Source organism: Manis pentadactyla, chromosome 11 (genome assembly GCF_030020395.1).
Source record: "Manis pentadactyla isolate mManPen7 chromosome 11, mManPen7.hap1, whole genome shotgun sequence".
In the NCBI taxonomy this organism is placed as follows: Eukaryota; Metazoa; Chordata; class Mammalia; order Pholidota; family Manidae; genus Manis; species Manis pentadactyla.
In genome coordinates this window covers 101,577,543-101,649,631 of record NC_080029.1, presented here as the reverse complement: position 1 = coordinate 101,649,631, position 72,089 = coordinate 101,577,543, and the positions used below count along the sequence as shown (strand labels likewise).

At 44.9% G+C, this 72,089-nt stretch overlaps 1 protein-coding gene and 1 long non-coding RNA gene across 4 annotated transcripts; both read left to right on the top strand.

The window, feature by feature from the left end:
• Positions 1–25,042: 25,042 nt before the first annotated feature.
• ONECUT1 (one cut homeobox 1) lies at positions 25,043–58,924 on the top strand. 3 transcript variants are annotated; one of them, XM_057488814.1, is made up of 3 exons: positions 25,043–25,339; positions 25,622–26,396; positions 54,777–58,924. In XM_057488814.1, exons 1-3 carry the CDS (start codon positions 25,295–25,297, stop codon positions 55,064–55,066), a joined length of 1,110 nt encoding a protein of 369 aa, XP_057344797.1. In that variant the 5' UTR covers positions 25,043–25,294; the 3' UTR covers positions 55,067–58,924. The 3 variants fall into 3 exon arrangements, with proteins under 3 accessions (XP_057344797.1, XP_036773632.1, XP_036773634.1); XM_036917737.2 differs by having other exon boundaries at positions 25,043–26,396; XM_036917739.2 differs by lacking the exon at positions 54,777–58,924 and adding an exon at positions 37,887–38,048 and having other exon boundaries at positions 25,043–26,396.
• On the top strand, positions 26,517–29,458 carry LOC130679588 (uncharacterized). Its single transcript, XR_008992607.1, has 3 exons — positions 26,517–28,258; positions 28,404–28,653; positions 29,006–29,458. It is a non-coding gene; the product is annotated as an uncharacterized LOC130679588 (long non-coding RNA).
• Positions 58,925–72,089: the final 13,165 nt, after the last annotated feature.

The following is a 72,089-nucleotide window of genomic DNA, read 5'->3' as shown; positions in this document are numbered from 1 at the left end:
TTGAAATGAGGAACTGTGATGCCTCCAGCTTCACTTTCCTTTTTCAGGATAAATTTGGCTACTTAGGGTCTATTTTGGTTCCATATGAATTCTAGAATTGTTTCTATTTCTGCACAAGAATGCCATTGGGATTTTGATAGGGATTGCATTGACTGCAGATTGCTTTGGGTAATATGGACACTTTTTAAATATTAAGTCTTCTCTATCCATGAACATGGTTGTCTTCCCATTTGTGTCTTCTTTAATTTCTTTCATCAGTGTTTTGTAGTTACCAGTATACAGTTCCTTCATTTCTTTAGTTAAGCTTATTCCTAAATATTTTATTCTTTTTGATGCTATTGCAAGTGGAATTGTTTTACTAATTATGGTCCTTCTCAGTTAGTTTATCATTAGTCTATAGAAACATGACTGATTTTTGTATGTTGGTTTTGTAACCCAAAACTTTATTGAATTCACTTATTAGTTTTAAAAGGCTTTATTTGGTGGAGTCTTCAGGGTTTTCTAGATGTAAGATCATGTCACATGCAAAGAGGGGACAATTTACTTCTTCCATTCCAATTTGGATGCCTTTTGTTTCTTTTTCCTGCCTAATTGTTCTAGCTATGATTCCAATACTATATTGAATAGAAGTAGTGAAAGTGAACATCCTTGTCCTGTTCCTGATCTTAATGGAAAAGCTTTCAGTTTTTCACCATTGAGCATGCTGTTAGCTATGGACTTTTTTATGTTAAAGCAATTCACCTCTACTCCTAGTCCATTGAGAGTTTTTATCAGAAAAGGGTGTTGAATATTATCAAATGGTTTCTCTGCATCTATTGAGGTTATCATATGATTTTTACTGTTTTTCTGTTAATGTGATGTATCACTTAAATTTATTTTCATATGTTGAGCTATCCTTGCATCCCAAGAATAAATCCCACTCAGTCATGGTGTCTGATACTTTTAACATGCTATTGAATTGGGGTTGCCAATATTTTGTTGAAGATTTTTGCATCTATGTTTAAAGGTGTCGGGTCACCAATTACAATGTGTGGGAAGGGGGGATCCTACCAGATGTCTAATAAGCAATTCTCTGACACTCACTGGGTGTCCAATTCAACTCAGTTATGACACTACCTGGAGATAGCAGCAGATCCCACAGGTTAAGGGTTCATTCCTACAAGACTGACCTCACCACCACCCACTTCAGATGCCAGTTGCTGTTTATTACCTGTGCTTCTGACTGGCCAAGTATAAATTAAAGGTTCCCACAACCCCATTCTCAGACATTCTGAAGCCAGTCAGGGGTCCAGGTTATTACCTATGATTTCGACTGACTGGCTACAAATCAGAAATTTCCACAAACCCCTCCTTGGATGAGATTAATTTGTTAAAATGGCTCACAGAACTCAAAGAAATATATTATATGCTAGATCAGTAGTTTATTATAAAATTATATAACTCAGGAAAAGCCAGATGAAAAATATTTCCAGGGCAAGAACTAGAGAAGGGGTGCAGAGATTCCATATGCTCTCTGAGCATACAACTCTCTCTGAATCTCCCATGTTCACCAACCAGGAAGCTCTCTAAACTCCATTTTGGGGGGTTTTATGGAGGCTTCATTACGTAGGCATAGTTGATTAAATCATTGGCCATTGCTGATTGATTCAACCTCCAGCCTCTAGGATAGGGTGTGAAACTAAAATTCCAACCCTCAATCATATGGTTGATTCTCCTGGCTACCAGCCCCATCCATAGGTGAAGACAGTAAAAGTTACCCTATTAACATAACAAAAAGTACATCTACAGCTCTCATCACTTAGGAAATCCCAAGGATTTTAGAAACTGTGCTGGAAATGATGAAGACCAAATATATATATCTTACTATGAATCATAATATCACAATGTTTGTCAGGGATATTGGCCTGTAATTTTATTTTCTTTGTTGTCTTTGTCTGGTTTTGGTATCAGAGTAATCTTGGCCTCATAAAATGAGTTTAGAAATTCCTCTTCAACATTTTGGAAGAGTTTGAGAAAGACTGGCATCCAAAAGTTCCACTTTTCTCCCTCTTCACAGCTACCACCTTAGTCCAAACCATGTCTCATCTGAATCTGCAATAACCTCCTAAACATTCACCATTTGTACTCTTGAACCCCAACTATCCATTACCCATTGAGCAGCCAGGGGATCTTTTAAAGCAAATTAGATCGTGTCGCTTAAAAAAATCTTCAGTGGCTTCCCATTGCATTTGGAATGCAATGCAGATGACTTTATTGTGGTCCACAAGGCCCTAAGTGGTCGACTCCCTGCCCAAGTCTCCATTCTTGTCTATTGCCACTGTAGCACTAAACTGTTCTTTAAACTAGTCTATCTTAACAGACACACTTACTGATTTGAGCAAATATTTTTCAACTTTGTTGAAGTCAGCAGAAGAAAGGTAGCATACCATCTATATCACCAACCAAAATAAGAGATTATCCTAATACTTCATCTCTGTCCCTTTTTAAGAATCTAACATTTGCATTGCTTTGTTTGTGCCTCTTAAATAAAGTCTCAAACAAGTAGGCAGATACCATTGTTCTTTGACAATTGGAAAACTGAAACATGCAGAGAAGTCATAATGCATGAAACAGCCATATCTATCTCACCTTAAATGTTAATGGATCTTCTGACTACAATTCATCCTTCAGAGTAACATTCAGTCATCATCAAATATACGCCCTATATTGCAAAAAGTCTTAAGAACTATAATGTTAAGTCTCTTACATTCATTTTTGAAGAACCCTGTTTTAAACATCTGCATCATTCTCTACCTCTAAAACTTCTGATATTGTTCCAATTCAAATTATCTCTATAAAGCAAAATTGCATTTGTATTGTCATTATGGCAAAAGAAAGTCTTGAAATATATAAACCACCCATATTAACAAGGGACTATCATTAATTTTCTAATGTCAAAACTCTAGTTAGGAATCTTTGACATTTCAAAATAAAACTAAACTCAGAAAAACAAGTGGAATATTTTTATCAATATGGGTCAAGATTTATTTTTATTTGAATACTAAATTCATTTTTAAAAGAGAATTTTTCATCGAGTTTGCTCATTTGTTAGTAATCACAAATTTTCCTAAGAATGAAAACTAAATTACCCAGAGATGCTGCAAATACTGATTATGTATGCTTACTTAAAGTTGACATAGAATAATTTTTCTTTGATTTTAGAGATAATTTCATTACCCAAACTAATTGATAACTGAAATATTTTATTAAATGGAGCTACTCTGGTTTGAGTGGAGGTAAGAATCCAGAGCCCCACCTGGATTCTTTTAAGAAGAAGCCAGTTTTAAGAAGAACCCAGGCCTTATAAGAGTGCTGCCTTATAATCCACAGAAGTTGCTTAAATTTTACTTTGGGTCCTATTGAAAATGATGGATTTGAAGCCCCATAGCTTGATTTTGATTTTGACTTAAAGTATTATTCCTATTCCCATTCTATTTCAAATTGCCTGTTGCTCTGTCTCTCTCTCCTTATGTGTTCCACTCTGTTTTTATTGTTTCTAGACTCTGCATTTGCGGTGACTATGAGTTTTGCATTTCTAAAACACAAAGGAGAAAGAACATATATTTCAAGAAATAGATTCACCATTTTCATGTATCAAAATTTTGTTTTAGAAGCTTTAGATCAAGTGAGTCATGTGACATGGGCCACTGTAATATGTAACCAGACACCATGCTTAGTAAAAACAACAAAAAGTAGTTGAAGCCAAATGTTCTAATGCTAAAATAAAAATAGTAGCAGAAAAAGGCATGTGGACACAGATTTCTACAGATTTGGTGATTTTGTTACTCGTATCAGTAAATCTGAATAGAAGAGGGCATATCACACCAGAAAAAAAAATAATTATGCTGCAAGTTTCAAAGGAGATAGTAAAAGATAAATCAAACTCATGCACAAGAGAAACCCCTAAATGCATGCCTTGTGGATAAGGTGATTTAGGGCAACCTCTCCCTAACCAATGTTTCATTCTTTTCAATAAATGCATAATATTCTCTATCACTTTAAGCCCCACCTGGCTGCAGGCCTGCCTTAGGGACTAGCCCACATCAGCCTGAGTAAGAAGGCATTTTGTGTAGCATGGATCTGCAAGAACATTGCTCAACACAGCCAGGCCCCAAACCCCCTTTATTAACAAATATTTTGTTAGGCCTCCTTTATGATCCTAAAGTAAAATTAATAATTAATAATTATTGTTGCACATATTTCCTAAGGCTCCAATAGTGATATGAAGAAGAGAAATATATAACAATTTATCACTTAAGAATACATATTTCAAGATGTAAATGCTGAGACTTGTGTACACTGAAGACCTAATGAAGTGATTGGAAGTCTACAGCTATCAATAATGAATAAGTGTGGTTTAAGAAATATAAAAAATCCAAAGCCATATGAGAAACAGAGATAAATAAGACATATGAATGGGAGAACACAAAATAAATACTAGCATTGGAATAAATAACAAGAAAGCAAAATGTGCCTGTATACAATAAGATTAAAAGGGAAATAACCAATATGTTATGACAGACTGTCAAAGCTGAGAAAATGAGGAAATATACTGATTAATAATGTTAACACACACCCACCATGATTACCAGATTTTAGAATCTACTTTCAACGTTTGTGGAGGTTGTATCACTTAGAAATACATTCAGTTAGTAGTAATACATCTGAAATAATCTTGACTTAAATGCTCTTTCTGCCATACCATCTTTAACACAGCTTTTATCCTTAAAATTGCCTCATGGTTGAAAGATGATCACTGTAGCTCCAACCATCAAGTCCATGATACAGGCATCAGGAAAAAAGGGGCAAGGACTGAAGGTCACACACACCAGCTGATTCAGCCTTTTTAAAAATACTTTTCTGGAAGTTACAACACAAGACACCTGTTTACCTCTCATGGACAACTACCCTTTTCTACAAGAAGGATTGGGAGATACAGTTGCCTCTCTAGACAGACTGATATACCCTATCATATAGGAAATCCATTACTAAGGAAGAAGGGGAGAAAGTTGGGGAGAAGAATTAAGAGATGTCTAAAGATGAACTTGAGGAAATTTGATGTGTGAAGTGCTACATAAGAAAGGGCAGTGTAAGTTTTAAGACACCTTCAGGAAGACAGGTAGTGAAGATCCCCTTTATTCTCCAAGGCTTTTTGAATTGCTTTGTGTTTCATTTGAGTATGACTAGGTCATGCCACCACGGAAGATAAGCTTCCAGTCCAGGAGCAACTGTTGTCCACCCAAACATGCAAATCAAATTCAACAGAGAACAAGATTCAAGAGCAAAGCTACGAGGTACTTATTGTAAAAGAACGGGAGAGTAACCAAAGTTAATAGTAAACAGAAAAAAATCATACTCTCCTCAGATAAATTGGCACTATGATTTCCCTGTAGTTAAATAAGAAAAATTTAGATTTAGAAAATCACTTAATTAATGAATCAGGGCTTCATAGACACCAATACTGTGGGTACTAGTTTTGGGTTGGTTTGCTGTTTTGTTGTTTTTGTACTGGCCTTCCTGTCCCCAGTGTTGTCATTCTGCCACCAGTTATTTTTCTAAACAATAAATCTGATCATCTCACTTGCCTACTTAAAAACTTCTGTTGGTTCCCTCTTGAGTAAATGATAAAATCCAAACCCAGCTTGGCCAAGGCCCTTCACAGGCTCCCACTGACTTTGTTCTTGAACCACACACCCTCATACCTGCCAGATTGAGCACTCAGACTGTAGTGCCTTTGCACATATTATTCATGCTCTTGGCCTCTATGTCCTTCCCCCAGCCATTCTCATCTTCACCTGCCCAACTCCATCTCTTCTTCCAAATTAGAGGGGTTGCTTCCTTGGGTAAAGCCATCAGGGACAAAATTCCTGCCCCGGGCGGCTGTCCACCCTCTCTACTCTCACAGATTTCTTCAGATTTCTGAAATAGCATCTAAATATCTACCATTTTCTCTCAGATCAAGAACAAGGATGACTTCTTACTTCCACTTAACCCCTGTGCCCAGCAAGGTGCCTGGCACACTGTGGGCTGTGGATTGCTAATAACCAAACATGAAGTAGACTAAAAATCACTTTCCATTCTGTTCCTCAGAGCTTCAGGGGCAGCTCCCCATAGTTCATTGCCCTCCCTCAAGGGGCCCAAGAAATGGGTAATGAGAGTTAAATATGGTCAAGCCCACACCAGTCATTCACATAGAGCGACTGGTGTCCTCAGTAAGTAACACTCTGGGACACAACCCTGGGAGACACCTGTCAAAAACATTCCCCATGGGTATTTCAAAACAGGATGCAAAATGTTGTCTTTTCTATTTAATTGATCATTATGGAGTAGAAATAGAAAATAAGAGAGGAAGAAACAGAGCAGGAGAGTGGAAGAGGAGCACAAGGAAGAGAGAACAAGCTATCCAATGCTAGATGCTGTCTGTCTCCCTAGACCTGCTATTACTCTTTGCTACTTGGGAAATCATCCCAGCCAATCCCTTGCCCTTTTCCCACTGATTTTTCTATCTAGGCCTTTCTACTGCTAGCAAAAAATTAAAGGGATAATTTGGTTTGTACCAAAAATAAAAATGATGTGATTTTACTAGGATATTTACTGTATCTAGAAAAATATCTTGTCAACATTCATGCCTATATTTTTAGTATTTATTTTGTACTAGCAAATAAGAAGCATTCATGGTTTCTACTGTCTTTGTAACCAGCAACATCCAACAAGTCAATTCAGTTTTTTCCTCAAATTCTTTGGAAAATATTCTCAGAATAAGGTGACTTATGTTTCCGAAGTTTTAAATTTAAATTGTCTGAAGCTCTTTTCTTTTCTTCAGCTATTTACTCTATGTTCAGCACCCACAGATTCTAGTTCCAGAGTTAGATCAGCCTAGAGTTTCTAATTTCTTGAACTCTCAGTTCTGGCCTGATTCCTGTCCCCTGGGAAATTGAATGCTGCTTCTGGAATCTTTCTAAACCACCCAAGGACTGTTGTATAAGGACATTTCAGGGATCAGAGTATATGACTCAGAGCTTTTAAAAGTCCAAATTCTAGTATCTGCTGTTACACTGTCTCTCGGTCAGGGTTTCAACCTCCTAGTGTTTCCCCATTTCACATTATAGAAACTAGATCCAAGACTTGATGAGATGACCAACATTTGCAAATATAATGTTAGAGTGAATATTTTAAAGAAGACAAGAATAAATATAAGGGGAGAGAAATGTTAGTGAATTAACCCAATATTGAGTATCTACTGTATGCCAAGCAATTTCATATATAATCTCTTTTAACCTTCAAAGTAACCTTGTGGCATGACATTAATTATCTCCACATTTCTGCTGCCTCAGGAAAACAGGCTCAGAGGTGTTAAACCCTTGCCCTAGGATCCCAGTGGTAGTGTCACAGGATTTGAACTAGGTCCTTTGACTCCTAGTTCAGAATTCTTTTTCACTGCACCACTCTGAAAAGACTAATACATTCTGTGGTTGCAAGTTTGTCATCCATTATCTGTGATCCACTTTTTGTAAGCCTTACTAAAATAAATTCATTTTTATTCTAGTACAACCTTAAAAGTTTACCTTGTCTAGAAAAATGAAATTCAGAGGTCATTCCTATTCTTAGGATAGTCCCACTTAAGCAAGAACTGGGAAAGGTGGAATTTGTAGAGACCTGATACTGTTGCCAGGATCCTTTACAAACAGGAATAAACCTCTAATGGAAACTACTCAGTGCCCCCCTCCTTTTGGACTAAATGGGGCCCTTTTACTGAGGATGCTGCTAATATGGCATGAGGCTATTAATGGGAAAAGCATTTACTTTAGATTAAGAACAGTGTAAAGTAGAGCAGGAGTTCTCTATGACTGGCTATTAGGGATGTTAATTAAATATTTATAATGTCTAAATTAGCATAGTGAAAGCTCAATTCATCAATTTGTTCTGGTCTGTTTGTAAGAGGGAAAAAAAAATAACTCCAAATGCCCCTGAAGAAAGATGCTATGCGAGTCAATAGGAAAATGACTGAACAATTTATTATGATTGTGGTAAACTTTTTATTTTGATTTTATTTAAAGGTACTTGTTGCAGCATTTTACCTTAAAGACCATTTACCACAGTCAATATACTGGAGGGCCATGCATTATTCATTGTTATCCAACAAAAAAATTTGCTAAGGTGCTTCACTACTGAATGTCTGATTGATTCATTGATTTATTGAGTTACTTCCAAAAAGTAAGGACCAGGTTTACTGTTGAGAACTAGGGGTTGGAAACCAGAAGCCCTGGGTTCTTCCTCTATTACTAACTAGCCTGCTGAAGGATGTAGTTTTCAAGCCTTGAAATAATAGCTAATAGAGTTGTTTTCAGGCTTCATGATTAGTAATTAGGAGTAATAGTTGGATCTTCCACTAAAAACTGCTATGTGGCTGTTTGCCCTGTCTAGTGTAGAGAAGCCAAGAATATTAACATCGAAATGCCCACAGTTTACAGATGCCTAATGGATGTATTTTATGAATTTCATTAGTTTAAAAAACATTTTTACCTTATTTTATTATGGGAAAGTTCCAAAAGGGAAAGCCAACTGTCCAACATGTTTTCAAGTGTAGATAAGGCTAGCTGCAATGGAGACTTTCCATCACCAGCACTTTAAATGGAGACATCTGTAGCTGGCTGAAAGCTCATCACCACTGGCACGTTTGGGTAAACATAATTATGGGAGAAAAGTATGGAGTTTTTTACAAACCTATCCTCCCCAAACTGGCTCAGTAGTTCCATGATCATATTTAATGAAATCTTCTCAAAATTAAAACTTTATGAAGGCCCTTTAGCTTGTTTCAGCTATAATGAACTGTTTTTCTTCCATCTTGCAAGTTTTATTCTTCTATGGAGAAGTGACCAGAAATAGCTGACCTCTCTTAACATAGGTGCATCTGATCTCCCTCTTTCTTTTCCCCCTCAGACAAGCTGGCCCTCCCTAGAGAGAAGGCCGGCGTGAAAGGGTTAAAGGTTCTCTGGTCAAAATGACCCAACAGAAGGAGCCCAGCCCAAAGCTGAAATCTAAGTGCTAATGACCGCTGCCCTTCACCCCGCTGATGTCCACCGACCGGACCTGCGGCTGGGTGGGGGCCGGGACTGGGAGAGGGCACAATGTTCTGCATTTAACATTTGAACTTCTCCTATCCGAGGCAGCAGGCCGTTTTGTCCTGGGGTCGCTGACCCTGGCTCCCCCATCAGCTGCCCTGAAACCTTAATTGAATGACAGATGGTCATCTTCGAGGGCGCCAGAAGCTCCAGGCTTGCCAGCCGCGCAGGGGCTGCGGCCCCAGGCCCCAGCGGTCCTGGCCCGGCTCTGCCAGCAAAGGGCGGGTGGCAGAGACAGAAGGCAGCCTTCGGGACACGCCCGGCCCGCGGACGCGGCGGGATCACGGGCCTCGGCCCAACGCGTGGCCTGCGCTCCCGAGAGAAACCAGGACCTAAGTGGCCGCGTTCGCCGGATTTTGGCGCCCTGCCAGCCTCCCAGGCCGAGCGCACGGCGCAAAGCAAGCCCCAGCTAGACGGGTGACAGAGGGTTCCCCCACCGCCAGCAGGAAGCCAGGCCGACCTCGGGCCCTGGAAGGTGGCCGAAGAGGGACAAAATTTCCCGCCTTCTATGCTGGAAGGCCCAGGTTCCACCGTCCTCCAGCCCCGAGCTTCGAGGCCCCAGGCTTGTGAGGCCAACGGCCGGCAAGGCAGCGTCCGAGCCCAAGGTGCCTATCCCGGGCCTAGCCAGCCCCACGGCCGGCGAGCGGGCAGGAGAAAAGGCTGGATCCCGTTACGCCCGCCCTGCCGCACGCGGCCGACCCCGAGCAGCCAGCAGCGCCTTCCCCGCCGGAAGCCACGCAAGCCTCGCGGTTCCTAGCGGGCCGGCGGGCCTGCGGCGGCTGGGTCCGCACGCCGGAATTCCCCTCCAAAGCCGGTGCGGGAGCTTTCCGGGGTACAGAGTGAAAGATGGGCGCCCCAAAAGGCTCCCGGAGGCACCGCGACCAGGTCGCGCTACCTCAGCCTCCCGCCTGCGCCCTAGTGTGCTATTTCTTTAAAATAAAAGCTGCGAGCCCTACAATTACTGGGATTACAATGCGCGGGTATTGATCTGCAGCCGGCATTGTAGGATAAAGCAGGCGGGCGGAGGCAAGGCCTCTCCGCCCCCATCCCTCACGGCCGCCTAGTCCTGTAAAGCGCTGAAAAGCCTTTTCTAAATGTTTGATTTCAGACACACCATCAACACCTCCTCCAAAAGAATGGCACTCCCCGCCGGAGCGGCCGTATCCTCCTCCCCTCCGCCCGTGGGCCTCCTAGGCCCAAGCCAGCTACCGCCCCCACCTTCAGCCTTTTCCCCCCTCTTTTTTAATTACGGAGGGAAAATATACACATAAGCAAAAAAAAAAAAAGACTCCCTGGCAAGCGCGAGCGGGGGTGGTGAGCAGGCCAGCGAAGGCGGTAATGCAACCCTAATGCACAGATAGCTGACATCAACTTCCGTCAGGCAGCTCCTGGAGATCGAACCTTTCGATTGTAACTGGGACAATTTGCATAGTGATTCCCTTTCAGAGCTTTCCCGGGTCCATAACAAGCTCAGGCAGCTATTCAAATGCAAGTTGCAACCCCAAATGCGGGGCTGACCCGACCAAAAAGAGCCGTCCAGCGCCCGGGAGAAGCGAGACTCGTCCTCCAGTTCTACTCCTCGCCTCTTTCTCTTCTCCGGTTCCTGATTTAGCTGGGAGCTGTTTATTTATGGCTGCAAATGTGTGTGTGTGAGAGAGTGGGAGAATTGATCTTTGCCGGGACTTAAAGATGGAGCCGAAGGCGATGGAGGGAATTTGGGTTTGTACGTCTGGCTCAGACGCAGGGCGCCGAAGGGGGCCGCTTGGCACGGAGCCCGAGCTCTTTCTTTCCCGCACCTCTCACCTCGCGACCTTGCAGGAATCCAAGGGCAGCCTGGCTGACCCACCTGCCCCAGGCAGGGCTGCCGAGAAAGGCTTCAGGGAGGGGGCCATCCCATCCCTGTCTTTAAAATGAGCACAATAAAAGGTATCACCTGCAACGTGTGCGGATTACTTTCTCCTACTGTGCACTGGCGTGGGAAGGGGAGGCCTTTTAGTTTGCAGTGGGGGTGGGTGGAAGGTGGTATATAGGGCGCTTGAAATTAGGCGCCCTCGTTTCCCGGTTTTTCATTTGAAATTATGCAGATTGACTCTCATTTCCCTCCCTCCTAGGAGTCAAATCCTCAAACGCGAACCTGATCACTTGTCACAGAAGCAACTTGCCATGAAATCCGCTAACACGCCGCGACTCGCCCACCGGGGTAAGCCAGTCTCATAGGCGCATGCGGGGGCAGGGGGCGGGGGCGGTGTAGGCCGGAGCTGGGCTCCAAGGGCCGAGCCACGCCGTTTTACTGCTGAGCTTGTGGCCACGCGGGCAGTGTGGGAGCGGAGGGCGGCTGCAGCGACATCGCCCGGGAGCCGAGCGGGGGCACCCCCCTCCTAGCCTGCCCTCCCAGCCACCAGCAATAACAGATCCTCCTGGAGAGTTTAAAGTAGCAAATGAGGGCGAGAAGAAGGGCTCCCGAACAGCTTGTAAATATCCGGGCGTGCCCAGCTGGGTGGCAGGTTCGCGAGCGTGCGTCTGCGGTTTGTGCCAGGCTCTCCCGCAAGGCAACGTCCCGCGTCTTAGTGCGCATTGTAGAAATGGAGCCAGCCAGATTCCACTCATCCGGGGAGATCTGCAAATTGGAACTTGTCTACACGTTCCCTAGGCTGGGTCCTGCCTTCTAAATCTACCAGGTTGCACGGCTGTCCCTAAATCCATCCCAAACCTGCTAAAGATGATAACAAGCCACACTTCTTGTAGCACTGAACGGTTATCTCAGTGGCAGACCAGGGTCCTCTGGTCAGAGAGCATAAAGCGGTGGCTAAATTCGTGGTTTTTGTTTTTTTAAGTGGTCAGAAAATACAGGTTCCTTAAATCCACAGAAGCAGCCAAACACTCATTTTCCAATGTTCTTTGCTTTATTGGTTCGGGTGCTAGAAGCTGTCTGGCCATGAGCTTTTTCCTTGCGCCTGTTTTATATGGAGCACTTGGGGTATTTTTCTCATTTTCAAAGCATTGGTATCTTAAAGAATACATGGACTGCTTTCCTGTAATCGTCTCATAATAGGTTTCTTAAAGACTAGATATGTAGGGGAGCATTTGGATTTGAATGGTGAGAAATGCAGACTGGAAAGTACAAATAAACAATGCAAATTGAAAACAAACTGAACAGACAAAATGATTATGAAGGAAGGTGAGGGAATTAACTAGTCTGGAGAGAGTGTGTTTCAGGTCTGAATTTTCCAGATTTAATGATCACACACAACAAATCAAAAGAAATTAAATCTATGCCTTTGCCTCTGTGTACACAACCAAAGAACACAGGCCCTCCTGGGGTATCTTGGTGAAGTGCACATTTTGAGGCATTTCAAAGGAACATTGAGCTTTGGGATGCTTTTCTACTGTTTTGGTAAACTACAATTGGTTTAGGTAACCTTTAGTTCTGATGGAAACCCATTTAAAATTTATTTCTAGCTGTTATAAAAAAGAAAAACTGTAAAAACCTGATAGGTAAAGTATTACAGGTTTTTAAGGGTTAATTTGATGTAAATAACCTACTTGCCTGTGAGCACACAAGGAGTAAGGTAGAAGCCATGGTGGTAAGAAGCCTCTGGTGGGGACAGAGCTTTGTGGGTCTGAGGAGGGTGTGGGGAGGCTTTGAGCCTAGCTTTGGGTTTGTTGTGTCCCTCTCGTTCTTAAAACAGTAACTCAAGATGTAAGTAAAAGTGTTTTCATTTTTTATTGATCCCGCTAACATCTTTCATTATCCAGCATGTAGCCACAGCAAATTATTGCTCATTTGATACCGAGAATTCTATTGACCATCGTTTTCATTGGAGAGAGAATTCTAACTACTCTGCTGCTCTGTAGCCAGTGAGAGCTGAGGTTGAGGACGTTCCTCAGCTAAAACCCAAGTAAATTGAGCCCTCTGCCTCCAGGAATTGATGGAGATGTGTTCATTATATAGCCCACGTGAACATGCACAGAAATCTGCTTTTTACTCTGCTGGCCTTGCCCCCACTTATGCAAAAGGTCGGCCCCTTTGGAACAGAACTGCCTACTTGGAGGTCTGGGTATTCGTTTGCCTTCCCTAGATCCCTTCTGGCAACTTCTTCCCAGCCCCAGTGAGGATGGGACAGCAGATCTGATGCCCTGGAAGCCTACTCCTGTGGTCAGTCTTGTGCTCAAAACCAGCTCTATTTGGCAACCTACAGAAATCATTAATTAACTACCCCGCACCCCCCCACACACACACACCCCTCCTAAAATATCCAGATGAATGACTTTATGGCCTCGATGTAATTTCCTAAATTAACCGCCTCCTCAAGAATCCGTGTAACAGAGAGGGCTAAGTAGGGGAGAAGGGAGCTCTGAGATCAGCTTCTGTTCTCCGTTTAGTTGGCAATGAGCGTCCGGCCTGGAATGACAGGCCGGGCAACTCCCGTGCTCACACCAGCGGCTGTGCGGGGAAGAGGCCAGGCCTAGAGAAGGTCTGACCTTTGACCTTCGGGCCGGCAGCTCCGGGGCGCTAACGGCTGGTGAGAGATGCTGGTCAGGCTGGAGAGAGATGCTGGTCAGGAAAAGAGGCTGGAGAGAGAGACCAGGAGAGCAAACGAGAGACCGGGTTTGTTCCTGAGAACCTAGTGGCCGAATCTGCCTTCACGCAGAAAGGAGCTGGAGCTGCCCCGCAGCGGGGGCCACCGGATGCCCCATCCCTTGTACTGCCTTCCTTCTCCCTAAGGCGGCCTCTCGGGCCTGCCGGTCAGGACCCACGCGCCCTTCCCGCCTCCCTTAAGGCGTCTCCGAGAAGGGTGCCCGGACTCGAAGGTGCACCTGCCCTCCACAGCAGAGGCTGAGAAAGGGACCTGGAGCGCGGCAGCGTGCGGTGCCCGGGCTGATGGGTCTCGACTACTGTGGGCCCTGCTTCGGCGCCCAGCCGGGCCTCCCAGATTTCCGAGTAAAAGTAATTCACGTCCGTCCGCTCCCCTTCAAACCCTCGATCCCAAGAGGAGACCTGGACGACCTTGGAGGAGCCCGGGCCCTGGGGACTCCGTGCAGGACATGGTCTGGTTGGGTTTCATTTCCGCAGTCACCAGGAGATAAGACCTCTCGATTCCAGAACAAAAGGAGGAGCAATTATCGACCTTAACAAATGAGTCCGCTGCGTATGTCACCCGCGACACAACGCCGCCTCAGACTCAAGGCGAGTACTGGGTTCTAAGGAGCCCAGCTAGGTAGTTAATTTCCTAGTGGTGCTAAATGCTCGTGAGGCTATTCGCACTCTCTCGCCGCCAAGCTCCACGAAAACTAGCGCAGTTGGGAGCCATTTTGTTCTAGAACAAGGCAGTGAACCTGCAGGAGCGCGCTCTAGGCACGCTGGACTCTCTCACCCAGCCGCAGCAACCAAGAGACGAGAGTAGATTCTAACAAGACTTTTAGGGTTGGGGGAATAAGGGAGGGGAGTTCAAGGTGAGATTCACACGGTGGATTTTTTTGGGCGGGGGTGTTCTTTTTGTTTTCAATATTGATAAATAACCCCTGCGCGTTTGTGTAACCGGCTCGCACCCATTGCTGTCATATTCTTTGAATGCTCGCACCGTCCACCACACTCGGAGAATCTAGCCCATTTTCCTGATTGCAGCCCAGATTCTGGAACCCCGAGAGCCTTCCAGGAAAGGTAACCTGATACCTGATCCCGGCCAAGCTGCGGGTCGAACACACACAAACACGCACACACAGAGACAGGGGCAGTGCCTCTTAGGAAAGAAGATCCAAGGTGACTGAATGCGGATCTGAGGGGCTGCAGGTGAGAGGGAGAGGAAGGCTCTGGCGTTGCCATATATGTGCAACCTCTAAAGCAGCGTCATTCTTAGTTCTTGGAGGGAATAAATAACTGGGACCTGGATTTGAGTTAAAGAAGCTAGAGGCAAGGGACGGCATTTCTTTGGATCGAGGCATAACTGGGAACTACCCAGCTGGACCGTCATTGCGGCAAACTGGAGATTAGGAAACATTCTTGAACAGCACAGCAACACATCTCCGATGGCGAGCTCATCCCTGTGCAAGGGGCCTCTGGCTCCATCACGGCGCTTCCCAACCGCCCTTTCGGCCCCCTCCATGTTTTGCTAGGCAAATGAAACAAGCAGAGCTCGATTGTAAATTATTTTGTTCAGTCTTCTTTTTATGAAAATAAAAGGCAACACTTTGTCATTTTAATCATATAAGCAGACAATAAACCTAATTTCGATATTGATTTTTTTCCAAGACCAAGTGATTTTGTGCAGTCTGTTGTATTTCCTTTCCAAGGAAGGGCCGTTTGCTGGTAGATTGTGTGGCTATAAGATGCGTCAACACGGACCAACGTTTATCTGAAATACGTAGTTGATTGTGAACTTTGAAGATGTGCAGCTGAACCGGGCTCTTCCCGGGTAGCAGAAAGTTTGGTTTCTGTCTAATTTTCTATATAATGGTTTCAGCTAGGCCGCCCCTGGTGCCCTAGAATAAATTTAAGACTAGACTGGCAAATTTAGGATTTACATCTCACGGATTACCTTTAATTTTTTTCAAAATAAAATCATGTAAATAAAAATAAAAACAACCCTAAAATCTTGCTGATCTCAGAGGCCCAGTGAAGTAACCCAGGCCTCCATGTAGCTATAGAAGGAAGAGAATGAGAGAGGAATGAGGGGGCAGGGGGGACACTGCAAAAAAGAAAAAAATAAGAAAGAGAGAAAGAGGTTTTTTTTTTAAAGAAAGAAAAAGGAAGGAAAGGGGAAAAGATAGAAATAAAAGAAAGGGGAAAGGAGAAGTGAAAAACGGATGGTGAAGGGGAGGAAAGAAGGAAAAGGAGGAAAAACGGAATTTAAAAGACCAAAAAGAAAAAATACAAAATCACCCCGTCCTTAGAAGGGAAACTGTGATTACCCTGGTGAACTACATAGGACTTCCTGCAGCGCCGGTGGCTTCTCCTCTCTCCTGAAATGCCGAACAAATGACAGTCCCGAGCATAAATTTAAAGCCCCCCAATTTCCTAATCCAATCCAAAGGTTAATCCGGGCGCAGAACCACGCTGTCAGGCGGGACCCACCTGGTACCCTTGCATCAGCCTACCTCCCACCACCGCTACCCGGGGTCGCCTCCCTGCCCATCCACTGCCCCACCTCTCCTTCCTCGGACCTGGCTGCAAAGGGGACCCGAAGGCTCTATGCCCTGAAGACTGGGGCGGAACCTCGAGCCTGTGAGTGACCCTCGGCTCTGACCTTTTCCGCCGTCCTCCAGGGTCACTATTTAACCTTTCTCTCTCCGGTCCACCTCCCCTCTCCACTCAGTGCCCTAGGCCAGGGAGAGGGAAAGTGGGTCGATATTTGGGACCAGCGGGGGAGAGAGGGAGCCTAGGCCGAATCGAGTGAGGATGGGCCCCAAAACCGCGCGCTGATTCTCCTCCCCACTCCCAGGAACCGGAGCCTGCAGGATCCGGCTCTTGACGGGCGCTGGTTGCCAAGGCCCAGTTAACCCCCGTGCCTGGTAAAGCATCCTCCGAGGCACGGAGGAGGAGAGTGGGCGCCCTTCCCAGTTCTCCTGCCCTGTTTAGAGCAGTTTCTCTTCATCCAAAGCTCCCCACCTCACTCCGGCAAACAGTGGTCCCCCAAGAGCCTTGGGCAGATGCGCGGGAGGCGGCATCGCCGACTCAGACTTGTAACCCCGCTCAAGCCCAAAGCATTTGACTCCTCTCCGGGAGTGGGTGCCAAGAGAACCAGTGAAGAAATCGGACCAACGTCCAGGCTATCAGGCCTTGGCGACGGCCTCACCGGCCCCGCTGGGACAGCAGGACCAGCCCCGCGCATACTAACCCCATTCCACTAACTTCCAAAAGCGACCAGCGCCCCAGAGGGCTCTACCGGCAGGGACAGGCGAAGGTAGGCGGCAAACCGGAGGCTGCCGAGGCGGCGCGCCCCCACCCCCCAGCTCCCCGCGGCTTGGGGTTTTCGCGGTCTCCCCAGCTGGAGCCGGGCCGCCAGGAGCCGAGAGCGTTAGGTTCAAATGCATCAAGGCTCTGAAGTCATTTATCCGGTTTCATAAATAATTTTCTTATTACACTTAAGCCCAATTCCTGCCCCCTTCCCGTTTTTATTGCGGGGTTTCAGCGGCTAAAAAGTTTCTAAGTCGAGTGGGCCGTTGTTTTCCTTTTTCCATCATTAACATCATTAATATACGCTATCAATAACCCTGTCGTTCGGAGCCGAGTTTCACGGTATTGATCCACGTGGCTATTCATCTCTGCCATGCAAGACACGGAATAATTTTCGCATTACAGTAGCTTGGATTTGCTTTTAATTCATATTTAAAGCTGCAACCGGCTCGGTGGAGCGCTCTCCGAAAGACTAGAGGCGCCTAATTAATAATAAGTTAGAAACGAAGGAAGGCACCGGCGAATAAATAATTAATACAGACATCTATGTCTCTTTGAATATTGCTCCTTTAAAAATTTAGACTTACCAGGACCATACTGTAAGTCTGCAATTTATATTGCGGGGATGATTTAAGAAAGCTATTTTTTTTCCTTGAAATACAATACTAAATTATTTACGGTGTTTTGCAAACCTAAGTTCCTTCATTAGCCATCCCCTCCGGTTTGTTCCTTCCAGGTGGAAAACACCAATTTTTTAATAACCGTAATAAACTCCCATGGAGAACCACTGGCTGCGATTAGCTGCAGGTGGCAAGGGTGAGGGCCTATTGATAGAACAGAGTGTGGGGCCTCTAGCCTTCCCAGAGATTGGGGGCTGCCATACAGAAGGTTTTGTTAGGGAGGGTATACAAATTTCAAAGTATTGGGCAGTGACTTTGGGCATTCACTGGTGCAGAAAGGCGGGAGTTTGAGGTAAACTGGGAATCCTTGAAGGATCCCAGGGAGGGAGGAGGCTGGGATTTGGAGGGTCTCAGTTTCCCCACAAAGGCAAAGAAAAAAAAATCATGATTTTTTAGAGAAAGGCTATTGAAAGCTGGCACTGAGTTTCAGCCTAACTAGGAGCTACCAGTGGACTAGGAGAAATAACAAGTTCAAGTGGGTCGGAGTGACTGAAAAAAATCCGTGGAGATTTTTGTCTGGGAGAGACTAGGATTTGTTTGCGATATTGTTAGCAATATTGATTTTTTTGTTACTTGGATTAATGTATGTTAAACAGTAAAATACATGCATTAGTCAAGTACATTACAATCGTATATTGCTGAGGGCGAAGTCTCTCAGGTGAGTGCTGAGGACTGGGGACTGTGAGGCAGCTCCAGATGCCTCAAGACCTGCAGGCTCAGGCTGCAGCAGCCAGACCCCAGAAGCTGGCAGCGAGGGGAGGAGATGGCTTCACCTCCAGTTCACTTTTCCTCCCCCTTTTAGTATTCAGCTCCATATTCAACCAACTCTACCCAGATGTGTCAGACTCCACCATTCCGCTGGGTTAAATGATTAGAGATATTGGGAAGTGGAAGTCTTCTTGGCTACCCGTTCTGGGCAAATTCCTCACCACACCCTCTCATCATCCTGCACTGAAGATCTCTTGGCCCAGGTGACCAAGCCTACAGCCCTCTTGGTCTCACCTCAGGGGTGGAGACTCCCACATTCCAGCATTGGTGGCCTGAGGCCAGATGGGCACACAGTGTGTGTGCCTTGTGGCCTGCAGAAATACATGTGCACACACACCCGTTATGCTTGAAAGAAGACAAGAGGTGGGGAGGAAGACACAGGAGCCGCTATTCATGAGCGCCTGGAGACCCTCTGGGCCCAGACCCCTGACCCTGAGTGCTGACCCAGCCCAGAGAAGCGTGCCTGAGAGAGGACACATATCCCCTGCGCATCGGTCCCCAAGGACACCGCTCCCTGCAGGCACTGCATCCCTGCTGAGCGTTCTGAGGGTCGGAGACGAAGGCCTCACTCTCGGCTGGCTTTTCTTCTCAAGCCCCCTCCTGCGTGCTGGGTACCGCATTCATGCGGCACGACCCCGCGAGACACACAGGCCCTGCCACGCAGGTGGGGGTCTTTTCCGACCTCCACATAAACCAAAGGGCACGCTTAGGACCCCCTGAACCTTGGAAGGCTCTGGAGAGGGTGAGAGAGTGAGCTTCAGGGTTGTAGAGTGAGGGTCGGGAGTCAGGAGTAGCGGGGGAAGATTTCTAGGCGCCTGATCACTCCATACTTCTGCGCCCGAACGGCGCTCGGGCCAAAGCGCGGGCGCACCCGCCTCAGGGGTCCTATACCCTGGGGCTGGTTGTCCTGCCAGCCACAGGGTGAAGGGATGAGGAGCGTGAGACATGCAAGACGCATAGACCGCGGGACAAGAAAAGGAAAAGTGTGGAAGGTGTGAAGGGGAAAGGAGAGCCGAAGGGAGGGAGGCATGAGGCTGGACCTGGAGGAAACAAAAGGCCCGGAGAGGCCGAGCTGGCCGGGGAGAGAGGCGCAGACGTGGGATGGGAGCCTGGAACACTAGCGTTTCATTTTTAAATCTTCTAGGTGTCTGCGGGTCAAATAAAGACAAGGGCGGTAACGATTATTCTGTTAAATCTATGGTACTTGACTGCGCAAACACTAATTGATTAGACACCAAAATGATTTGTTTAAATAGTTTTCCTTCCCAAGTGCAGCTGCTCTCCGGTCCAGGTCTGAGTTATCCTGTGAGGCTGCGGAGGAATTCGCCAAGTGGGCCGCACGCCCGGCCGCAGAGCCCGCAGTGGCCTGGGATGAAGATGGCTAGTCTCAGGGGTTCGGCCTGGCCGCGGCTTGTAACTTCTGCCCTTTCCTGTTCTCCATGGCAGGAGAACGGTGCACCTGGAAACTGTAGTGGCCGAAATGCTCCCCGCCTGCCCTCTGCTCTGAGTGTTCCTCTCTTCGACCACTTTGACCTGCACCAGCTCCTTGCCCTTGTCTCCCCAGCCCCCACCCCTGGCACTTTCTACCCACGCATGTGGCTAATCCCGAGCAGGGTCCCAGTTGGCAGGCACCGAAAGAGGAGCCTTAACCACCGCCCCAAATCTGGTACATTCGTCGCCCCATCCTCCACTCCCGTAGCCCGCACGGTCTCCTTTGTAATATACTTAAACGATGTCAAGATAAGGCAAGGAAAGAAAATCCTCTGAAGGGTTGGCGAGAGATGGCCGACTTCCCCGGAATCGCGCTGGCTGTATCCAGCGCGGGATCCAGACTCCAGAGAGTCGCCCAGAAGCCCGGATCCTCCCGCCGCCCCACGAAAACAAGACACTCCTCCCTTAAGCGCTCCTGGCCTGAGGCCTTGACAGGCCCTCGCCGAAGTGAGCAACCGCGGGTTCAGATTTAAGCCAAAGGGAAGCGATCCCTAGCTTACAGGAAGGCCCAGGAGAGGGAAGTAAGAGACGCTATCAGAGGGGTCTAACTCCTGGGACAGGTGCCCCAGCCGCCCTCTGCATCTTCTGCAAAAAACGGAATCACTTGGGGTTGGCATGAGCTGTCAAGAGCCCTTCACCAAAGCATCTTCTCTTTGGGATATGGAGAGGGTGGGTAGGAGATGAAACAAAGGAGAGTGAAAAAATATAGAGTGACAAAAAAAAAAAAACAACTTTTTTTTGTCATGGGCAAAAACTAATTTACAGTAAGAAGGAAAAAAGAAAAAATTTAACAAAACTAATAGAATAAAAACCGTATGCTAAATGGAAGAACAAGATTGACAAAGAAAGCTAGAGTAATTGTTTAGACTGACAAAGAAAGCTAGAATACTTCGTTACCACCTCCTTGGGCCCCAGAGAGTGGAGAGAAGCCATTGACTAATTTTTTTAATGGTTTTCAATAGCAAATCACCAGACCACCCTCTTCTGAATTTATTGGTGTTCTAAACTAACAGCAATTTTCTGGAAAAAAAAAATTCTGCAGAAGTGAGAGGAAGACAGGAGCAACTGGGAAGAAATCTTTCACCCCAAAATTATCAAGTGCTCTACTGTTGCCAGACACCAAAGAAATGATTCCTCAGTAGGAGTTTAATTCTAAACTTGGTATAGGCACCAGAAATGCTGGTTTCATTCTGAGGCTCTGGCCAAGGAATCAGCCTCCCTCTAGAGCCCTGGGTGGGGAAATCTGCCCTGACACCCAGATTTGCTGGTGGTGCTGTCAACAAATGGCAAGTAAACATTTGATGGCTCAAAGGAGCTAGAAATATTTCTCTGGAATAGTCCTGAAAACTGGAACTGGACTATATGTTATATCTCCACTACCCACAAAGAGAACTAGAGCAGGAACTCTGAAACCGCTGTAGGTTTCTCAGAAAACCTTACATAGCCAGCATTTGGAGGAATGGCCTTATTCTCATTCTCCTTTCTAAGCCTGGCAAGCTTTAGCTCACCCAGCATAGGAAGGATTGTACCTACCCAACTACTATCACCACAACCCTGACATTTACAAAATAAGCAGTCTGAAATCCTTGTTTTCACACTGAAAATATTGCCAGCAACAAGCATCCAGTGGATAGTCTTATTTCCCTTTCCCTATATACATGTATGGAATTTTGTGGTGGTGATTGAGTGTTTTTTTTAAGTTCCCTGCAGCTGCTCAAAATCTAATCGGCTGGAAATAACCCTCCTCTCAAACTTCTTGTCTATTATAAAGAATTGTACAGTATCCTGTAATGACATACACTGACCAGCAAGTCCAAGGGACCCCTCCTTGGGATCTAATTCTTGTGTCCCCCATAGTGCACCTGATGGGTGCCAGACACTGTTGCTAGGCCTGCAAATGGGAAAGGAGGAGAGAGATAAAATGACAAAAAGCTATCCCAGCCCTCCAGCAGTTGACAGTCCATCTAGTGTCCTTCCCCATACATGCATACATGCACATTCACCTTAACTAGGCCTAAAAGCATCCTTCCTATGCATCACACATCCTTCCTAATAGGAAAATTTCCAAGAGTTCAAATAAGAATAAAATGTTTCTGAGAAATCACTGCAGTTTAGTCAACTACATGAAAACAAGGGTTAAATAAAGGTGTGATAGCCAAGAAACATTAGGGAGATTTGTAAATTAAAGCAAGTCCTACACACCATTTAGCCCAATATATATAGTGGTATTCCAGATCTTTCCTTTGGCTCCTCCTTTGGGGACCCACACAGAACTAGGCCCCTTTATCATAAAGAGGAGAAAGGGTAGGAGTTGAGCTCACCTGATCCCAGGCCTCTTCAGGTAGCCTCCAGAGACTCAGCAGGGAGCCTCCCACGAAGGGTTTCCAGTATCAAGTCCCTAATTAGTTACACAAAGAGAAAAACCATGAACAATTTGTGCACTTGGTGGTATTTACTTCTTTCTCTCTTTTAACAAACTGCCTTTTGGGAAGAGAATTGTTATAAGGGCAAATCAATCATTTCAGAGGGATTTTAAAAAGGGGGGAGGCACATAACAGTTTAGCTTAAAGGCTACCTACTACTGTAACACGCTGTTTGGTCTAATATGAGAAGTACATGCTCATTGCTATAAGAAAAGAGAACAGAAACAATAAGGAACCAAGTATGCAGCTTCCCACCAATATATTGTGATCCACTAGGCAGGAAATATGTTTTATGCTTGTGTCCATGTGCAAATGACTAGATTAATATACATAAAATTTTTAATGGAGTAGTTTTGCTTTCTGAGTACCTTGATATCAGTGTATTTTCCAAAATAAACCTTTCCACTCTGGGGGCCCTAAATTCTTTTTCTTAATTTCTTTTATTAAGGTATCATTGATATACAATCTTATGAAGGCTGCACATGAGCAACATTGTAGTTACTACATTCATTCGTAATATCAAGTCCCCTACACACACCCCATTGCAGTCACGGTCCATTAGCGTAGTAAGATACTATCGAGTCACTACTTGTCTTGTCTGTGCTACACTGCCTTCCCCATGACCCCCCTACATTATGTGTGCTAATCATAATATGGGGGCCCTAAGTTATTAAATGTTCATTGTGTAAGTAGATTCTAAGTCCATTGAGAAAGATCCTATTTCCAGGGCCTCCCTAGGCATTATTTAGACAAGATAGGGGTGTCTTTGGTAATGGAACCATCTAGATTAACCAATCCCAGAACATGACCACTGTCAAAGAAGTAAAATTGACTGTACCCACTGGCCTAGATTTGCCTGGATTATGATTTTGCCCTGGTTGTGGCAGGAGCCTGAGCAAAGAGATGAGCTTGCTCATGCCTTAGGTGGTGGGAAGTTCCTTCCAAGGGCTGGTGGGTCCAAACTTTGCCTAGGGGACTCAGCCACCACTACTAACCACCACCCCCCAGCCCTGGCTTCTCCTCGGGTCTGGGAACATTTTTCACAGGGCACCCTGTCGGTGGGCTCTCATGGAGTGCCCCAGAAAAAGAACATACAGTCTGAGTTTGACCCAGTAGAGGCCACACACACTTGTTCCATATCCGGGTCCAGATCCCAGGCTCTGAGAAGCTGTCTTCCGTTGTGACTGGGCACCCGGGGCTGAGGCTTGGCGCTGACCCGGCTGTAACTGCCAAGGGCTGGACAATGGGCACATCTGTCCTTTCTCTGAGGGATGAAAGCACCTAAGCGGACACGGCCCTGCCTTTTGTTATGGATTTTTTTCCCTTTCTTTTGTAAATGGAAGAAAGCTGTGGCTTGTGGTGGCCGGGTGTATGTCCCACACTGGGGGGCTCCCCACGCGTTGCCACCAGCCCAAGGACCAGGTTCGATTCCGGATTGGAGCGTGTTTGTGGGAAGCGGACAATTATGCCCGGAGCTGAATTGATTTTCGAATCTGGAGGCTTCTCGAGGGGACGCCTGAAAGAGGGCGTCCCTACGGGCCAAGCGGAGACCGGAGCTCTTGGTCCACCCTACCCGCGTCAGTCCTTCCCGTGATCACCTCTGGGTGCTTTACCAGGAGGGCCGTGGAGCAACCGCAGAAACAGCCCGAGCCTCGGCGGCCCCACCAGCACCCAGAAGTTAACGTGGGAACCTACCACCATCACCACCCCCAAAACACACACACACACTCCGAGTAATTCACGAAGCGGGCGCGGCGTCTTAATTATCACCTGGGCCGGAAAAAGACCCGGGAGCGGGGAATTGCGAGGTATGACCGGAGCCGGGGTTGTTGGCAATGAGCGCTACCCTCCCCAGCGCATGCAAGTGGAGGGTGAGCAGAGTGTTATCAGGGAGGAGGTTGCGGAGTCAACAGCCAACAAGCTGACCAAGGCCTTTGAGATATTTGCTCCTCTCTCCCCCAAAAGGCAAGGGTGGGGAAATCGCAAATTCCCAGAAGCCCTCCGAGAAATAAAGCTTAGTGGGCCAGGATGCAAGGAGTGATGCACCAAGCTGAGGCCCCCCGGGCAATCTGCACTGCGAGGCAGCATTTGGAGAGAGGGGTGAGCAGAGGTGGCAGAGGACGCCACCGGGATGGGAGCCTGGCAGGTGCGGCCGGGAGCTGGGAGGAGAGCCGGGTCACCCGGGCCAGGGAGCCAAGGGGGCGCAGGTGTCCCGAGGTTGCCTAGGAGGTCGCAGGTCAAACTCTACGCTGGGCCTTCGCACGTGCACGCAGCTCCCACGGCACCCCGCGCGGCTGGTAGGGCTCCGGCCCCTCCATCATTTGTACGGGGACGTCACGAGCCCCGCGCGCGGGGACTAAGGGGGTGGGGCCGAGCCGCGCGCCTGCGCGCTGCGCCTGGCGGGCGTGAGGGCGGGCCGCGGCGGCGGCGGCGGCGGCGGCAGCGGCGGCGGCGGAACCGCGGCCACAGAGTCTGAAACAGTAACCGAGCCATGGCTGGAGCTGGCCAGCGGCGCGGGCAGGCAGCAGCCGCGGAAGGAGCGCGGGCTGCGTCAGGGGAGCCAGGAGCCTCGCAATTCTAAAAAGGAGAGGGGCGAGAAGGGGCCGCGGGCGGGCGGGCTGGGGGCACCGCGCTTGCCCTGAGGCACGGATCCTTTTTGGAAATTAATATTTTTTTTTTAAGCCGAGGACGCAGAGGGAAAGGTGGGGGCAACAGGGAAGGCGAGACACACTGAGAGGGAGACAGAGCCCCACAGTGAGAGGAAGGAAGAAGGCAACAGTCGTCGGCAGCCCATGTGAGGACCGGACTGGTGCGCCCTTCGCCGCCTCTGCCCGGCCTCATCGATGTTGTGTCCGCCGCCCGCTCGCCTGGATCAAGATGAACGCGCAGCTGACCATGGAGGCGATCGGCGAGCTGCACGGGGTGAGCCATGAGCCGGTGCCCGCCCCTGCCGACCTGCTGGGCGGCAGCCCCCACGCGCGAAGCTCGGTGGCGCACCGCGGCAGCCACCTGCCCCCCGCGCACCCGCGCTCCATGGGCATGGCTTCTTTGCTGGACGGCGGCGGCGGCAGCGATTACCACCACCACCACCGGGCCCCCGAGCACAGCCTGGCCGGTCCCCTGCATCCCACCATGACCATGGCCTGCGAGACTCCCCCAGGTATGAGCATGCCCACCACCTACACCACCTTAACCCCTCTGCAGCCGCTGCCGCCCATCTCCACCGTCTCGGACAAGTTTCCCCACCATCACCACCACCACCATCACCACCACCACCCGCACCACCACCAGCGCCTGGCGGGCAACGTGAGCGGTAGCTTCACGCTCATGAGGGACGAGCGCGGGCTGGCCTCCATGAATAACCTCTATACTCCCTACCACAAGGACGTGGCCAGCATGGGCCAGAGCCTCTCGCCCCTCTCTGGCTCCGGTCTGGGCGGCATCCACAACTCCCAGCAAGGGCTCCCCCATTATGCCCACCCGAGCGCCGCCATGCCCACCGACAAGATGCTCACCCCCAACGGCTTCGAAGCCCATCACCCGGCCATGCTCAGCCGTCACGCGGAGCAGCACCTTACGCCCACCTCGGCTGGCATGGTGCCCATCAACGGCCTTCCTCCGCACCACCCCCACGCCCACCTGAACACCCAGGGCCACGGGCAGCTCCTGGGCACGGCCCGGGAGCCCAACCCTTCGGTGAACGGCGCGCAGGTCAGCAATGGAAGTAATTCAGGGCAGATGGAAGAGATCAATACCAAAGAGGTGGCGCAGCGTATCACTACCGAGCTCAAGCGCTACAGCATCCCACAGGCCATCTTCGCGCAGAGGGTGCTCTGCCGCTCCCAAGGGACCCTCTCGGACCTGCTGCGTAATCCCAAGCCCTGGAGCAAACTCAAGTCCGGACGGGAGACCTTCCGGAGAATGTGGAAGTGGCTGCAGGAGCCAGAGTTCCAGCGCATGTCTGCGCTCCGCTTAGCAGGTGAGCGGGCTAAGTAACTGGGCGCACGGGGATATTGGGGGACCAAGGAAGGGAGGGAAGGAAAGAGGGCTGGGCAAAATGCATTCTGTGCTCCTTTGCCCGAGAGGGGGTGTGTTTGGGCCTGATAGAGCCAGCACACAGCTGCCGGGAGCCGACTGTCTTCCCTGGGACTCGGTGCGTTGGGCTGTGGAACGTTCCGGGAGCTGAGCGGCGAGGCCTGGGCTACTACTGGGGCGCGTTTGTGCTTAGAGACACGAGACAGCTCTGGAGCCTCGTACCGTGGCAAGGCGGAGAAAAATCCTCGCACCTGGCCAGACACAGCCTGTGCATCGCTTCTCGGGTGGGCACTACGAATTTGGGGAGAGGAAGGCAACCCGTGTGTGGAACTGCGCACAAGTGCTGACAGCCAGTACTCCTAGCACACACCCGGGTGCCGGGTTGGAGCGCCCTGGAGCAGCCCACCACTGTTTGGCTGAACCCGCTAGGGTGACCTCCCCGCGTGCTCACTTTTCTGGCGTGGGAGGGGTGCGTGTGAGGGATCGAGAGCGCACTCGAAGAGTTCCCTCACAGTGTTCTGAAGCCGAGGGGCAATAGATGTGTGATGCGGCCGCTGTGTCAGTGTTAGCACCCACTCTGCGCTTGCAGCCTGGAAAGAAGAGGAAGGCAGATAGTGCCAAGGATCAGGTGAGCGCGGCCAGGCAACAGGGCAGCTTCCAGTTGAGCTCAGGAACTGCCTTCTCTGTTAGCTTGCTTAGGAATTTGCATTTCGTTTTATTCCTCTGCGTAATTTTTCGTCTGAATCCCCATGCAGTGGGTGGGAGTGTGGAAATGACCCCCAAGTCTGCCAGCATAGATCTCCTGGGCCGAAAACTCGGAGGCCCGGGTCTTCCCAAGTTGAGCGGGAAGGACTTGGCGGCGATGTAAAGACAGCGCCCCGCTATCCCAAGCCTCTCTAGACTAAGGTGCAGAGAAAGCTGCGGGCCGACCGAGGGGACAGCTGAGCCCCACCTGAATCATACCGGAGATTTTAAGTGAATTCGGCGTCCCCCGAGGGGGGGAGGACACGCAGGGAGGTAAAGCCAAGGCAGCGGAGGGTAGACTCGATTTGATGAGACCCGGGCTGAGTTGACTGACTCATGGGTCCATGCCGCTTCCCACCCTCATTCTCAGCCCGGCGCCCTGTTCTGAGTCCTGGTGAAGAGAAAGGTAAAAGGCGGAATGAAGGTTTGTTAATTAACTGATCGTTCTCCATTAATTCGTCCCTGGAGGACGAGAGACAGTCAATCCGCTCTGAGCCGGGGGCACTGAGCCGTTTCACAGTCTAAAATCAAAGCGAGAGGCCAGAGCTCCCTCCCACCTCGTGATGGCCAATGAGATGTCAGATGGAGTCAGGTGCCGGCGTGACAGTAAGCCTGCGGCTCGAGCTCCGGTGCCACCCAAAACACTCCTGGGTCTGGGCAGTCGTGGTCTCCCAGCCCAAGCACCGCACTGGCTGAGCCTCTGCCCCGCCAAGTTTTCCAGCCCACGCAGACTCTTGCAGCCTGCACCAGGAAGCTAGACGAAGCGGAGGCCGGGGGATAGGCGGAGGAAGGGAGACGTTGACTAAGCGCCGTCCCTCCCCGCCTCCCACCCGTGATTCTCCTCTCTAGCCCTGTGTGATGCCACCATATAGCACTCCCGGTGAGCTGACCCAGACCAGAGGGCAGCTGGAAGTTTCAGAAAGAGTGGCAGAAACGACCACTCCTCCCTGACTGCTCCGCCTCTGCCGGCGGCCGAGGTAGTCAGTGCCTTTTTCACAGGCCCACCCCAGCCTCGAGCCCCAGCTTCAGGACCTTTTACGCAGGCATTGCCGGCACAAGCCGGTGCGTGGGGCGAGGGGAATGTTGGAAAGGGGTGGAAGTGGAGAGAGCCCCACCACCACCACCCCGGGAAGGTCGTTCCCCACTCTCCACCACGTGAAGGCCCTTGCTCCGGACTTCAATGACCCTTCTTCCCCACTGCTTCTAGTCCCCCCTTGGAAAGACGGATTGACAGGTTGTCTTCGGAGACGATCCCAAGCCCGGGCAACCCACCCCCACCCTAGGGCCCTGCCCTGCGCGAGCACCCTTTGACCTCCACGCGTGGGCTCCTCAGTGCTGGTGAGGGGAGAGCCGGAGTACTGCGGCCAGCACACGGGAGGCGCAGGCAACCTGCTCGCTGGGGCTCACAGGGACCCAGAGGTTATCGAAGGGCCCTGTCCGACACCCAGCAGCGAGTGGTGAGTTATGCCAAGCCCTCCGTCCGAAGGCCTTTTCCTAGGGGGGGGAAGTGGAAAAGCGGAGATTCTAGCAGGACACGAGTTGGGCGCCAAATCCCAAGGGTACTTAGAATACTCCGAATCCTAAGATCCTGAAGGAGCTTTGTCTCTTTCATTTTCCTTTCTTTAACTTAATTAAAGGGGTGGGGAAGGCCGGGATGAGGGCACGTGCGAAGCGAGCAGAGCCACGCTGCAAAAGCCACGACCTATTTTTAAGTCACCGAAGAACAACGAGCCACCTCCATTAACATTTTCATATAGGGGGGTAAAAAGTGAGGTTGTTTCTTGAACCCTCCAAATGATCTCTGAATAGTTCTGCCTGCAGGAGACTTAAAAAGGATTGCAGAGCATTGTGGCCGCGGCTGTGGGACATTGCCGGCTCCTCCCCATCGCTGGCTCCCATGCACTGAGGTGCCTCTTGCAGCTTTGCTCGCTGTTACACTCAAAAGACCCCTCAACCTCTTCTTGACCCCATGCGAGACCGGAGCCCACGGAGGTCAGTTCCTTCGCTCGGTGGCGGAAGAGAGGTTTCATGGTCCTCACTACCCCTGGTTCCACACAGCAGGTTGTGCAGGGTGAAAAAACTCCGCACGTGGCAGCGTGTTTGGGGAGACGCTTTCTCGTTACTAAATTACATCAGCTGGTGGAAAAGGAAGACAGGAGGAAATTCTCACCAAATTAACTACCCTTAAAAAATCAATATATGTTCCTTCAATGTAATACTTGCTGCTGCCCCATTAAAGCGCAACCAGGCTTGTGCCTCATCTCTTCCCAGGTGGGCTGGGCGGATTGGGCTGAGCTCGTGGGTGGGTGTCTCGTCTCCTGACGTGGACGCCTATTAGGAGGCGAGAAGATTAGTTTCCAATTAAAGATTCCAGAAGGCTTCTGCCATAGTAAGGAGCTTCCAGCACAGGAAGAGGCCACAACGCGCACGCAGTAGCGGGTGCAGCCCCTGGAGGCAAGGCCCACAGGCCCCAGGTTCGAGCAGGGGTGGGTCCTGGTCACTCCGATCCCCCGCCATATCTAGAGGTGAAGAAACCTCCCACTGGCGCCAGCCAGGACACCCGCCGCGACCCCCGCACCCGGGACTGCGCCCCCTTCCTGTCTGGAATTTGCCCCAGAACCACGTGGGGAAGGCCCTGAGCCCGGGGTCTCGGGGCGAGGGCGGGGTGTGCAGAGGACGGAGGGGTCCGGCCAGGAGGTGGCCATGAGAAAGTCTCACTTGGGCCGACCTGGGCCGTGTTTGCTGTAAGTGGCCTTGCTGCCTGGTTGATTGATAACTGGCCCCCGCGCAAGTCCATTTGCTTTTTGTTAATATTTATCCCGGCGGTGACATTTCAACTGTCCTCTCGCTTCCCTGGGCCACGGGAGCCAAGCAGCAGGGCGATGCTGGGCTCTGGGAACTCTTTTCCCCAAACCCCGAAGACTCCGAGGTCGGGGAAAAAAGCCAGGACCCGACGTGTGGCACGCTGGATCCTGGAAGAGCCCCTGGGTGCGAGCAGGAGGAGGCGCCAAGCGGACCGGTCGCCTCTCGCCCCGCGTCTCGGCGCGGCGGGTCTCGCGCAGTGCAGCTGCTCCCAGCTGGCTTCGGCACGAACAAAGGGCCTGCCGGGCGCGGCTGACCGCGTCCGCCTCGGAGCCCGGGGGCGAAAGGGGCTGTCCGGGGAGAGTGCCTCCTCCGAAGGCTTGGAGTGGCCTCCTCCCGCCACGGCCCGGGGTCCAGCCAGTTGTCAGGCGAAGACCGAGGAGTCCCAAAGTCCCCTCACCCCCTCAGGCCGAATGGCGGCCGGGCGGCTGGGGATCCCACACACACACACACACACCCGCCAAGTAGGAAACCAAAAGGTCTCACTCTTAGAAACAATCACCAGAAGTCTCTCTGTGGGTCTTTCGCACAGCCCATGTCTGACCCCGCGAGGGTGTGGGACAATAGACCCCTCTTGCAGTCCCCACTAGGGAGCACAAACCCGGGTAAGGAGAGGAAGGGGCGCCTGGGATTAAGAAGTGCGCATATGGTAAAGACTGGAGCCGACAGTTTGACGTGGCTGGGGGGAACCTGCTGCTGGGGCTTGAGGAGGCCTGACAGTATTGTGTGGTGACCCGGTGTGTCAACACACCGAGGACGACCGCCTGAGACAAATAAACCCCGGCTGTGCTGCCAGCGGGTGCAGCCCCAGCTCTCAGAAAGGCCCGGAGGGCGATCGGTGTCGGCTAGAGCGACGCGCCCGGCCCAGGGCTTCGGTGGTCACTAGAGACCCAGCCCCGGCATAGCTATCTTGCTGCTGGCCCTTGGGACGGACTGTGCCCAGGCTGCATCTTTATCTTCAAGGCTGGAGCGCTCAGTTCCCCGCGGGGAGCTAGACTCTTGCCCTCCCTGATGCCCTCCACTTGGGCTCACCTTCTCTCGGGAGCGGGACCCGCTATGCTGCGATAGCTGCGTGCGCCCCCTGCGGGCCGCCGGGGCCAAGCTCCGGACCAGCCTCGGTTCAGTCCGATGAGAAGAAAGGGATGCTTGCTGTGACTTTGTTTTTAGAACATCCTTTACGTCGTGATTTTCGAAACGATAACCATTTTAATAGGAAGAGGATGTGAAGGAGGAAGAAAGGATATCTGGCGGATCTTTCTTGTTCCCCAACAATGCCTGGGTATTACCTCACTGATGAGACAAGATAGCCATCCGCGAAAGTACACCCCAACTCTAACCTCTCTAAACAGGATGCGTGTTTGAATTTTCTATCCCAATTATACTTTTGCTGTACGTTTTTTATCTAAGAAAAGCAGGGTCGGAGTAAAGAAGATGACCCTGGCGGTCTCAAATAGGAGGTTGGGGCTGGGAGATGTAGTACCGGGAGGGCGGATTAGCGGTTTCTTTGTTTTGTTGTTCCCCCTTAGAGCCAATTGACAGGAGTCCAGAGGCTGCCCTGAGGCTTTGAGCTTGGAGGTCTTTGTTTCCTCGCGTGTGGGGTGGGTGAAAGGGCGTTCGGAGGCCGACAGTCCTGGAGCCCTGGAGCGGCGTCAGGACCCTGGACAGGGCCCCGCCTGAGCGTCGCCTGGTCGTTTCTCTGACGCTGGAAAGTAGCTAGGATGCCTTTGAAGAGTTGTGGTGAGGAAACGAAAACGAACAGCTAATATTCCGAAGTTTATGAGAAATCCGTGAAGCCCGCCAGGAATATACACTGGCAGAGTCAAGTAATCGAAAAGATCAAATCTGTCCTTCTTGATCAGGTGGTTGATCTTTTCCTCCCTCGCCAGCATTTCTGTGTGCGTCTGAGTGCATGTGCACACCTGCTTATAAAATCGGAATTCGAGTCCCTGTGGGTGTGACAGGGGTTGGATCATTAAGCTAAAACGTTCAATTCAGTCCCTTTGATCCGTGCTGGGGAAAATCTATAGTCATCTCTAATCTACCAGGTCTTTAAGGAGGTTGTTACACTAGGTGTTTTGATGTCATCATTTCCACATTCATGGCAAATTCAGCTAATCAAAGAGATGGTGCTACCCAAAGTTCTCAAAAGAAATAGTTCTTACAGAGTATATAGGTAAAATTTATTCTTGATTTATTTGTAAGAAGGAAAAAATAATCAAGTCCCATGAAGGTGGGTAATTAAAAAGAGGTCGTCTGTGTCTTGCTCCTCAAAATCCATAGTTATAAGCCTTGCCCTCTAAGTAACAGTGCTCAGTGCTTTTTGTGAACTCCATATACTGGAATAGTTAAACACCAACCTAATATTTTAAATCAACCAACTTGCTTTGACAGGTTGAATGAGAAATGACTAGTTTCATTTCAGTCCCTATTAAAACAATATCTTCACATCCTTCTAAAATTGAATGGTTCCCAGCTGAGGGTAGCAACAGAAGGATAGTCTCACTGAAGTCATGGTAGTTAAGAGAGTAGTTTTTAAATAATTTTTGGAAAAGCATTCAACGAGTATTCATTAAATAGTATTTTCATTATGTCTCTACTTAAATAAAATGAATAACCACCCTTTGGGAAAAGAAAGCCACATTATTTCCACATGAAGGCCTCATAGAGTTCAGTAAAAAGAAAAACTTATTTCTAATGAGTTTAGTGCACAATCATAAATTCCTGTCTTCTATCAGTAGATTTGCACAGGCTTTTATTTTAATACAGGTATGTTAAGACTAATGAAGCTCTATATCCTCTGGAAGTGATGGGATCGGGTTAGATGACTAGATGGATCCACAAGACAATCTAATGATTGTGATACAAACACGAATTTATATTCTATTACAGGGTCTTGCTATAGAATCATCTTTATTATGTTTCTCCCAAAAGATGTTACATTATCATAAAGTTGGAAGAAATTAGCTTCCATAAATTTCCTTCTCCTTTAAGTGAAACAATTTGATAAAGACAACAGCTAAACAACAACAGACCCTGAAGTACAACCCATCAGATTTGTTCTGGCAGTTGTCATGACTATTGATAAGGATGGAGCTTAGATCTGTTGTGTACATTCTGTTAGTCAGGTACTGTGCTTGGCACATAGATGTTCTCATTTAATACTCACTGTCTATTCCAATGGGTTCCTAAATCTTGCTGCATGTTAGAATCAAGTAGGAATCTTTTTTTAAAAAAGTAATTCCTGGCTAAACCCCCAGATATTCTGGTGTAATTAGTATAGAGCATGACCTGGACATTGGAATCTTTAAGAGCTCTGAGATGACTTTAATGGTAGCTAAGTCTGGCGGCCACTAGTCCATGTGGTAGTTACCATTCTTTTCCCTGTTTCTATGTTCAATAAAGTTAAATAACTTGGCTACAGCAACACAGCTAAAGTCACTAATACTCTGAGCTCAGCTTTCCCAGCCCAAAGCCCGGAACCCTCTTACCCTCCACCTTGTTCCTCTATTAGTAGTACAGGTCTGCCAGGTCAGTGGACCTGGGGGGATGTCTGGTTCATAAACACTCTCATAAACACCCAATCTAGAAAGTGTGTGCATACAAAGGTCTTGAGAGAATGTGTGTGTCTTCCCTCTGGGACTCTCAAAGAGAGTTACATATGGAAACTTATTTCTTTTTACTCAAGACTTACAGACTTTTTATTACTCTCTTTTGAAGAAGCAGCCAGAGGGAAAGTAAGACAGTAGCAGAGCTAAATATGGAACCCAAGACTCCCTATCCATTTGTTCACTTAAACAATTATTGATGGGCAAGACCCATCTCATTAAATGTGCTCTGTGAGTAGGACTGGTCCCTTGGGACACATGCCTGGAGGAGGGCCCAAAGGCCCAAACCTCCCATACTTTCAGGCATCAGTGTTCTGATCTGCACTTGCAAAGCAATTACATTTCTCAGTTCACATCAGTGCCTGTCTTGCTAATCCAGGACAGTCATATTCCAAGACAGTTACTCATATTTTAGGACTCTGCACTAAAAATAATAAAATGAGGAAAACTCTGTATATATGTTGGCAGTCATCCAGAGGGCAACTTACAAGGTCCATCAAACACCACAGTTTCCAGTTACCCATGCGTTTCTCATCTTCCTTTGCATACGCCTTAGGGTATTCAGAATCGACAGTTTCTGAAATCACTGCTTTCGTTTTCGCATCTGGTGATGATCTCATAGCCCCAAAGAGAGGTTATCAAAGGAACACAATAAACTATGTGCTTTTCGCTTTCTTTCCGGGTTGTCTTCTAAAACAGATCAATGGTAAAAATTAAATAAATAAACGAGCGAAGCGCGCCACCTAGTGACCCCCATGCTCACTGCAGGTGAAGTGCGTGAGAGGAGTGGCTAACGCGATTCAAGTATTGATGGAGTCACAAAAATCGTTCATTAAGGCAATTTAATCTTTGCTATTAAATGTCCTTTCAATTCATTTGGGGTAATTAAGATGCAGTTAAAGTGATTAAATTCTAATTACTTATGCTAGACAAAGACATATTTGTCACACTAATGCGGTTAACTAAGGACTCAGAAAGAAAGTTAACATTTACTTCAAATGATGCAACTGGAAAAATCAGTTCCTCTTTTCATCATTAATCCAGTGAGCTGGGTGATTGTGTAATGGCACTACAAGCTCATTAAATAGGGGAAGTGCTGATTAAAATGACTGCTGGGAGGAAAACCTGAACCAGGAGTACCTCAGTACAGTTGGTCAGCATTCCTAGCAAAATTACTTGGTTTTCTTCCCCTCCAAGCCCTGAAACCCGAAGTAATAAACAGCTTCTGAGTTTTAGCCTGACATTAAAAGAAGGGCACCTCACAGAAAGATTTTATTGTCATTCTGCAGACATTGTTAAACCAAAAGTTTTTTTTTTAAGTAAATGGATTATTGGAGTGGAGAGCAGCAAGGCAGAAGGAAGGGGGGAAGTCCCTGAAGTAGATGGCTCCAGAATGAAAATTTCCACTGCAAGCTTTGAAAGCCACTCTCCTTCACACAAACACCTGCCCTATTAAGCAGTCTTCTCTGCTCCAGTTCCACTTTTACTGCCTTTGATGCATGGGGACAGATTCTCCTGCACAGGAATATGCCACATTTAATAGTTATACACACTCTGGAGAGAGCTAAGTGCCTTGGCTGCAAATTACTCTCTTCTTCATGTTTTTCTCCATTTACATGTAAAGTCATCTGAGATTATAAACCATCAAGTTACTGAAAGGCTATTTTGCCATAATGTCCCCAGCACCTTACGAAAGCTTAATTATGAGTGTTCATAAGAGGAGGATGAATTGAAATTTAACTGGATTTGAAATTTGCCTTTCCCACAAAAATAGCTTCTTAAAGCAGTGCCTAGAATTCGCCTGGGGAGATGATCTAAGGGTGAGGGTGATCAGTCAGAACTGGAGATTATTTTTCCCAGGAGATCAGTGTCTTTTAATACTGTTACATTTGCATATTGAAAACCGTAATTGTAGAGATTGCATCATTTCCCTACTAACCCCCTTGAAATTCAGTATTACCCCTGTTTAGTTCATAAGCAAAGAAGCTAAAGTTACCCAACTCATCAGCCAATTTAAAATAAATTGGCAGTTATTTAAATATTTAGAGCCACTATTAATTTAATCATGTTATGCCATCTTAAATTACTAAAGCAAAAAACAATAAGTAAATACTCTGGACTAAGAATCAAGAGTCCCCGAGACAGTTCTTGTACTAATTAGCTGTGAGAACTTGTCAAGTCATTTAACCTTTCTGGGCTTCAGTCTCCTTAAATGTAGAATGAAGGATTTGGTTTTAGGGTTCTTCCAGATCCCACATTCTACAATTGATTGCCTTCTATGATGACCATATAGCCACGGCAAAATATCTTATTTCAGTTTAATGTTCTGTCCCAAAGTCAGGATTCAACAAGGTGGAAGGCCCAGGGGTCCATCTCTTGGGCAGAGCCTCAGGCCAGGCTCTCTTGTTACATGGCCAGGAATCCATCTAGTCAGAAATGCTGCCTTCTGGCACAAACATGCTACAGTTTGAGATTATAATTCCTGTGTCCTAATAATGCCAGCGGTTGGAAAGGACATATATCAGGAATTCATACACTGTGGGGATGTATATGGGCACTATTGCTTTAAAAGATATGTTGTCATTGTCTTAAAAACCAGAACCTATACCTATCCAGCTATTCTATCCTGTGGTAGATATTCTAAATAAAATCACAGATGCTCCTGGAGACGTGTACAGGGCTATGCACAGCAGCATTGTTTGTAAAAGAAAAAGCCAGAAACATCTCAAATCCACTGACAAGGAATGCACAAATGTGATATATTCATATCATGTGTGTAGCATACATAGATACTTCATATTCATGAAAGTGAAAGAGCCACAGCTACATACAACAGCATAGTTGAGTCTTAGGAACAAAGCTGAATTGAAAAAAAAAACAAGCTATAGAAGATCACACCGGAACAGTACCGTTTTTACAAAGCTCAAGAGCAAGCAATGCTAAACAATGTATTGGTTAGAAATACATAAGTATGCGGCCAAACCCATTTTTAAAAAACAAATTACTAATAACACAAATTCCAGAGAGTGGTTCTCTCCAGTCAGGGCAGTCCAGGAGGTGAGAGAACACCCACCCCCAGAGCTCCAAAAGGTAGCTGATGGCCTTGTTATCTTGTTGCATGCTGCCTGCACAGATGTTCCTTTTGTTACTACACTTCCTATCTTAAATATACATATTGTTGTGTAAAAGGGAAATACTTAATTTTAACATTTGGAAGGGAAAAGATTGTTTTTGTCTGGCTCCCCAACAAACCATGTGACATTTATACTGTCATTTACGAAGCTCCTAGCCCAGTACTAAATAAATGTCAGCCCTCTTAGGAATTATATTCAGCCAGTTGTGGACAGGGTATAGGAGTGAAAGAGGAAATTTCATTGGCTATGGAAAGAAGGACTCGTTCTTCCTCTGTCTGAGCGCCCTCTGCAGCTCAGGACTGGTGGTAGAGACAACAAACTTGTCCTTTGGAACTCACAGTCGGCTGGGGAAGAGAAAGAAAGAGCTGTTCATAGCCTTCTTAGTTGTTTATTTGTGCCAAGAGGAAGTCCAGGGGTGTGATGAATGGACAATTTTGAAGATCTGGAAAATGAGTAGGAGGTCAGAAATGGAGGAAGAGATTTCCAGGCAGACGAAACCACAGCATGTGTGGAGGCCCTGGCTGAAATCCCTTGTCAGAAGATTTCTTGGATCTGAATTATTATATAGCTGGAGGCTTGTTTCTTCCTGAGCACAGCTGAGTGACACAATACCTTCTTATCAATAACAAGTGGGTTCTCCAAGGCTGAGGCTTTCAGTGGTGGGAAGGGGTGGGTGGAGGGATCCATAGTCCCTTAAGGGAGCTGATCAGATTGGTGGAAGAGAGGTGAGGGGAAAATATATGTTGCTTAAAAAGCCTCCCAGGTGATTGTAATTTAGCTCCAATTGAGAATTAGAATATTAGTATTGAGAATTTAAAAGCAAATGGCTTTTATTTTTACCCCCTTATTTTTATTTTACCTTTTCTCTGGAATAATCTAGAGTTCCATAGCTATACACACACACACACACACACACACACACACACACACACACACACACACACACACGCAATATAAATAATTATATAATTATATTTTACTTCTCTTGATCTCTTTTGAAATCAAAAGATGGCTCAAAAATTCCAGATTCCTGTAGGAATAATTGTTTGCATAGTTTCTTCCATTTAAAAAATTATTACTGTTCTTCAGGTCCTCACTATTCAGTGTGATTCCCAGAAGAGCAGCATTGGCCTTCTCTGGGAACTTGTGAGAAGTGCAGACTTTCCCGTTCCACCCCAAACCTACTGGATTAGAATCCGCATCTTGACAAGATCTCCAGGAGATTCGTGTGCACATTAAAGGCTGAGAAACATCACTGAGGGTCATATTACATCATTCAAAAGGTGCATTTTCCTTCATTCGCCAAAACACTGATTGGGCACACCTTCTGTGTGCAAAGCTCTGGGCTCAGTGCTGGGGCTCAAAAGAGAAATGATGTGTCACATCTGAGGGGCCACAGGAAGGATGTGTGCAGGCAAATAAGTACTTGCAGCATCTCTTGTAAGTGCTGCGATCGGTGGGAATAACAGGTTGTGGGAACAGGAGAGGAAACTGGAAAGAAGCCTGAAAAGAAACTAAGAAGGACCTTGTATATGGGTGTGGTTTGTGGACGTGGACCTCAGACAGCAGGCGCTAAAGGGACTCTAGTGGGGTGAGGGAGAGACAGCCACAGCTCATGAGGGGCTGATTGTGCTGTTGTCAGCAGAGGTGGAGAGAATGGGTGGGCAACATTTGAGAGATTTCTCAAGTAAAATCAAGACAACATCATGGAGAGTGAAATGGAGGAGGAACAGACTCCCTTGGGTCTGGCTTTGAAGCTGAAGCTGGGTGCTAGGATTTAGCTGCAGAGAGGCTAGGTAGGTGTAAATATGAAGAGAGAACATTTCAGAATAGCCCAAACATACACTCAGAAGTTGTGGGGTCAGTCCGTCAGGTCTGGTTCTTACTGCTCAGTGCTGTGGACAGTGACGGGGCACGCCCCTTCCAGCCAAGTGCATTGGGCACACACACACATTATGGTGAACCAGTGTAAAAGGTAAGCCCAAATCTATTTTTCTGGTTAGGAAACAAAAGTATTCCCCAGTAGCGGAAGGTCAGGAAGGAGACTTCTGTCTGTAAGCAGAGACAATAGCAGAGGAGTTACCTGCACAGACCTGGCAAAGGGCAGACGGAGTGTCGGCAAGGCCTGGTTTCTGTCACTTTCAAATCAGTCTGGGAGGGAACTAACCATTCCAAACTCAAGAATATTCTCGTAAAAAAGCACATTTTGTTTTTCTCTAATTCTAGTTTTCACAGTTGTCCCATGACCCCAAATTCATTTTTAGAATGGGTTTAATTACTGAATGTTTATTTTTCATTATAACATCATTTTCAAAAAGTTAAAGAGCATAAAAAGTATACAGAGAAAACCAAGTTTTCCTCCTAACCTATTCCCTGGTTCCCAGTCTCCCTACCTAGAGGCAACCCCTCTTAACAGTTTTCTTGTGTATTCTTCAAAGGTAGCCTATGGCCATTCCAATATATAAACGTGTGTGCATGGGTGTGTATCCCTCTTTTAAGGTGATCAAGAGTCCCTTCCATCTCCCAGACAACTTTCTAGAGAAAAGAATGAATGCCCCTTCCTTTCATTCTGCTCTTTTGACCAACAGTTGCCTTCCTAGAAATATATTTACATGTGCATCAGGGTGCTGCCAGAGTGATTGTCCAAGCAATGAAATTCAAAGAGTAGAACATGGTGACCACCTTTCTGGGTATGTTGAAAATGGTCTCAGGAACATCAGTGGCAGTCCCCTTAATTTACCTCTTTTAGAAAGAACTCAATGTACAAAATTTGTTCAAAATTTAAGCATGTAAAAATATATCCTGTCTACCAGCCAGCCCCCCTATTTTGAAGTAACGTAACACCCAGACATAACTACTATATCATTTTAAAACACTGCCTTCAATGCAAAGGTGGCGATTTTTTCCAGATGAATTGTTGGACTGTGTATACATAGTTTCAGCAACTGTTTTTATCATGTCACCGCCCTAGTACATTTTCCTTTACTCTTTGTTGCATACCTAACAAGTCCAAGCACCTTATATCTTATTTTATAATTTACTGTTTAATTCCAATGCTTTAAAAAATTTTCTTTGTAAGAATATAATACTGATCAAAAAAGAAAATAACAAGAATCACCCATAACACCCTCACACAGATAAATCCCCTTTTTTGTGTGAAAATCCTTCCAATCTTTCCTCACTGGGATGATTTGTATACATTATTTTATAACTGTAAATTTAAATCCCATGTTATTAAATTTAGAGTGGAATATTTGAAAAAACATAAAGAATAATGGAAATAATTTTTTAAAACCCTGGTAATTCCACCATCCCTGCTCCCTCCCAACATGTCATGAGTAGCATTCATCCATTCAACAGATATGTATAGATAGTGCATTTACAATTTGCAGGACATCAGAGAAAAAGCGTAAAAGCTCCTCCCTTCTGCCCCACTGTATGCCACAAAACATTCTACAGATTTTGTTTTTCAGCTATGCTATAATTTAACCGATTCCCTATTTTTGGACACTTGGGCTGGTCCATAAATTGATTGTGTAAGCATAACTTTTTATGACTTTATAATATTTTAGAAGTGTCGTAATAGATATAACCTCTCCAACAGCCTTCCCTATCATTGGACATTTCAGTGATTTCAGACTCTTTTTTCTGGTTTTGTTTTTGTTGTTATCAATGAGCAGTACAGCAGTTAGCAACCTTACACATAAACCTTTACTGAATATTTGTTTTCCTCCTTCAAAAATAATTTTTCTCTAATTATTAAAGCAATACATGCTCAATATAGAAAATATGAAACATTATAAGTAATATAACAGAATCAAAGTATCCATAGTTCCATAGCACAGAGATGACACCTGGGTATGTACGTGTTGGCTTGTTTCCTTCTAGCTTTTAGAAAGTACATAACTAAGATACATGTACAATTTTTATTTTTCACAAAACTGAGCTCACAGAGAATTTGCATTGGAATATGTTTTGGTGTCATTAAATACTATACACAAGCATTAATTTTTGAAATTTTTATTTGGAAACTATTTCAAATTTTTAAAAGGTTCAAAACTGCAATGGTACAACAAACACCCACATACCCTTTACCCAGCTGTTAACAGGACCAAACGATGGATTGTTAATATTTGCCCCATTTGCTTGATAATTTGTGTACACATGCTCCAGGGCTCATGCTTGCTTGCTAACTTGCTCATTTTCTCTCATGCACAGAACTTTGTTTTTGTGAATCATTTGAGGGTAAGTTACATACATCATGGCCCCTTACCCTTCAGTAGTCATGAGTGTGTTCCTAAGAGTAGGGAGGGTCCCTTATGCAGCCACTGTACACTTCAGTGGACCCAGTAATGTCCTTCAGAGCACTATTCTCCTCCAGGACAGGATGAAGGCTCTGGATGAGTTATCATATCTCTTGTTTTTCTTTAATCCAAACCATTTCCACAGCCTTTCTCTACCTTTTATAACATTGCCATGTTTGGAGGATTTAGTCTCCATTTTTTTAAAAAATTGTTTCTCGTGTTGTATTGGTCTGAAGTTTCCTCTTCATTAGATGGAGGGTCATGCCTTCTTGCCTAGGAAGCTGCATGGGCGAGGTGTGTGCTTCTCAGGGGATCACATCTGGAAGCACACCCAGTGTGAATGTCGCTCACTTGCCTGCGAGCTCACTGTGACCGTCCGGCCCAGGTGTGGCTGAGTTCCCCCACTGCACAATCACTGGTTTGGTTTAGTTTGGTTTTTCTCACTTACAACTAATACGCCATCTGTGGGGAAACACTTTAAAACCATGCAAATATCCTACTCCTCATCAAAATTCCCCATCGATTTAGCATCTGTTGATTCTTGCCTAGTTTTAATCACAATGGTTTCAAAATGATTTTCTATCTCCAGCACTCCTGCCACATCTATCTCTCTCATCTTTCCACTGTGAGCAAGAGCTCCTTTCCTCTTTATTACTGGTATAGACTCATGCATTTCTTTCTTCCCAGTGGTTTATAAATCAATACTGTACTTAACTATTTTGGTTGCTCAAATTGTCTCAGATTTGACCAGTGGAAGCCCCTTTAATCTGACTGCTGTATTCTTGTGACATACTTCTATCATTTTTTTTAAAATTTCTGGCATTGTAATAAGATATTCCAAGCTCATGTGTTACCTACCCTGCCCCAGCCCTAGAATCTACCCCCTCATTGCTGAGCCCTGGTTGTTTTGATGGGGAATGGTATTCAAGACCAGGAAGACCTGGGTACTAGGTGTGCTCATGGCCACAAGGTGACTTTGTTTTTTGGCCTTCTCAGAAATATACAGGACAAATATGCATGTATATTTTTACAGACACATGATACACAAATATACATACATAATATACATACATAATATACATGTGCACATAAACATGCTTCTGTACATATTTTTAACATCATGAGTTCACATCCAGTTACAATATATCCCCATAGGATATCTTCTTGCCTTTTCCCATGCCATATTTGCATGTCCCTTCCTGTGCAGTGAGTACCTGGCACCCAATAACATCTCTTTCTCTCCTCTTTCACATATACATACACATTTATTCATTTGTTCAATCCTAGACAATACATGTAAAGTAATTTCAAAATTGCTTCACCCATACCCATAAAATAAATCTGCTAAAAAATGTGGGGTAGAATTCATTTGCAATTCTTGTTCCATATGCCCCAGCATCACTTGGGAACTTGTTAGAAATCCTACTGATTCAGAAACTGTAATCTGTGTTTTTACAACTCTTGAGTGATTCTAAGGCATGCTAATTATTATGTAAAATAATACTTTAACCATATTCTAAATTTGATACCATAACACAGGCCCAGTACAGACTAATAAGGATCCATCTGTCACAGTGTGGGTGTGGGTGTGGGTGTAGATGTAAAAGAAAATAAACCCCCAGCCCTTTGTTTCTCCTCCTGATACCAGCCCAGGAGGGTAATCAGGAGGCAGAAGGGATGGGTGGGTGTGAAGTACCCTCACATGCCGGAGAGGTGTGGCTGCCATCCTCATGCCCCTGTATCCCTCTGCATTAGACAGTTGGCAGTAAACTCAGGAGGAGGTTCTGTCAGTGCTAAAAATCTCACAGTGATTGGTCTGATCCTTTCTGCCATTCTCATCCAACTTGCTCTTTCTTGAGAGTCACAGAACAAAGCCTTCTGTCTCCAGCCCTGAGCAGCCTGGATGTATCTACCTCTGGGTCTGCTACAACCCCAGAACTGTCTGCTGCTTTTCCTCTGCAGACAGTCCACAACAATCAGCACGGCTGGTTTTTACAGAGAGGGAGAAAGTCTAGACCTTTCCAGCCCCACTGAAAGATCTTACCAAGCAGGCTTCCTTAAACCTGAAATCAGAGCGATCACCTGGTGCTCTTCTTAAAATACAGATTCCAGCCTGCTCCTAAAATTCTCATTCAGCCTGTATTTATTGACAAGTGTGCGGGGTGATTCTTTGATCATGTCAGGATTTGAAATAATGACCTAGGAGCAAGTGGTTCTCCACCTATATCGGGCGTATAAATTAGCTGGAAAGCTTGTTTGAAATGTATGTTTGTGAATCTCTTCCTCTCAGAGACTCTAACTCAGTAGGGATAGGATGGGTTTCTGGAATCTGCACTTTGAACAAGCTTCCCCTTCATGCTCCTGGTGAGGTCACTCTACTTGGCCCACACCTTCATCAGAGTTCTGGACTCTAGACCCTGCTCACTCAGAGTGTGGTCCTGGGACCCGCAGGGCACCACCTGGGAGCCTTTATTTGTGCAGGATCTCAGGCCCTGCCCAGACCTGCTGAATCAGAATCTTCATCTTAACAAGAAATCCAAAAGACTCAAGTTTGGGAAGCACCAATTCATAGCAGCGGTTCGCAGCCTTGGCTGTGTCCTAGAATTATCTGGGGAATTCCAAAAATCCCAGGCTGAGGCCTCTGCTAGACTGAATAAATCAGTAAGCATCTCTAGAGATGGGTCCCATGCGCCAGAGAAGTTTCTCAGGTGATTCCAAGTTAGAGCCAAGGCTATAACTTCTGAGGGTCCTTCCAGCCTCTCCCACTGCAGAATTCAGGGCAGCCCTGAAACCCCGGGGGAAGGAATGACATCCCTTACCCATGGATCCAGGGCACCAGCAGCCAGAGATCCTACTCAAAAAGTCCAGTGACTTAGCAGTTTCCAGAAGAAAAAGGAGCAAAAATATATTTCATTTCACCTTATTTATAAAGCATTTTTCATCTGAGTCCTTCAGCCCTTGCATTTTAATTTCTCCAAGACTGGGGTCATTTCCCTGGGGTCATCTCATTAATGTTATGGTTTCTACCTTGAAAACTCTGTGTGGATATTTGCCAACATTATCCATAAACAAGATCCTTATCGGCTTGGTATTTGACTAAGGCATATACGGACCGATCACCACCCAGACTTGGCAAGGACAGACACAGTATTTCTCCGCTCTCTGGTCCCAGTGCACCCACCTGGGCACTCTTCTGGCTGCGGATGATAACCTATTCCCCGCTAGTTTCAATGCCTCAGCTCAAATTCAGCCCCTCTGGACCTACTGCCCTTCCAGCTCTGTTACTCCAGCCTCTTTCCTACCCAACCCTGACCCACCTTCTGACTCAATCATAGGAGTGGTAACAATACCAGCTTCCTTCGGTGGGGGCTCGGCCCCCCTTTTCTCACTTCTCAATAACAAGTCAGAAATATCTCCACAGTGCCATTAAATTGCTTCAAGATAATTATCCTGCAAAAGGATTAAGGAGATCTCATGGAACTTCATTCTATGTACATATTTTTGAAAGACAGGCTTCTGTCTTGGGTGTCTCCATTTTCTATGGGGCCACATCCAACTTATTTATCCAACAAGGATGCTGAGTGTGCCAAAGAAATAACCCATGGTGTGCTCTCACAGAACCCCTAGTCCAGCGGGAAAGACGGGTGGTGAATGACTAATCACTGGGGGGCTCTATGGGCACTGGAGACAGCTTTTCTCCCTGGGTGATGGGGACTGGTGGGGTGGAGGGGAGAAGGCTTAGCAGAAAATGAAATGCTCAGGCAGGGCCTTATTACATAGGGGATTTTTGTATAGAAAAGAAAGAGAAGGAAGGACATTCTGGTGAGGGAACAGCTTGAGCAAAGGATAGCAGTGTAAGAGCTCATGGTGTATTTAGGACTCACTTCTGAGCAGTGTGACTCAGTGTGGGTGGTGGATGACAGCAGTGGGAAGTGAGATGGGAAAGGAGGTTGGGTCAGAGTGCCAAAGCCCTTGAATATCATGATGGAGCAGCTTCCAACAGCCCCCCTCCCAGGCTTTTAGGGAATTGTATAATACATGTCACTGGGAGAATAGCATTTACAATTTGACTCTACAGACAGCTTCCCAGAAATACAAACATGTAAAAACCACTGATTTGAAATTAATTGTGGAAAATGTCTGATGACTTAGTGAAAAGTCAAAATTACTGGTTATATGTGGAGAAATTCCATTTCAAAACTTTCAATTGCTATGAATATTATAAAGTTTTATGTATGGCTACTAATTAAAGAAATGGAATTAATAAGCCAAGACTTACAATTCACAAGAGGCCTACATGAAATAATAATGCATAATAAGCATGTAATTTACCAGGTGTGCTATTTGTTTTGACTGTTTTGCAGAATCAACATAATCATTAAGGCATCAGTATCACGTTTTCCAACTATTGGGGCCCAAACTATTGAGGGGCTGTTTAAGATGAGGGATACTGATGTAATAAAACTCCAATGGATCAGGCATTAACAGAAGTTCAGGAATTTAAAAATCAGAATTCCTGAGCCAGCCTTTCAGAAAACAGCCATATTACCTTTTGTTACTAGCCACACAAGCAGTGCAAAGCAATGGTTTCTCTTCCCTACGTCCCTCTGAAGGTGCAACACAGGAAAAGAGCTTCGTGGAGAGAGAAGTCAGGTGGTGGATGTCTCTTTATCAAAAACCTTGAACCTGTGCTCAGGAAAATGTGTGTGTGGATGACCTGCAAGAGGGCAGTACAAGTATCTTAGGGGTATGCAAATGAATCCATTTGATGAGGAGTCCCAGGTCCCCTTTCTGTCTCAGGGTCAGCCTGTGCCAGAGGAAACAGAACAAATGAGAGAAGACAAAGTTTGTCAGGGGAAGAACTAAGAGAGTACAAAATCACACAAAAGGGCAGTTTGAGGGGCCAAGGAAATTGAAGCTGGTATGATTCTCTGATGTCCTCTCAGTCTGTGCCTGAGGAATACCCAGGCCACACCTCCTTGTCTCCTTCAGGACCATCCCTTAGCCTCTGAGCCTTAGGCTGCCCACCTGTACACTAGGGATAATGATAGTGCCTATCTCCCACAGCTGTGGAGAGGCTCTGCAGGTGCTGTGTGGGTGCAGGTGATACACTCCCCCAGGCTCAAGCAACCTCTGCCCTCCTGTGATCATTAAGTCCAATAACCCTACGTCTTGGGCTACAGCTGTGGAGATTTACCTGGAGAACAGAAGTTGATGGAAATATCTTATATGCTGACTCCAGAAATACTCTAGGTAGCAGATGCATGGGAAGGCAACTCTCTGTCCTGAACAGCTCTGTTAAAGAGCAAACAAGGTGAGACAGTGCCAGGTTTCGGTGACTTTTCCAACCTGAATTTGATGGAGTAGACCTCTCCTGGCTTTAGCTCCTGCCCTGTCTTTCTTTTGACATTAGGTCAGCCCAGTTTCCTTCAGCATCCTCTCAAAGCCAATGTCCACAGGGAGACAGCTGTCCCATGCTCCTCAGCACCACAACGGAACCTGGACTCGCTCTGGTCACTCGCCCAGGCCAGCTTGAGTGTGCTGTCCCCTACACTGCCTGTACTCTGTCTCAGCCTCCAGACACTTTTCTGGGTGGGCCAGCTACAATACTTTCAGCCACAGCGAGACAGGTCTGGCTGATCACTGGCCTGCTGCCCAGTGGGCCAACTGCTCCCGCTCTACTCACCTTGGCTGTCAGTTCCTGGGCTCCCTTTCTTAGGCTCCTGCCACTTAGCCATCCTAGGAAAAGTTTTCATGATGTGTCCACCACACTGATACCTGCCTGCAGGGCATATGGGAGCTGGAAGTCCCCTCCTTAACCAGCTATGTACCCTTACGCAAGTCACAGAACCTCTCTGACATTGTTTCTTCACCTACAGAAAAAGAATAATGCCCATTTCTACCCCACCTCAGTTTTGTGGGAAGCACATGGGAAGGTTTAATGGTGTTTTAAGCACCAGAAAGCAAGATACAAGTGTGACTTATAGTGATCAATCCTGAGTGGATTGATCAATCCTGATTGACAATCCTGAGTGATCAGTCATCTGCTTTTTTTAGACCTTTCCTGCGCATGCCCAGAAAAGCTTCCATAGGTGTCCTAGCTACGTACAAACTTACAGACATAAGCAGAACTAGCCTGCGTCCCTCAGGTTGTATTGGTTCCTCCTCCCTCTGCTGGCATCACAGATTCCAGACAATCTCTGCAGCAGTTCGCTTCCCATGCAAAGGATGCCCTTGGCCATACCAGTTAGAACTCTCTGGAGTGGCTTTTCTAATTGTACATTATGCTATACCATCTAAATCTGCCATTAAGAGCTGCCTCCTTCCACACACTGGGGGCCTGGCTTATAAAAATATGCACAGTCCAGCAAAATTACTCAAAGAAAAGCAAATAACATTATGACCCTGGACTCCTGGAGTCTGAGCTGTGATCTGAAGCTGCCGTGGCCCATTCAGTGGGTCTTTATCTCCACAGTGTGGGTACTGGCCTGTGAAATGGGCTCAGGAACCTGCCATGTTCACTTCCATAGTTCCCCCTTTACATCTCCACTGACCTCTGTCTTATTTTGCTGTTCTATTTGCATACTCGCTCCTCCACATATATTGTCTTGTGGAGTTTACTTTGAAAAGCAACTTCCACTGTCAAGGGAGGATTTTGGGGAGCTGAGTAGATATGAACAGCCGACCCCCTCTTGTCCTGCCGCAGTCCAGAAGAGGTTCCCTCTCAATGTCAGACAGCCAGTGAGCACAGAGGGCTTACCCATGTATGTGCCCAGCTATTTCTTAATAGTTCAATAAGATATAATTTATATACCATATAATTCATCTATTTAAAGTATATAATTCAGTGGGTTTTAGTACATTCACAGAGTTGTGCAACCATCACCACAGTCAATTTTAGAACCCTGTCATTACTGCCCCCCAAAAGAAACCCTATACCCATTAGTGGTCACCCCCCTTGCCCCCATCACCCACTCAGCCGAAGGGAACCATCAACCTGCTTTCTGTTCCTTTAGATCTGCCTGTTCTGGCCCAGCTGCTTTTTTATTCATTTGTCTCTACCCCTGAAGCCCTGAGCTTCCCTGAGAGTGATCAGGGATGTGCCTGGTAAGCCCATCAGGAGTCCGGGTAGAATTTCAGGGTGTGCTTTTGCCTTACTTGTGTACTCCACCTGCCCCCAGAGGCACTGCAGCAGCAAGGGGCTCAGGGCTTAGCAGCTACCTGGACCTTCCTCCTCCAAATGCACATTGCAGCTCCCCCGAGTGACTTGGGACATCAAAGGCTCACCTGCTCAAGAATACCCCGCACTGCAAATTGTGGTTCTCAGCCCTGGCATTGGCCTTCAGGGTGACAACATTGGGTCCCTTGCAGGCCCCTACTAAAATGCCATCCTACCTTTAGATGGCAAGGCATTTGCATGGTGCCCTGGGAACCTCAGCCTTTCCACTTTATTCTCTGGCCCACCTCCTTGGAATCATGTTAGGACAGCAAATACTTGGACAGCTGTTTTGAGGGAGAATGTATTTGGCCATAGTCTAAGGACTCACAGAGCACAGGCCACATGCAAATAGGGAAGCTGCAAACATAGAGTCTCCTTCCTCAGTCCATTAGATTCACCAATAACTCTGATTTGAATCACCCAAGCCTGGTTCTTCCCCAGGCCCCTCACTCCTTCCATCCTGCCTCTCTAGGGTTCTCCATCCAGCCTTTGAAGCCAAAACTATCCTCTCCTCAGGTTAAGGTTCTCAATTTTCTTCAGCCAATTAAATGCGATACCTCACAGAGTTGTTGCTAAAATTAATGTCTCTAAAGTGACAAACATGTGGCTTACCACTCATGTGGCTCCGTTCCCGTCTTACTCTCAGATACCATGACTCTCTAGAAGTGTGTCCTGCTCTTCGCTTGTCCCTATGTGCATCCACCCCACCAAAAACACACACTCCATATTCCTCCTTACCATAACTACAATAAGTAGAATTTTCTGAAGGACTTTCACAAATTATGTCTAAGAATAACTCAGTTTATGAAGTCCAGTTTTCTGATCTTACCTGATAATATTGCTTAGTAAGCACATGGGTCTTATTTCTCTTCCTACCCCATCTGAAGGTGTTCTGTCCCACAGAACTGCTCTCCTCAATCCTCCCAGCCATCTCTGCCTGCCAGGAGTAGATGGAGGTAATGGAGGTAGTCCATGAAGAGTCTGACAAAAGAGGGAATGTGGCCGGGAGCGGTGGCCCAGATATCCCTAGAGCGAACAGCTCGACCCTCAGACTTCTCCAGATGCCCACTTAGAATGTAGAAGCCAGTAGTCCTGGACAGGGTCTGTACGGCCTACTGCTTCCCCCTGGAGTGAAGTTGAGAGCTGTTTATACACATCAAGTCATAGGGCCACACCTAGTAGAGACTGTAAGTTATTTAGTCCAGTCCCTTCGTTATACAGTTACAGAACCTGAACCCAGCTTGATGAAGGGATTTAAGCAAATTGTTCAACTAATTAATGACAGAGCTAGAACCAGAACCCAAAACTTTGACAACTAGTTATAGAACCTACCTCACTCATAGGCCAGACATATAGCGTACACTCCTGACTATACCTGGACTCTCAGTGTACTTTTCGTAAGTACTCATTGAAGCATGCATAGCTCTACCACCCCAAGCAGGCAGCCTTATTCTAATCCACAGTTCCATCCTATGTGAAGCAGCCGACTCTGGAACAAATATACCAAGAATGTCAGAAAACAAGTGAAATAAATTGTCCTACAATTTTAATGAAAAAGTAGAAACTCAGTAAAAATATAAAGTACCTATTGTTCAATGGCTCATAGTCCTAGGTGGGCAAATGCTTAACTGTACTGGGGGTATATGGCAGTCGTTGTGGTAACTGTTTTAATTTCTAAAGTCCATAAGCTCATAAAACTGAAGCAACTGTGAGGGATGTGAGTTTGTTGTATCACCTTCGTTCAGATGGGTGTAGAGCTGGATTATTTGCAGGGCTGGCTGATGTCCCTGCAGAGCCATTACCTGCTCATTTTGAGAAGCCATAGGATGGAGAGGATGCAATGGCAAAGTCAACGTAGTGGCCATATATTCTAAAAGTAAGGTCACCCTGGAAATTCTTTAACTGAGGTAATGACCGACTTTAGAAACCAGGAGAGACCAAACCCTGTAGTCATGAATTCAATGACTCACAGGACTTTCACATCCCCAGGGCCCTAGAACCATCTGCTCATTTAAAGGATGCAGAAGAAGAGATCAAGTGATGTGTCCAAGTTCATACCACAGGCTAGAGACAGACCAAAGATTCTATCTTAATATGCACATTCAGTATGTATACTTGCATCTTGGCTTAAGAAGGAAGGAAAGATTAGAAAATTAATTTACAAACATTTAGAATACCCAATAGTTTTGATGATCATTTCAACATATAGTATCTTACTTAATGCTTATTACAATCCTTTGAGGAAAGGCCATTGTCCACTATTTTGCAGCTGGGTAAACTAAGACTTGAAGAAGGTGAGAGACCTGCCCAAGATCATGTATCTATCAGTGGCCACAGAGCTGAGACTTGAGCTTATGTCCTCTGCGCCCAGGTTCATCTGAGAAATTGCAGTATAAATCCATCTGGCTTTATAAGTGTCTCCCAGGCCAATATGTCTGTGCCCACATATTCCTAGACTAATTCTTGGCAGACTCTGCATAACTCAGTCAGCACTTTAAATGGTGTTCTTTGTATCATTAAATCAGGAAAATGGATGTAAGCTGACAAAGGAGTACTTGGCTCACAGCCAATTCTAGGATGTTACTATATACCATGTTTTATAAAGGGTGTTCTGAGACAGCTTCTTAAATGCTACAAAGACTAGTTGTTGGTTTCTAATTTCCATCTGTCCTGGACAGTTTTGATAATACAATAAAAAATGTATTACTATGAAAACAATAATCACAGACTGGAATGTGTCGGCAGTGTCAACCTGCCATAAAAATTGCTAAATGCTTATTCTCAATTTTCTGTAATTGTTGCAAGACAGTAACAGTGTACATAGCAGCATGGGTCTGCCAATCACATTTTGAGAAACACTGTTCTAAGCAACACCATTCCTGAGAGAAATTCCCTGAGTAAAGAGTTCCTTAATCAAATAAGTTTGGGAGACCCCATAGCTAGAAAGCATCAGTGCACAATGGCATATCAAAGGCTCTGAGAAGTCTTGCATTAAAGAAGCTTGTTTAAGCATTAATTAACTCAGCATTTCACAAAGTAACCTCAAAACCCACTGTTCATGGAATGCCTTTCAGCATCCTGCAGAATTCATATTTCTTGAAATGCACTTGGCTGTGACTTGCCGGCTATGGGCAGAGCACAGGCCCCAGGCATACCTGAAATGAAAGCCTCTGTCTTTAACCCATGTTCTCATGTACTGATTTTTTTTTAATTCTTCATAATCTTTTATTTGTGTGGTACATAAAGTAACATTTTGTCTTGTACCATCTTCTATGCTACTTTAAAAAAATATATTTAAGTTGAGGTATATACAATAAAATACACAAATCTTAGTGTACAGCTTAATGAACTTTGACATATATTACACTTATGTAATCATTGCCCAGATCAAGATACCAAACATTCTCTCCAATTTTCCCTCTTTACCTGTTTGACCCATCTCCTCACCCCCTCATCTACGACAAATACCACTTTGCTCTCTGTGTTTATGAGTCTATTCTGTTTATTTGTTTGTTCATTTGTTTTGTTTTTTAGATCCCACATATGAATGAAATCATTTGGTATTTGTCTTTCTCTCTGACTTATTTCATTTAACGTAACACCCTCTAGGTCCATCCATGTTGTTGCAAATGGCAAGATTTCATTCTTTTTGTGGCTGAGTAATTTTCCATTGTCTATATGTACCACCTCTTTTTTACACATTCATCTATGGATGGACACTTTGGTTAATTCCATATCTTGGCTATTATAAATAATGTGGCAATAAACATAGGGGTGCATATATTTTTTTAAATTAGTGATTTTGTCATCTTTGGGTAAATTCCCAGAAGTGGAATTGCTGGGTCATATGGTATTTCTGTTTTTAGTTTTTTGAGAAACTTCTGCTTTACAGAGTGGCTTCACCAATTTGCAACCCCACAAACAGTGTAGGAGAGTTCCCTTTTCACCACATTGTCCCCACTGCTTGTTACTTTGTTTTTTTGATATTAGCCATCCTCACAGGAGTGAGGTGATATCTCATTATGGTTTTGATTTGTATTTCCCTGATGATAAGTGTTGTGGGTCATCTTTCATATGTCTGTTGGCCATCTCTATGTCTTCTTTGGAAAATGTCTATTTAGGTCCTCTGCCCATTTTTTAATTGGATTATTTGGGGGTTTTTTTGGTGTTGAGTTGTATGAGTTCTTCATATATTTTGGATATTAGCCCCTTATCAGATATATCATTTACTAATATATTCTCCCATTCAGTGGGGAGCCTTTCCATTTTGTTGATGGCTTTCTGTGCTTTGCAGACACTTCTTAGTTCGATGTCGCCCCACTTGTTTACCCTCACTTTTGTTTCTCTTGCCTGACACCCCAGAAAAAAATTACAAATGCTGATGTTCAAGAGTTTACTCCCTTTGTTTTTTTAAGGAGTTGTATGGTTTCATGTCTTATATTTAGGTCTTTAGTTCATTTAAAGTTAATTTTTGTGTGTGGTGTACAAAAGTGGTCCAGTTTCAGTCTTTTGCCTTTAGCTGTCCAGTTTTCCCAACACCATTTATTTAGAGATTGTCTGTTAGCCCATTGTGTATTCTTGCCTCTTTTGTCATATATTAATTGACCATATATGCATAGGTTTATATCAGGGCTCTCTATTCTGTTGCATTGATCTACATGTCTGTTCCTGTGCCAGTACCATACCGTTTTGATTTCTATAGTTTTGTGGTATAGCTTGAAGTCAGGGAGCATGATACCCCCAGCTTTGTTCTTCTTTCTCAGAATTGTTTGGCTATTCTACGCCTACTTTTCCCTCCCACATGGTACTCATTGTGGGTGACCTCACCCATAGAGAAGATCAAAGTCACCTGTCTGAGACAGCCCCCACTACACTTTGCCACTTCATTCTGCAAATAGATCTGCTGGCCCACCTTCCTGGAGGTGACCATGACAGGTTGTCTTCCTCTTCAGTACTACCTTTCACAAGCAATTGGAATCCCCTTCCCTTTAGCCCACTTCTGTGATAAATACTTCTCTATTTTTAATGCAAACTGTACACCCAAACAAGAAGTGGAATTTTCACATAAAACACCTGCATTGCTGTTCCCTAATCAATAGTATCTCTTGTCACACCCCACTCCCACTCCCTTACCCTCTCTATACCCTGCACATTTGGGTGGACTCTCATCACCTCCAGCTGGAGGGCCCTACCTTACAATGAATAATCTCTACCCTGAACTGTATTCCATTGGACCCCAAAGCATTGCTCTCACTCACAGTCAATTGCAGATTCAGCAGGGCCCCCTGCTCTGAGAGGATCTCACCTCCCAGGTTCTAACACTGTGACATCTGTAGTGCTTGAGAGCTCAGGAAAGAACTTCCCAATGGCATTTCCCCAACATTAGTGCTATACAGGAGATTTAAGGACAATCCCTACCAAACAGGGTTCTGTTAAGTAAGTTGGGGAGACAAAACTACGTGTGCTAACACTTATTGTGAATTTTGAGGAAAAGGCTATATACAGTAACAATTGAAATGAGAAGAGACCCCCTGAACCAGCACCAAACCTAGAAGCCTGAGGGCCACATTTGGGGACCTGCCTGAACAGCTCTAGCAGCCAACAAGCAGCTTCACGATACAGACCCAAAGACAGGAGCAGGAAATGGGTCTCCTCAGTGGGCCATAAGGGAGGAGGGGACTCCAAGAGCAAGACTTTCACAAAGAGCAACAAGAGGCCCAGAGAGACCCCAAAGGTGAGCACGCCTAATGTGACAGGTTTAGCTCCAGTGGTTAGAAAGCAGGCTTCACGCCACTGCAAGACCTGGTTCCACTAGAGAGTCCTTGGAAAACTGTTTGATGGGCATGCTAGGACACTGTATACAGAGTTTTCTGACATACAGATTCCTGGAAAACAAACAAGATCAGAAAGGAAACAAATGCATTTCCCATTTGTTTAGTTTTTTAGACTCAGTTAGTCCCTTAGTCAACTACCAAGGGCAGACTGTAAACCTTTTGAGGGCCAGGACCACTTCTCACTGACAAGATTTTGCATTTGTAAAGCACCTCAGTTAACATAAATCTTTACACATACTATTTCATATATACTTACCACAACAAAGCAAGGTAGGTATTTGTATGTCCATTTGGCAGATAGTGATAGGAAAACTCAAACAGTATCACCAGAAGCCCCGCCTTTCTGCAGATGAGGATCTGAGGCCCCGGGTGGGTTAATTGATTTATCACAAAGAGCAGATGCTTGCAGAGCCAGGACCCATTCCAGAACTCAAAGAACTGCACCTCCTCTTAATTCTCCTTCCATTTGTCACTTCCCTCCCCGCCCACCATGCTGCTATAATTAAAGGCCAACAGCCAAAAAGGGATCCTGAGGAATGGCTAACAAATTTTATTAGCTCTGCCTTTCTGCTCTCAATTCTCCCAGGCAGTTTGTCCTAACAGCCTCTGTGTTTCTTTGCAGCATGCAAAAGGAAAGAGCAAGAACATGGGAAGGACAGAGGCAACACGCCCAAAAAGCCCAGGCTGGTCTTCACAGATGTCCAGCGTCGAACTCTACATGCAATATTCAAGGAAAATAAGCGTCCATCCAAAGAATTGCAAATCACCATTTCCCAGCAGCTGGGGTTGGAGCTGAGCACCGTCAGCAACTTCTTCATGAACGCAAGGAGGAGGAGTCTGGACAAGTGGCAGGACGAGGGCAGCTCCAATTCAGGCAACTCATCTTCATCAAGCACTTGTACCAAAGCATGAAGGAATACCACAAACTAAACCTCGGTGGAAAAGCTTTAAATAAAAGAATTTTTAAAAGACCGGGACCTCAAGATAGCAGGTTTATACTTAGAAATATTTGAAGAAAAAAAAAGTGTTATTTATAGTCCAAAGAAACCAAAGACTTAGCTCACCTGCATTCTGACTTTGTTCGGTGACACACACTTGAACGGGGCGATGACTTGGCAAGAAAAGTTCTGAGAGCGGGGAAACACCACTGGATCTCACACCTTCAGTCCATGATCATTCTCGCTGTGCTTGGCTGTTTCATGGTTTGGAGCATAGTGATTTTGAGCCATTGAGTGGACATCTCTTAAGATTGGACTTTCTCATCTGTTCCGCTGTGCCACAAAGGTGGACGGCATCTCAGTACTCTGTGTGGTGGGTGTGCAGATGCGCACACAAGCACGCACACACTCGCTCACACACGCACCACCAGTGGTTAGGGACTTAGGCAGGGCTGGTCTTCAGGAAGGGTTGTGCCGTAGGAGCGCAACCAACCAAGTTAAGGGGTTGTCTGAGTTCATTGGATCAGGAGTGAGATTGCGTTCGCCTAGCCTAGCGTTTGAACCTGCCAGGCCTGCCACCTAAATGCAGATTCAAACCCAGCAAAGAAAATTTGAATGATACCTAAACCAGTGCATTCTCTTTGTTTGTTAAGGAATGTTCAGATATTTTTTAAGAAAGGAAACAAGAGTCCATCCATTAAAAAAAAAAAACAACTAGGTACCAAAGAACACAGTATTATAGTGCAGGTATTTTATTGCAATGATTTTAATAACCAAAGCTATTTTTACACAAGATACTATGTAAAGTTATACGTATGAACTGATCTAGCTATAACACACATGCCACATAGAATCATGACTATTATTTATGACTCTTGAAGCATTTGAAATATTAGTTTTCAGAACTGGCAAGAAAGAATGTAGCTTCAGGGAAGCAATTAATATCATTACAAAGAGGTCACTGCAGTGTACATGTACATCCAGATGGCATACTCCCTTCTGGGATCCATAAATGACACCTTTAGTAGACATATAGATGTGATTCTATAATCTGCTCATAGCTGAGAAATCCTGGGGATTCTTCTGAATTAGTACCCTATTTGTAAACTAGAAGACTAAGTTTAACAGGGCAGGTAACTAAATTAGAAAATTTGCTCAAAGTAATGCTTTTTAGTTAAAAGACTACTGAATAAAGGACTCAGTTCTTAGGCTAATTGGACTTAATTTGCTTTATGCATTTGACACCAAATACCTTTTTAAAATACAATCACACAATAAAGTGAGCAGACTAACATTATTATTAAAATAGACTATCCAGTATTTGTAATCATCCTAAAAATGTAATCAGGTTGATTTTATTTGCCAATCCAGATATTTTATGACTTGGGCATCAGCAAAAATTGCATATATACAAGTGAGAAATGGTAGAAATGCATACAAAAAGCCAGAGTTTTACGGAAGACAAGACTTTGGGTTCTAGAGGTATTAACTATTTATTTCATTACACATAGCCACCAAAGTGTACTACATTCTTTCTTGCTACTGCATTAAGCTGTAACTTTTGTAACACAGATTCCACTCTCTAACAAGGAAAGATTCCAGAAACTAGACCTGAGCCTCCAGATACAAAATTATTAGGTTTTATTTTTCTAAGTCACTTAACCAGGGCTATAAATACCAAGGCAAATTCTTTAAAAAGATAATATTGTTGTATTAGCAGTACCCAAACGAGGCATTTGATTCCCCGCAAAAAATCTGCCTGAATGCAATTGAATCGTAACTAATATAAGTGGACTATTTGTACTATTAAGAATTGGGTACCTGGTTAATTACCACTCCTAACTAGAAATGTAAAATTAAGTGCTATCTCAACATTAAGTTGTTTAATTGAGATTCATTAAAATGCCAAAGAAAAAAATTAAACCATCTCAACACAAAACTAAACTCTAGGATCCAGTCCCAACATCCGCCTAGGTCTAGATGGAGAGATGGAGCTAAACTAACAGGCCTCTTGTGTCTCCTTGATGTCTGCTACCCACTGAGAAAAGGGAGCCAACACAGACTTTTCCTTTGACAAAACTGCTCCTTTTCCTTGACACATTTTATCTTAGAATTTTTTTTATCTCACCCCAAATTCCAGCTTAAGGTTTTCCCTTATAAATATGGCACAATCATAGTTCAGCTACTAAAAGAGACCATGTAAATGGCCACCCTTCAAAATCTGCTAAAAATATAACCTTGTCAATGGCTTCCCCAAAAGGGAAAAAGCTGATTAACTTTTTCTCTCTCCAGGAATGCAGGGGACCAGGGATACAGCTATATAATGTGTTTATAATTTAGGAAGAAGGAAAGCCTTATTTATTCAAAACATGAGAATTTTAAGTGCAGGGAAATTCAAGCTGTGTCTACCCACAACCTTATCAAATTCAAAATTCCAGGAAAAACAAAAGTTGAATTCAGACAACCATGGTTTTTGCTCTGTTTTTACTCCCTCAGATTAATCCAACTGCATTGTACATTTTCAACTGATTATTTTGGTACAAGGGAGACCAGTCTCAAAGAACATTATTACATTTTTAATATTTCCACCGTAATGTTTTTTTTAATAACCAGTGATCCTATTTGCTAACACCAAAGATAATTTTCATACCAGCATTGAATTTGCACCCATTATGCAATTTCAGGGCCTAGAGATATATTTTCTCATAAACAGATGCACAAATCAGAGCCTGAAAAGCAATCTTTTTACTTGACTATTTAAACACTCTCACAACCTTTGCTTTTTAGAAATCATAATGGACAAACTCAGCTTCTCACAAGCAATACACTTATTACATCATGTATGACTGATTCTTTATTGCTTTTGACTTGGCATGTAGAGAGGAAATGCTTCCATTCCTGTTTAGTATAGTACAAATTTATGGCTCAGGTTTCTTAACCTACCACATTCAACAGAGCAGATCATGCACCACTTGTTCATGCATCATTTCTCAATCCCTTTGCAAAATTCACCTTAAAGGGTATCATTTTTTTGGTATGTTTGTTTATTCCAAAACTGCACTTCAAATAACATGTTTTGGGTTTTTTTGGAAGGATGGAAGTTAGACTGTTTGGGGCCTTAAATCATTCAGGTCCTCTCATGACTGGAAGCTTTCCTGAGGGGGCCAAGAGAGAGAGTGGGAGGTATGAAGTCTGGACACTCCAAAATCCCAGATTTCAGTAAATGTTCAGGTACAATAATTCTGAGTGTCAGGAACTGAGTATTCCAGTCCCTGGATGCAGCTGGAATAGACCCCCAAACCAAAGAGAATGTGTGGAAATTCAGAAATGCTAACTGAACATGTTACTCACTCTGCCCCAAAACAGGCATAATTAACTCTCCAGGTGAAAAAGTAAAAGCACTCTACTGCTTTTGGACTCATGCCACTCCCATTGTGCCCCAGGTGAATGACCCATCTTTGCAGGTTAAATGCAACCTTTGCTATACCAAAGAGTCCTAGGACTTTTCACATGAGCTATAAAGGCATTTTCCCTAAGAAAGGTCCTCCCTTCTTTGTACATAAAGGATGAAAACTATGCATTTAGCAAACAAAGAGAAAGCACTTCTCCCTTTCCTACCTGGTTGTTTAGGGTGCATTCAAACCCCAGAGGCCATTTTGAGACGCAACTGGCTTTCTGGACCATTCTTGTGGTGTGGTTAGCTTTACAGTACATTTGGTAACTATTTCCTAAATAGTAAAAGGACAAAGAAGCAGAAGGTAAGAAATAGCTACTTCCACGTGTAAAAAAAAAAAGTGTAAAGATCTACTATTTATAGTGTGAACCAAAGACGCTACCTCACTCAATTTCCATTGGTGATTTTAATCACATTGATGATACCAAAGAATACCAAAGATATTTCGTGCACGGCCTTGGTCTGCAGAGGGAACTCTACCCTCCCCCTTTTCCCACCTCCTCTCCCTCCTCACTATTCACTCAGTGTGTAAACTTGTCTTCATTCTTAATAATAATGATACGATAATGATAACAACAACATTATGAAATACTACTCTTATTACTGCTAGTTCTTCTTGTAAATCTCTAGGCAAACCTGTTGTGAACTTTGTAAACTCCTAGGACGAGTGCCTTGCTTGAACCAAAGTGTTAAACCGCTGTTAACCTCTCTCACCTTATACTCTTTGAATACCTCAGCCTCTTAGAAAGGCCACTAATGAAAAAAAAAAAGGAATAATTATTCACCGTGGTGCTTTTTCCGTGCAACCATGCAATGAAACTTTCTTTGATACCAAAGGATGACTTTTTTCCCCCAATTTCTTGCTGATAAACCAAAGCTCCTCCTCCTCGTTCTCTCTAGAGCCCCGCCCCCCCCTCACCGAGTCCCTTCACCAGGCAGGCCGTGCATCACTTTTACCAATTCCTCCAAATACCTCATAGTAATAAAGTTTTAGGGTTATGTTGTATAGAGAGTCTATGTGATAAGGCAGAACTTACTAGTTTGATAATTGTTAAGGTTACTTTTAAAGAAAAACTTTATAATTCTTATTTATTTTGTAGTTTGTATGTTTGGGATGTTCCCCCCTCCCCCCTTTGGTTTGGGGTTTATTTTCTTGGCAGAACTGCTCTGTTGCTCATGGAAGACTTAATTTCTGGAAATGTTCCCCAAGTGGGTTAAGGGTTGTGTAAAAATGCAAGAGTGGAATAAGAAATGATTTTCATTTTGATAGTTGCTTATGAAGTTTTTGTGTTTCATAGTAAATTTGTTTCCACAGGGTAAAGAAATATATATATAATCTCTTTTTTGTGAAACTGGTTCCTATTTTTCTCTATAATGTGCTGTGATTTTTTTAATTTAATGACATTTTATATGAACTTATTTAATCACTGCTTTAATTTATGACTGTGTAGTTTTTAAACTGTATATAGTAGAATGGAAATCGCCAAAGCTTTATGTTACAATCTTTTTGTTCTCGATGCTAAGATAAGCGGAAGGCAAGAGCTTCTCTTAACTGCAGGGTGTATCTTTAGCTTTTTCTTAGTGGGCACTTCAACGTGTGTTGTGAACACTGCCAGGTCCCCCCCATAAAAACTTGTACATGCCAAAAGGAATGTTTTAAGGTAGTCTTTTTTGCCACTTAGAAAGAACAAAGGCATTATTCGTGTTCTTCCTTTAATTTATTAATATTATTATCTTTTTTTTTAGAAAAGATTACTTTGCAGGTTAGACCTGAAATTCCAAGGAATTTAAGACTTGTTTAAAGTTTCAAAGCACCGGCATTTGTGAGATATCTTTACTACTATTTTTTCTTTAAACCATTCACACGGGTATTAGAAGGAAATAGTGTAAAAACTCAAAAGAGACAAGCTAACTTGAATTTGGATATCCTCGTAGATTTCCAAGTTTCTGAACTGCTTCAAGTCAGGGGGCAGGGCATGGAAATGCAGTCCTTTTTGCAGAGGTGAGAGGAAAGTATAAAGCTTCACGTCCTTACAGAGCAAGTCAAGGCTGAGGGGCAGTTGACCCAGCCCCTGCCCCACTGGCCAACCCACGGAAGAAGCAGAACATGATTGCTTGGCCCCAGTTATCAATCAAGTTAAGGAAAATATGTCATCCTTACATATTCCTCCCCTCTTCTGTTTCTTGGAATCTGCTACCCACAATTACCCTCTCCCCTTCCCATAGCCCTCCACCAAAACTGGAAGAATTCTCCTTATTTGTCAGAGGCCTGGGGTGCATGTACCCCAGACCCGTTTCCATTTGTTTCTTCTCACACTTCATCATCCCCCTAGTTTTCTTGTCTACACTAGAGATAGTCCCTGCCACGGGCACCCTTTAATTGAGGCTGTTCAGATACTTGGCCCTGCTTCAGGTCAGCACACACACTGTTCTCAGCTGACTGGTGGCATCCTCAGAAGAGCCGGTGCCCACGATTTTGTTTTATTTTGTTGAAATAAGTTGCTTCAACTACATGGCATAAATCATAGATGTAAATACTTTTCCTCTCCATACAAGGAGTTTACCTTACTTTCTTTTGCAGGGGTATTTGGGGTGGGGAAGAAAAGGGAGGGCTTAGACTTTGGATCAAATGTTGCGTTTTCTTAGAAACATTTTTATACTCGTTATGTATTTTAATAGGGCAATAAATCAGCTCTGAGTTGCAGGATCATTCAGTGCTCTGTTAGTTAGCATTGACTATTTGTTTTTAATACAAATGCTGTGCAGTGAGTTATAGATAGCCCAGGAAAATTGTTGAGGGAGTAGACTTTTACCATCAGCAATGAAACGCTGAACAGAGTTGTATTCACAAAGTCATATTTTCTGTTTCTGTGTTAGCCTTGATTTATTTTGTGGTATGTTCTGCATTTATTACATAATCATTGTGGGCTCATTTTAGATATGCCGTCTGAATCAAGTGACAAGTATTTTTTAAAATAAACTTTAAAACATTCTTTCACTTGCTTCGGTAGTTGTCTTCGTATCTCCCTGTGTTTCTTGTCCCTCTGAAGTCAGCCCACCTGTCACTCACATAGACTGTCCCTTCCCCTTCTATTTTCAGTATACCTTTTACCTTAACTATTATTTGAGTGTGACTCAGTTTCCCTGTTCAAGTTAGCTTGATGGTTTATTATGTAAGGAGGGTGCCTAAGACAATCATCAGGTAAAAAGAAAAATTTTTGATTAAAAAAAAAAAAGATCAGTAGTGTAGAAAATCTTCCAAGAGCAGAGGGAGTTCTTCCTTAGCAATGAAAAAAGAAACAAAAAACCAAAAAAAGGTAAATACATAATTAAATAATTAATTTAAAAACCTAACCACAAGGGGCTTAGAAAATTTTTGATAAAAGACAAATGTTGCTGTCATTTTCTTTGTCAACTAGAAAGCCGTGGTAGTTTCTACATTGCATCTACATTTCAGACTAAATGATTATTGTACCCAGTTATGGTTGTTTGCTAATATTTTGTCTCTCTTTCTCTCTGTCCAATGCTTCTTCTGTATTTTTGTGTGTAGCAACAGAAAGTGTAATGCATTAGGCATTATTCTGGTTTGTTTATGAGTATCTCCTGTACTGCATTAAGGTTTCTTTCATTTTTTTTTAAGCTTTGCTACTGTTCTCACTTTATGCCGTGCAATATCATCTGCTGTGTTTGCTAAGCAAAAAAGAAAAAAAGAAAAAAAAGCAAGTGATGATGCCATCATGCTTTTCAGTGTTAAAATGTTTCAGCATTTATGTAGTCACCAAAATGTAGTAAATAAAATGTTGGATTTTCCAGCACTTTAAATTTAGACAGTTTTTGCCTTCTTTTGTTTGTATTTTCTCTGCAGTCTCCAGGAAGGAGCTAATGGATTTTCTTTGGAGGAAGGGTAAAGCTGAGAGGACAACCTGCTTGAGAACTAAGGCCAGTGCTGTGGTTTAAAGGAAGATTAATAATTAAAAGGGAAAATAGGAGATGTTCCCTGGTAGAGCAGGAGGCTGTTTTTAAATGGAAGGGGCACATTCTATTTGCAGATGCTAGCCATGTATATTAACCTGCTTTGACTATCAGAAGAAACAGAAATTATTATTAGAGAGGATAGGCTTTAAAAGTCCTCTCCAATAAAATAAGATATGCATGCATGCTTGTGTGTGTGTGTATGTACGTGTGTGTCAGGAGCTAGAAGATGGCTGAGAAATTAGGACCCTCTTTTCTTGAATAGAATATAGTGATCGATTAAGAGGCCTGGCTCTGGAAAAAGAGAAGTAAGTTTTGGAATTCCTGCTGGACTGATTATTAGCTGTGTGATCTGGGCAAAGTATTTAACTTCAATTATGTAACTGCCCTAAATCTCAGTGTCCTCATCTGTAAAATAGGGATCAATATCTATATTACAGGGTTGCTGTGAGGTTTAGAAGTCGGAAGTAAGTGAAGCTTAGTACAGTGTCTGGCATATGACAAACCTCAATAAATTTAGCTATTTTTAATTATCAGTCCATATCTTAAAATGCAGGGTTTTTTTCTAGTTAAAAAAAATACTAATTTCTAAGTCACGTATTTCATTTTTTAAATATAAGATCAGGACTGCTTTCTTGACATAATTCCAGTGATTGTATTTTCCAGAGGGAGGAGATATGCAATAAAGATGTAAAATAAAATGTGTTGAGCCCTTCTCAAGTGGTCTAATGGGTTTACCCTGAAGAGGTCTCCAGTTTAATGTATAAATATCAGGACACCAGAAAGGAAAAAACAATTATCTGTCTGGAAGTTCTCGAAGGGCAAATGGACTTTGACTTTACAAAGAGGAACGGTCTCCTGGAGACATCTCAAACACTGTCCCTAAAGGCTTCACCTGTTACCTCTTTAGGCGAGTGGAGCTAATTTGCCTAGATTTTGGAAAGCTCCACAGGAGACCCTGGTGGGGTACGGGTACCTGAGGAGGACTTTACAACTGAAGCTGGGGGGAGGAAGCCAGAAGAACAATGCACCCTTGCACCTGAAGTCAGTATTTCTCTTCCATTTAATTAAAGCACTGAAAATAGAGTACATACTGACTGCAGATGGTAAATAAATATCTATACATTTCAATTGGTTTAAATTCCTTCCAAAGCAGTTTTTCCTATTTCCATCCTACTGCTCAGGGTCCTCGCTTGCAGGGACTACGTTCATGCAGAACATGATGCCCTCAGTAGACGTGCACATGAATATGAATGAGGTGATGGGAGAGAATTCACCTTGCTCTCTTTTCAGGTGTTTAAAATTTTACTCCCACTGCCACCCCTCTGATATGTTGCCACGAGAAGTCTCCACAACCAGGTCATTCACTTCCCACCCCCTGAATTTTAGTCAAGCTGCCAGAGTCAGAACCACACAGTATTTATTACATGAGCCAGTTCCTTAGAAAACATTAGGAAGGAGTATTTTTGCCGTTTGCTTCTTCTTTAAGGTTTTTATTTTAGGAGGAAAGGAGTTAGGTCTCAAAAGCTCTCTTTCCAAAACAGCAAGAATTTCAGTCTTAAGATACAGCATCTTCTCTGAAGCAGCAGTCTAAGAAAACAGCTATTACAGGCTGTCATCCTGAGAATGACATCAGCAAGTCGGCTGACTATGATGTCCCCAGTTCATATCCCCATCTCAAGAACAATTTGGCACCCATCCAAGGACAGAAGTGTGTCTGTGGGAAGGATGGGATCCAGCACCATACACCAAGGGACCCAGGAGAGGACTCACCCACCCACGCCTCAGGCAATAGGCATACACCCCTCAGTCCCAGCTGCGGACCCTGCAGTGGACCATGAACTGGCTCCAGCCCCCTCTTGACCATGTCCAGGAGCCTCTGCAGAACACTGTCTCAGACAATCACCCATGGGCAAGAGAGTATTTGTGGAAGTCTAGGAGTCCAGCAGAAAAGTTCCAGCATACTCTTGGAGCAAAAAATATATGAATTTAGATGCATTAGAAAGGGTAAGACAAACAGTATGACTTTATCCCCATCTCCCTTCCCCCAAAAGAGAACTTCTTGGCCTCTGATTTCTCCTATAGTGGAAAATGATTACATGTGAGTGAATACCCTACTTCCCCAGCTGTGCAGGACACTGCCAAAGAGGCCTATTTCTCACACCCCATCCAGACTACTGAATCATAAGCTTACAATTGGCGGTGGGGGAGAGAAGGCAAAAGTGGCTGGGAGAATAGCAGAGAGGACTCTCAGAGGGCATTAAAGAAATGTAGACCTACTCACACTGTCATGAACTCCACTGAAAAATTTACTGGGGATGTCTTGCCCACAGATGCCCCCAACTGACAACAGAAAACCAACCAACACTGTGGAAAATAATTAATTCACAAAGGAAAGCAGGAAGAGAGAAGGAAAAGAACAAAGGAACTACGAAACAGCCAGAAAACAATAAGATGTCATTAGTAAGTCCTTACTTATCAATAATTACTCTAGGTATAAATGGATTAAATTCTCCAATCAAAAGGCACAGAGTGGTGGTGATCATTTCACAATATATACAAATATTGAATCATTATGTTTTATACCTGAAACTAATACAATGTTGCATGTTAATTATATCTCAATTTTAAAAAAGGAAAAAAAGGCACAAAGTAGCTAAATGGATTAAAAAAAAAAAAGACCCAACTATATGCTACCTACAAGAGACTCTCCAACTTCAAGGACACATATAAGTTCCAGGGATGGGATGAAAAAGGATATTCCATGCAATGAGAAACCAGAAGAGAGCAGAGATAGTTACATCAGAGAAAACAGACTTTGACTCAAAACCTGTAACAAGAGGCAAAAAAGCTCATCATATAATGATAAAGGGATCAATTAATCAAGAAGATATGATTGTAAGTATATATGCCCCAATATTGGCACCTAAATATATGAATTACTAACAGAATTGAAAGAAGAAATAGACAAAAATAAAATAATAGTAGTGAACTTCAGTACCCCTCTGTCAAAAATTTGATAAGCTCTGTGGAATAATCTGAGTAAGACCTGATGGCTAGAACATTCCCTCACTCAGTGGGCCAATCAACCTTCCCATTTGAGGTCTGTCTTATCTCCCAAACCGATAGCTCACCATTGCACTTAGGATAAAACTGATATTCTTTATATTCACATTGCTTACCATGGCCTATAAGGTTGGCTATAAAATTTACCACTAAAACCATATTCTGGGCAAACCAGGACACACAGTCACTTAAAACTCTGTATGAGCTGGTTCCTTAATGACCTCTTAAATATCATTCCATCCTCCCCAGGTTTGCGCTCCTGGCCCTGGCCTGCCCTAGATTTTGAAGGCTATTCCTTGTGTCTGCAATGCCGTCCCTTCCTTCACCAGGCAAGTAGAAAGCCAGATATTCAATAGTATAGATACACAGATTTGAACATATATATTTACCAAATATGCATGTACCTCAGTTACTACCCATGTATGTCACACGGTGCTATCTTCCTTTCTTATGGAACTAATGATACTGCATCTTAATATCTGTTGACACATCTGTTTCTCCCACGAGTCTATGAGCCTCTTGGGTCTTTTCCATCAGCACCAGCATACTAACTGGCACATGATAGGCTTTCAATACATTTTGATGGATTTTCATTAAACCCAGCGCACACACACACAGCACAAATACACAATAGGTAGGAACCAGGAGATATGCGTCCCACTTTTGGTTTTGCTCTCTATGATCCTCGACAAGTCTCTCAATCCACTGCTTCTCAGATTAATATGCATACAAATCACCTGGGGTTCTTAAAATGCACATTCCGATTCACTAAGTCTGAGGTGGAACCTGAGATTTGGCATTTCCAACAAGCTGCTGGGCAATGCCAAGATGCTGGTCCACAGACCACATTTGAATAATGAGATCTTAACTTCTCTGTGCCTCAGCTTCCTCTTTTGTAAAATTGGGGGTAAGACTTAGAAACCCTTCCCAGCAGGGCACATTCTGATAAACCCACAGACAGGGCTGGGCCTTCAGACGCTGAGCCCTGAAAAGATTGTGATGGGCTTCTTTTCACCCACCTCTTCCCCACCATACCCCTGATACTAAACCTAAAGTACATGGAAGGAAGTCCAACAAATTCTCAATTTTTCCCATGGTAACTACTTTAATGCTTTTCCTAACAGATCAAACATCATAGTCTTTCCAAAATTTGTTCTCCAATTTTTGGCTATCCCTGCATTGCTGGTCCCTTAAGTGTGTGCTTGGACCATCAGAGTAATAACCCAGCTCTAATCCCAAACAGCAGGCTCAAAGTATCTCCTGCCATATGCCCAGAGTATTCAAGGCACCTGAAACACTTGGGTGTCTGTACATTATAATGCTCTGGGAAAGGCTAAGACCAGCATGGGGGCCATCCGTTCACAAGAAGTGACTATTTTCCCTTACCTATAATTCTATCTTATATGCCAGGTGCTTCTCATACAAACATTCGATTGCTCAGCATTTGCCTGACTCAAGGATAGCCCCATCTGTTCACAGTTTCTCAGCATCCAGGGCTGCCATAGACAGCTGTGCCCATCAGAAGATGGGGCTGGGAAGACTTTTTCTTAGTCTCCTTCCCTCAGGCTGAGGCATTGGCTACATACTCCCAGGTTGCCTCCTCATATAGGGGTTTACTATAGAGAGAATAGAAAGGTAATTTAGTTTTTCCTCTAGCACAGTGATTCTCAAGCAGGGATGGTTTTGCTCCCCAGGGCAGTACTAGCAAACCAAATTCAGCAACATACCAAAAGGGTGATTCATGACTGAGGGAGATTTTATCCTAAAACACAACATGCTTAACATCTGAATATCAATTAATGTAATATGCCATATTAATACAACAAGGAACAAAACCTACATGATTGTCTTAATAGATGCAGAAAACACATTTGTCAAAATTCAATACCTTTTACATTATAAAAACTCTCAGTGAACTAGAAATAGGGGGGTATTTCCTCAATCTGATAAAACACATCTATGTAAAATTCACAGCTAACATCATAGTTAAGGGTAAAAGACTGAATGTTTTCCTCCTAAGTTCAGGAATAAGACAAGGATGTGCAATATTACCACTTATTTCAGAAATGTCCTGGAGGTTCTAATCTGGACAATTAGGCAACAACAAAAAAAAGGCATCCAGACTGGAAAGGAAGAAGTAAAACTATCTCTATTCACAAAAGACATGATCTTATATATAGAACATCCTAAGGGATCTATAAAAAGTTATTGTTAGAATAAATAAATTCAGAAAGGTTGCAGGATACAAGATCATTATACAAAATCAATTGTATTTTTGTATGCTAGCAATGAACAATCTGAAAATGAAAGTAAGGGGAAAATTCCATTTACATTACCATCAAAAAGAATAAAATACTTAGGAATAAATTTAGCTAAAGACATGCAGGACTTGTACACTAAAAACTGGAACACATTGTTGAAAGAAAATCTTTTTGATTTAAGGTATCATTGATATGCACTCTTATGAAGGTTTCACAAGAAAAACAATGTGGTTATTACATTCACCCTTATTATCGAGTCCCCCCCATACCCCATTGCAGTCACTATCCATCAGTGTAGTAAGATGCCACAGAGTCCCTAGTTGTCTTCTCTGAGCTACTAAGTAAATTAAGATATGCAAATGATAGATCACCACATTACAAGATGTTCAACCTCATTAGTCATTAGGAAAATTCCAATCAAAACCACAAGGAAATACTACTTTCTGCCCACTAGGATGAGAATAATAAAAAAGACAATAACAAGTGTTGATGAGGGTGTACAGAAATTGGAATCCTCATACATTACTGGTGGCAGTGTAAAAAGGTGCAACTTTAGAAAACAATTTGGCAGTTCCTCAAATAATCATAGTGTTACCATTTGATCCAGCAGTTTCACTTGTTGGTATATAACCAAAAGAACTGAAAACATGTTTACACATTTAAAAAACTGCATACAAATGTTCATAGTAACATTAGTCATAATAGCCAAAAAAAGGAGACAAGCCAAATGTTCGTTAACTGGATAAATGGGTAAACAAAAGATTGTATGCCCACATAAGTAACTGATATTCAGCTGTAAAGAGGAATGAGGAGCTGGCCCGTGCCAGAACAAAGATAAACCTCAAAAATAGAATGCTGAGTGGTAGAGCCAGACACAAAAGGCCGCATATTATGTGATTTTAGAAGAGCAGAAAAAATTTCCCTTCTTCCCCTCTAGGTTCTTTGAATGGTCTAATAATTGACATGACAGATTAACAGGAGAAAAACAAATTTAATTACATTAGTGCAGGAGCCCCAAAGATACTCAAGGGCAAGCCTGGTAGCTGAGGCTTCTGTGCCATCCTGCTCTAAAGAATGGCACAGGCCTGGGGCTTCAAAGGGGAGGAGAGTAATTCACAGGACGAAAAGAAGAACAGATAGTTGTTAATTAGATGTTTGCCCTGGCACACAGGTCTTTCAGATAAAAAGTTATCCCTGGTCATAGCTTTCTTTCTGGGCCAGGCCTCCTATCTAAATTCTTGTAGGTCGTTAAGGGAGAGAAAGTTATTCTTGGATCTGCTGGGTCTTGATTGACATCAACTCAGAATAATCCATATGTCAAAGGGACGCTTTTTGGTGTTGCATTTTCTGCTCCCCTTCAGTTCTATTTATATTAAATGTTCAAAATAGACAAATCCATAGAAAAAGTAGATTAGTGATTGCCAGAGGGAAGGGAAAATGGGGAATGACTGCTAAGAGGTATGGGGTTTTGGGGGGATGAATAAAATATTCTAGAATTAGTGCTGATGGTGGCACGATCTTGTGAATACACCAAAAACCACTGAATTGTACACTTTTAAAAAAGGTGGTTTTTATGGTATGTGAATTATATCTTAATAATGCTGTTATAAAAAGTAGTTATGGAGCTTGTTGAAGGGCACAGAGGCAAACTTAAAAGAGTTCCCAAAGGCCTAAGCTTGGACAATTTGAACAACAGAATTTAAAAAATGATAGTATTGGATTATAACACATAGAATAAAATAAATATCCATGAGTACATATGGATATGAATACATACATTCCATACAGATGTACATACATAAATGGTGGAGGGCAGGGACAGCCCTTCCTTACAGTTGAATTCCAGTTTAAAAATGTAGTAGAGATGGAAATAGATGAACACCATTAGGCCAATGCCACAGTAATAATTACTGCAGGCAACAACCATTGACGAATGCTAAAACCAGTAGGCGAAAGTATGAGAAACAGGATGTGTGCAAAATCTCAGTGTATCTCCCCACAGTGCACTACTGTTACATAGGATGGCAAAATTAGGGGTGGCTGGTTAAAGAGTGAAGGGAACTAACTGTGTGTACTATTTACTTTACTCAAAGCCTAAAATTATTTCAACATATAATGTTTAAAAACTTTGATTTAAACAACTGTTTCTAGAGTCATTTTTCCCTAAAAGTACAGTTGTGGACCCCTTCTTTGCTTTATGGGTTACTAACAGAATAATGTGAAAAGCAGCCATCCAGGGACTTAATACAGCACCTTGTCTCAGAAACCTTAGGTTTTAACATTTTCCATACCAGAGCTCCTTAGTTATATACACTTTGGCCAGTAGGTGACAGCACTGGACCGAGTTTCTCATCAGCAAAACAGGAAGAAAGAGATTAAAGAGGAGGAGGTAAACAATGAGATATCCAAGACTCGGAAGTTGAAGGTGTCATTACATGATATACAGTCATCATAGGGAGATGCCATTTTTATGGACACTTAAGTGATGAGGCACGAGGAAAGAACTTGTAAACAGTGATGTAAGGCTTGAAGGCAAAATTATCCACCCATCCTCTCCTCATCGCCGCCCCCACCCAGCCTGGGGCATCACAAAGGAGCCCTGTAGGGCCTGCCACTGGGTCTTAATGCCCCACTTAATAAATAACAAAGGGGACTTGCAAATTGTTTAACATTCTCCAAGAATGAATTACAGAGAAACGATAAATCATAATTCGTTGGGGAAGTTTAATGAAAGTAAGATTATTACCCAACTTTTTGTTGAATTTTCTTAGAATTGGGGACCTGGTAGAAACTGCTCAATGCTCTTTCTTCTCTGCACACCCCGAACTGCTCCCAGCAGTCTGATTCCCTGAGGGCAGTTATCTCGGTGCCGAGCGACAGGGAGGTCAGTGCCCCAGCTGGCAGGTGCCAGAGCGGGGACTTAGAGCCAAGACTTGAGTGAGTCCAGTCCGACTTCCACGGAGCAGAAACCCCTTCTACGCTCCCGCGTCTGCCCCGGGAAGCAGTGGGCTCTAGGGCGACAGGGATCCGGGTTGACTTCCGGCAGTGCACTCCAAGCATTCCCTGAGGTCGGCGAGCTGTGCTGACTGAGCCCAACCCTCCCTGCGATGGTTAAGACATAAAGTATGTATTTTAATAATGTTGTGTGTTCTGATTTTCCTAGACTGGGAACGTTTGTCCCTCATTCCACTACCCCACCCATCTAATCTTTTCTTTCTCCTACTGAAGCAGGAGGATAATGGTTGTGAAATGTAAAACCCAAAGCTTTTGACCAGCTTCCTGCTTCTTCTGAGGCTTCTCCCAGAGTGACCTCAATCACTAGGCCTGAAACCAAACAAATAAAAAGACAAATCTATTTAAAGATACCCTTTGTACCCCTCCTAATCCATAGCCAGTCTAAAGGCCAGAGAAGCATGGTGGTACTGAAAGGGTATCTCGCCGCGACCCTCCTTACCCAGAATGACTCAGGAGCCACGGGCCCACGCGAGACAGAGAGAGAGCAGGGGAGAGAGGGGCAGGGGAGACAGGGAGGGAGAGAGAGAGAGAGCAGCGAGACAGAGAGAGAGAGATAGGGGGGGGGGGGGAGAGCAGCGAGACAGACAAGAGAGAGGGATAGGGAGTGAGGGGGGAGGGAGAGAGAGCAGCGAGACAGACAGAGAGATAGGGAGGGAGGGGGGAGAGAGAGCAGCGAGACAGAGGGGGGGAGGGAGAGAGAGAGAGAGCAGCAAGACAGACAGAGAGAGATAGGGAGGGAGGGGGGGAGGGAGAGAGAGAGAGCAGCAAGACAGACAGAGAGAGATAGGGAGGGAGGGGGGGAGGGAGAGAGAGAGAGCAGCAAGACAGACAGAGAGAGATAGGGAGGGAGGGGGGGAGGGAGAGAGAGAGAGCAGCGAGACAGAGGGGGGGAGGGAGAGAGAGAGCAGCAAGACAGAGGGGAGGGAGGGAGAGAGAGAGAGCAGCGAGACAGAGAGAGAGAGCAGCAAGACAGAGAGAGATAGGGAGGGAGAGAGGGGGGGAGGGAGAGAGAGAGAGCAGCGAGACAGACAGAGAGATAGGGAGGGAGAGGGGGGAGGGAGAGAGAGAGCAGCGAGACAGAGAGAGAGAGCAGCAAGACAGACACAGAGAGATAGGGAGGAGAGAGGGGGGGAGGGAGAGAGAGCAGCGAGACAGACAGAGAGAGAGAGATGGGGGGGCGGAGGGAGAGAGCGCAGCGAGACAGAGAGAGAGAGAGGGCAGTAGCGTGG

Bases quoted from the DNA above. Each gene is read 5' to 3' on its own strand.
- ONECUT1 (XM_036917737.2), top strand. From the start codon at position 25,295: ATGAACGCGCAGCTGACCATGGAGGCGATCGGCGAGCTGCACGGGGTG. The intron at 26,397-54,776 runs GTGAGCGGGCTA...GTTTCTTTGCAG, and splicing joins GTCTGCGCTCCGCTTAGCAG to CATGCAAAAGGAAAGAGCAA.